This window comes from Lutra lutra, chromosome 4 (genome assembly GCF_902655055.1).
Source record: "Lutra lutra chromosome 4, mLutLut1.2, whole genome shotgun sequence".
Lineage (NCBI taxonomy): Eukaryota > Metazoa > Chordata > Mammalia > Carnivora > Mustelidae > Lutra > Lutra lutra.
Window position 1 is genome coordinate 88,397,929 of NC_062281.1, and position 72,089 is coordinate 88,470,017.

At 43.0% G+C, this 72,089-nt stretch overlaps 4 protein-coding genes across 5 annotated transcripts in view; all 4 read right to left on the reverse strand.

Moving 5' to 3' along the window:
- Positions 1 to 11,130: 11,130 nt before the first annotated feature.
- LOC125098170 (cornifin) lies at positions 11,131 to 12,920 on the reverse strand. The gene is made up of 2 exons (XM_047726675.1): positions 12,812 to 12,920; positions 11,131 to 11,767 (listed from the first exon to the last, which is right to left on the reverse strand). Exon 2 carries the CDS (start codon positions 11,746 to 11,748, stop codon positions 11,431 to 11,433), a length of 318 nt encoding a protein of 105 aa, XP_047582631.1. The 5' UTR covers positions 11,749 to 11,767; positions 12,812 to 12,920; the 3' UTR covers positions 11,131 to 11,430.
- Positions 12,921 to 24,361: 11,441 nt separating this feature from the next.
- SPRR4 (small proline rich protein 4) lies at positions 24,362 to 24,830 on the reverse strand. The gene is given in 2 exon segments (XM_053447837.1): positions 24,362 to 24,569; positions 24,826 to 24,830. Coding segments are annotated over 2 exon segments (213 nt in total).
- Positions 24,831 to 42,087: 17,257 nt separating this feature from the next.
- LOC125098839 (putative small proline-rich protein 5) lies at positions 42,088 to 44,076 on the reverse strand. The gene is made up of 2 exons (XM_047728014.1): positions 44,050 to 44,076; positions 42,088 to 42,795 (listed from the first exon to the last, which is right to left on the reverse strand). The coding sequence occupies exon 2, from the start codon at positions 42,776 to 42,778 to the stop codon at positions 42,440 to 42,442; it is 339 nt and encodes a 112-aa protein (XP_047583970.1). The 5' UTR covers positions 42,779 to 42,795; positions 44,050 to 44,076; the 3' UTR covers positions 42,088 to 42,439.
- Positions 44,077 to 71,723: 27,647 nt separating this feature from the next.
- IVL (involucrin) overlaps positions 71,724 to 72,089 on the reverse strand; it is a 4,592-nt gene continuing 4,226 nt past the window's right edge. For both annotated transcript variants that reach the window (XM_047727210.1, XM_047727209.1), the window contains exon 3: positions 71,724 to 72,089. This exon is cut by the window's right edge and continues 967 nt beyond it. In XM_047727210.1, coding sequence (XP_047583166.1) covers positions 72,044 to 72,089 — 46 coding nt within the window. In that variant the 3' untranslated portion in view covers positions 71,724 to 72,043.

The following is a 72,089-nucleotide window of genomic DNA, read 5'->3' on the forward strand; positions in this document are numbered from 1 at the left end:
AATGTGTAGTTATTTATAATGAATGTACCTAATTTTGAGTATGTCTGCATGTGCTAGGTATGTGGAAGGTAAAATGTGTGACGAAAACCAGAGTATCAGGTTCATATATGTAGGAGTAATTTGGGGGGAATAAACAGGAGCCTTAGGGTAGGGTATTCAGGATGAGAGGTAGCTTGAAGAAGCCTCCATTGGAACTAAGGCATGACAGTTCCAGTGCCAGAAGAGAGCCCTGTTCCAGGTGTGGCTGCCCAGAATGATAGCCTTTGGGTTCCATTATGAAACAGCTATTGTCATTCCAGGGATGCCCTTAAATATAACCACATGCACGCTCATAGCAGGACACATTACCACAATTAGATAGATGATGTCTACACTAACTTTTTTGTCTATAGGTCCTACTCACAATGGTAGAATGAAAAAAGGACAGATTTAGTAAATGATACAGTCAAGAGTGAAATTAAAAGTTATTTAATGGGAGCAGAGAAGGAAACATGCATTCTTCCAATCCAGATTACCTCTTCAAATGAATCCTGAGCAACTGAGGATTAGCAAAGCCACAAAGGCCTTCTGCATAATTCAGAGGTTCAGAGGATTTCTCAGAGTATGTAAAGGAAAGTGTCATATCATATATTTTTATGATGCAAATAAGAGAGAAACTATGAGTCAGGGTGAGAATATACTGATTATAACATCAATGCAATGAAGACACAAAAGCAGAAGGGGAGAAGGTAGTCATCATCCAGTGGTCAGCAACTCAAGGGGATAGCTCCTCAAGGGCATGGCTCCTCAAGAACATGGATGTGAACCACATCAGTTCTGCTTGGTCTTCTGGCCTGAGCCTGGAATAATGGTTGAGGGACTGGGCTCTTGTACCTTGGTTTGGCCAGGCTGAGGGACCTTAGGGTGGGCTGGCTCAGGGAACTTGGTGTGACCTGGCTCAGAAACTGTGGGATGGCCTTGTTCAGGATACTTGGAGCAGCCTGGTTCAGGAAGTTTGGTATTCCCAGGTTGTGGTAACTTGGTGTTGCATGGCTCTTTGGTAATGGGAACAAATGGATCGTGGGGTGGAGCCTGGCAGGGCTGTTTAACCTGCTGCTGTTGGGGTGAAGGAGGAGGGGTGCAAGGCTGCTTCTGCTGCTGTGAACTCATGCTTCACAGGAGACTGGACCTATAGACAGAAAACCAACTCGGTTGTTTGGTAAAACAAAGAAGCCAAGTTCAATGAGAATATGTCTTATTTCATGCCCCTTCAGAAAGAAGAGACTCTCTTTCTTTCAGTTTCCCTGCTTTTGAGATTGAAGGAAACTTTGGTGGTTCTTATGCACTTTCAGGAGGAGAAGTTTACAGGTAATTTACGCTGCTCCACGGAAGTAGAGTTTTTCTCTATGCTTCCTTTTCTCCTGTTGATCCTGAAAATCTACATTAGCAACACAACACAATGGTCAGCACCTAGGATTGAAAGGAGGCCCCAGGTTTTGAATAATATGAAAAGGTAATAAAGTCAAAGTCTGGAGTCTGCTTTCATGTCTACTACATAGGGTGCCTTAGCTATCATAGAAAAATTCTCAACAAATCTCCTCGAGCCCACATGATCCCACCTATGATCCTTTGTTCACATAATCTTCATCATGCCTGGTTTCTGGGAGGTTTCTGGGAGGTTTTCCATTTATCTCTGCTTGTCCACGCATGCTCACCCATTAAGCTCTCCTCCTAGACACTCTCTGCCAAATCATCTTCTTCATTTTGCCACACTACAATACCTGCCTCGCTCTCTCTACTAATTATTTCCATGCACTATGTTTGCAAATTATGCCTGTGTATTATGCTCTCTGATGGATTGTAGGTTCATGGAGTAAATAAAATCATATCTTTTAAACATCTAAATTGCCTTTAATATTGCAAATTCTCAATAGTTACTAAAGGGATTATTAAAATGTCACTACAAGTGCCTGGGCATGGGCTGTAGTTCATATCCACCTGCTAATTGAACATATGTTAAACAGAAGCCACTCTCCTTTCCGAACCCAAGTTCCACTATGATAGTCTGAATGAGAAGTCAAAAAAGATCTATCAAGTCATCTTAAACACAAAATGCATTATATTTAAAGTAAATATATCCTAGCATGGCAAAGAGATCCCAATCAAAATAAAATACCATCAAGCAAATAATGAGAAAATCCAAGTAGAGAGACTCACCAGCCATGCAGAGAAGTTTGACCTGACAGTCTTAAGTCTGGTGGGGAGTCTCTGGACACCTGGCTCTTTATACAGAATATGATCCTTGCCTTAGGGAAGTGGGATTTTTTTAGGCATACTTTATCTTCATTCCAGCTTTTGTAATGAAAATCTCTGGCTTAACCTTTTTTTTTTTTGGCACCTATTGTTTGACAATGATGTCACTTGAGCCTCTCCTCACTGTCCACCCTTTGTGGTGAGGTTGTTATGGGTAACAGGATTCTTGGGTGGAGATGAGTTAAATCAGGTGAAAGTTCTAGTCTTCTGGGAACAGAAATAACCAGGTCTCTTGGGCAGGACCTTGATATTTAGCTCAGATTAATTCTGTTGTGTATTTTAGTCTTCTTCTAAGTGAATGTGGAGATGAATAGCAGGCACTACTGGTTCTTCTGGGAAACCATGAAGGGTGGCAATAAGTGAATCATCTCATGTTCTTCCTCTCTCAGTTGATCCAGCTCTGGGACAGGACCAGAAAGGTTAAAACAGAAATGCTTCACTCTGCTAGACTTTTTAGGTGCCATGTTGACCACAGGTAGTAGATGTCACTGGGGTTGGGCAGTCAGGATTGACTGGATCTGTCCAACATGGGGCATAACCCTGAATATGGGATCTCCCCCCTCTGGAGGCAACACAGGAACAAGAGAGCTCTGATTGTCTGAATTCATACACCATCTATATACTCTGATCAGGATAAGATGAAATGGAGGTCACTAATCCAGAACTGATCTCAAAGCAAAAATCTTTTGTTAGGCATGACCCTTGGAAAATCCAAACATCCTTACAACTCAGGTATGTGGATAGCTCCTCCCTTCCCATTGCTCTGCCTCTGTGTTATCTTCCATGAACCTGGGCCCTTAGGCACAGCCTCCACCATGAGCTCCTTCCACCAGTTCCCAAAACCCTACTTGTACTTTATCTTCATATGCTGTTTGGAAGATCGAGCAAATACTGAGAAAACCCAGGCAGTGGACAACTATTGTTTTCCCTGATTGATGTGCAGGTTTACATAAGGGTGAAAGGAAGGGAGGAAAGGAAGGAAAAATAAGAAGAGAGAGAGAAAACTGGATTACTTTAGAGAGATGTCTATATATTCCTTTGACAACCATAAAGCGACTTCTTGAAAATGATTTATCTTATGACAAGCCTCATGGCATGGCTCATCATCTTTGCTTCCTGCTTCCTTCTCCACTCATGTTCTTCCTTCTCTGCTAGTGTTTAACCAGTCAGCTGCCTCTAGGGCGGTGCCAGTGTTACTGTCACACCTAGGCCCTTGTCTCTAGTATCACATTAACCATCCCCTAGGGTGAGTCTCTATCCCTCTCCTCAGCCAACCACTTCTTGGCAAATTTGCTGCTCCAGCTAGAATTCTTAGCTCCAGAAAAAATCTCTTTATTGACCTCTTTATGAATCTGGATCTTTCTTGTGTGCTATATTGATTATGGACCTTGGTTCTAGAAGAAATCTTTTATTTCTTGCCTTTCTTTCCTGGGTGGGCTCTCTCCTCCATTGTCCTAACCATTTCTTATTCTTTCTAAATAACAAAGACCTTTCTGAGATCAGCCTCTAGAACTTAGAACTTAGAACCCTAGTGTTCCTATTTGTTTGGACAAGCAGTCAGTGGCTGGGTGATAAGGCTCTTTCTACTCTTGAGAGAAGCTGATTTCTTCACTAGTGCTACTTCTACTAAGGAAACATACTCTACTGTAGAGAGTACAAATCACATTACTTCTGATGGTGAGTCCCACTTCTTGAGGTACCTTGATCTAGGCCCCTTTTCCTGTAGCAGAAGGGGCTACTCTCCCCACATCAGTGACCTGGGCCTTGCTTTGGACCAATATGTACGTGGGTGGCATTGGGTACCTTTAAACACTTTCAGTTTGGATCTTGCTCTTTTGCCAGTCATGTCTTCATGGACCATTCCCACACATTCTCTTGGATTCTGTCCTCTCTTGATCTTGTATTCCAGGATGCCACAGCATGAGATGTTTGTGTGAATTTTCAATGCATTTGAGGAAGTGCAGGCTTGAAGAGTTAATGCCTCAGGGCTACATTTCCCCATAACTGTTAGATAATTCTCTCTTTCAAACCTCTGAGACAATTTTTTTCATATTTTTCATATCTTTTCATATTTAATAAGTACATTTAAATTAATTTGGACATTGCAAACACCTGTGATACCATCACCACAATCAAGAACATAGGCATATTCAGCACCTCTCATTGTTTTCTTCTCTCTCTTTCTCTCTGTCTCTATCTCTCTGTTTCAGTCTCTCATTTTGGTGTGGTGAGAACACTTGCATGAAGCTTACTCTTTTAAGTTTTAGGTACACTGTACCTTATTCTTAACTATAGGCATTACAATGTAGAGCAGATACCTAGAATTTATTGATTCAGCATAACTGAAACTTTTATCCAATAATGCTCATATCTGCTTCTGCATTCAGAAGGAATGGAAACTCCCCATTTACCATACCACTCCCCTATGAAAACCACTATTGTATTCTCTGTTTCTAAGAATTTGATTGTTTTAGATGTCCCATATAAATGGAATCATACAGTATTTGTCCTTCTGTGACTGGCTAATTTTCCTAAAGCATACTGTTCTTCAGGTTCATTCATGTTGTCACAAATGTCAGGATTTCACTCTTTTTGAAGCCCAAATAGTGTTCCATTTTGAGTCTATACCACATTTTCTTTTTTTTTTAAGATTCTATTTATTTATTTGACAGACAGAGATCACAAGTAGGCAGAGCAGCAGGCGGATAGAGAGGCAAACAGGCTCCTTGCTGAGCAGAGAGCCCGATGCGTTGCTTGATCCCAGGACCCTGAGACCATGACCTGAGCTGAAGGCAGAGGCTCAACCCACTCAACCCACTCAAGCCACCCAGGTGCCCCATACCACATTTTCTTTATCTGTTCATCTGTCAGGGAGAAGCTATGGTCTTTCTACATCTTGGCTATTATGAATAGTGCTGCAAAGAGTATGGGAGTGCAGATATCTCCTAGAAATGCTGGCCTCAATTCTTTTGGATAAACACTCAGGAATGGGAAGTCTGAATCATATGGTAGTTATATTTTTAATTTTTTTCCATAACTGCTGCACCATTTTATATTTCCATACACATTGCTTAAAGGTTTCAATTTCTCCATAACCTCATTAAAACTTATATTTTGTTTTAAAATAATAGCCATATAGAGCCACAGAGGACTCTGAAGAGGCAAAATGATCTTTAGAAAAAGGAACAAAGCTAAAGTCATCACACTTCCTGATTCTGAACTATATTTCAAAGCTACAATAATTAAAATAGTATGGTACTGGCATAAAGACAGACACATAGATCAACGGAACAGAATAGAGAGCCCAGAAATATATCTACACATACACAGTCAACTGATTTTTGACAAGGGTGCTAAGAACACATATGGGGAAAGAATGACCTCTTTAATGTTTGGATGGATTCTCACAACAGTTTCTGCCTTCAGGATATATCTACCTATCTATCTATCTATCTACCTATATCCTGAATATATATATTCAGTTTGTTTCCTGAGATTAATGGTATATATTTATATATATTTATTAATAGTAATAAAAGAGAAATAGCCCCAAACTAGAACCTACCTAAATGTTCTTGGAAGAAGGAAGGATTAAAAAAGCTATGATATTTTATTACTATGGAATACTATTTAGCAATAAGGAGTGGAATATAGATATGTACACCACAACAACTTAAATCTCAAGGTAAATGCTGAGTAGAAAAAAAGTTAATCTTAACTTTGGTTAACATGCTAAACTCACTTATTAGTTGTAGATTCAAAAGAAAATTCCTTGGTGTTTTCTACATAGACAATAATATCTGCATATAAAGACCATTTTACTTCTTCTTTACAGACCAATGGATTTTAATGTATCAAAATATAAGTGATTAGTTAAAATGGTTTAAGATTCCACTTTGACTTATTGGTTATTTTATTTTATTTACTTTAAATTATTTTTATTAACATATAATGTATTATTTGCCCCAGGGGTACAGGTGTGTGAATCATCAGGCATACACATTTCACAGCACTCACCATAGCACGTACTCTCCCCAAAATCCATAACCCAACCACCTTCTCCCTACCCCCCACCCCCAGCAACCTTCAGTTTGTTTTGTGAGATAAAGAGTCTCTTATGGTTTGTCTCGCTCCTGATCCTATCTTGTTTCATTTTTTCCTTCCCTACTGCACACAACCCCCAACCCTGCCTCTCAAATTCCTCATATCAGAGAGGTCATATGATAATTGTCTTTCTCTGATTGACTTATTTCCCTCAGCATAAAACCCTCTAGTTCCATCTTACTGGTTATTTTAAACAAAAGTTACTTAAGAGAAAAAAAAAATAAGGACAGTCAGATTTTCCTCCGTTCCCCCGAAAGCAGGCAATAAATCTCCCCATGTGAAATGTACCCTCCCTGTAGCAAGGGTAAAGAGACACCATTATCACCAGAGGGGGGAAATTTAGAGTAGAGAAGACTGTATACTTTTTACTAACTTACCACCCCAGGCCCAAACTCTGTTTAGAATCCCTTATTAAATAAACTCCCAAAGTTAAGTTTTCCTAGTCTTGTGAATTCCTCACAGATTTTATTGTCTCTCTTTCTAAAAGTTATAAAAACTGCCTGTCTTGGCCATTTCTTTGGTTCTCAATTTCCTTATTGGGCTTCCATGTGTGTGGAATAAAACTTTGTGGTTTTTTTTTTTCCCTCCTGTTAATCTATCTCATCTATTTAATCTTAAATTAAATATTTAATTTTTAGTTCAGTTGAAAGACCTTGAAAGTTGAGAAGAGCTTTTCCTTCTCTCCACAACTAATCTGTTGAGTTTTGGTATAGTGTCAAAGGATATCCATAATTAATTATATGAAAGTCACTAAAATACTCCTCTGTTTCCCAACTACATATCTGTGTGAAGCTGTAGTTTCTCCATATTCTTCAACCAAAACAACACATCACAACAGATTGAATGCAGAAGCAGATATGAGAGACCAACTATATTCCACTAATACAGACATTAAAGGTATTTTTAAAGCAGTGCTACTCTTATAACCAATTCTTTTGTTTAGGAAAATATAGTTGTTTATGTGTGAATTTGCCATGGATTTATATTTGGTAATTTTAATGAATTAATAAATATTTGAAGATTTAACACATAAATGTAATTAAACTCAAATCTGATTAAAATTATTATTTATTTATTATATTATTATATTATGAGCTGGGAAATTCTCTAATCTGTGAGGGTATTTTTTCATCATCTAAATCTATGATTTTAATGAGTGGCTGCCTTCTTATTTTTTGTTTTTCCTCTTCAGCAATTCATTCTATCTTATATAGATCCTCCATTCTTATGTCATCAAAGAAAATTCTTTTGTGAAACAGCAAATGTTGGTTGGATTCAACAAAAACTCCAGGATTCAAATTCTAAATTGGATTCATAAGAAATAATCATTATTATGCACAATGAAACTAAAGGTTTTTAGAAAATGATGCAGATGTTCCAAGAGATCATACCCTGATATCTGTCATGTGTTTTTTTTTTTTTTTAATTCATGAATATCAAGAATTCCAACTCACCTGATTGATTCTTTAATACAGATTGAGAATCAGATTTTAAAAGAGTGGCAATTATGAGGAAGAACCATTTTCAGAGTCAGGAGGCCCCTGTCATGGGGAAGCAGAACAGCTGGGTTAACACGCAAGCCCTGTGAAAATCCTAACAGGATTGGGCAGCCATGATACTATGTCAGGCAAAGACTCAGGACTGGAGACCCCACTTCATCTGGCAGTTTGAATGACACAAGCACTGAGCTTTCACGGAGCGAGGTTCAGAATTCCCCTCAAATCCACAGCATCTTCTGGTGAAGGTACAGACTATTCAACATCCCAGCAGACATCAAATAAACTCCTACCATTTGACAGACACCTGGTTCTACAGAGATGTGGGGTGCTTGGAGTGGGGGTGTTGAACATATAGTAGAAAAGAGACAGGAGGAGAAGGGAAACAGGAGGAGCAACCTGGTGGGGAGTCAAGGACATTACCTAGGCAGATGCAGGAAGCTAGCTGGAAAACGGATTGGTATAGACACCTGGAAAAGAGGCTCTCCTGAGTCAGACACAGGAGAGAACAGCCCACAGTCTCTCTGAACTCCCTTACCGAACAGTCCTCATCTAAACTAGGTACTATCTTCTCCCTTCAGCACACATGGAAATGGAGGTGCTCCTTCACGTGACCATGAAGAAACCAAGATATATCCATGAAGAGAATCAAATGTGCATTCTTTTATCTGCACAGGTGGGATTGCAACCGCACATGCACCTACAATCCCAACTTGTGTGCAGTTTCTCCCTTAAATTCCTCACCCGAAAGCAGTACCCTGCCCTCTATTGTTGGCTGGGAGAATGGCATTCTATTACTGAAGAGAGGGGCAGAGGGAAGAGCAGCTGGCACCTACCCCATAACCTTATTTAACCCTCGATGGTCGTGGGGTTTGTATAGAATGTCATTAAAAAAACAAAACAACAACAACAACAAAAAACCTTAACTGTACCCTCCTCTTTTCCTTGTGAGCAGCTTGCCTGGAAATCGCTGCAGGGCTTTGAGAAGATTCTGGAAAACATATTTTCTCTAGCTCATCAACATCTTGGACAGCTTTTGCTTTTTTTAAACATGTGAAAGAAGTGTTATAAATAAATATAATTCCAATCTATGATGTAGAATATGTATAAAATATAGAGACATTTAGTGGTGCCTGATTGGCTCACCTGGTTAAAATATGACTCTTGAATTCAGCTCAAGTCATGATCTCAGGGTAGTGGGATCAAGCCCTGTGTCGGTCTCTGTGCTAAGCCTGGAGACTGCTTAAGATTCTCTCTTTCCCTCTGCCCTTCCCACCACTGTATTCTTAATTAATTAATTAAATATAGAGTCATTCAAAGAATAAAATAACCAATACCTTTTATTCTCCATCCCAATATAGTCACTGATTAAGTTTTGCTGTATTTTATGCCAGATTTTTAAAAATTTATACATATCTCCACAGATTTTTAACAAAGATGTTATGTGTCATATGCCAAATTTTAAATGATCTTGAAATTTTCTGAGCATTTTTCCATATGACTAAATATTATTTTATGATCATGATGTATTTCATGACAGATAAAAAATGCTTTGTTCCATCAATTTTCCTTTGGGATAATTTATATTGTTTCCCTCCTAACTTTTTTTGCTATTATATATAATGTTGAAGTGATGATACTTATAAATAAATCATTGTGTGTCTGAATGCATATTTCCCAGTGGAATGCAGAAAGCATGCAGGAGTGTAAAGATTTTTACTTTCTGCCCCTTATAGCAGTGTGTCACCAACCATGTCTCCAGTCACAGTCTGCCCCTATAATTGTGACTGCTTCTAGAGTTATTGCTGACATTACCCATCATGCCAACAAGCAGCAATCTGAAATCCCCTGGACATGCACAAACCTTGCATACCCAGGTGACATCATTTTCTCCTCCCAGTCTGATGATTACTCAACAACTTGCAAAGCTTTGCTGGATAACTTTTGTCTTATAGTTTCCAAATTTCTCTGGAGTTATTTCCAGACATATCTGAAGTGCTTGCACATCCTACAGGTATGAGGCAGGTGATGGGTAACACACCTGTCACCTGTTGCTGCCTCACATCTGCCTGCTGTTATTTTATAAGTTTTAGAGTTCATTTCCCAGTAACCACTGCAGGCCCTGTGGAAATCCTGTTGATCTCTCAGCTTCCAGACTTTTTGTTGGTCACCAGCAAAGTCAAGAAGACATGACTATCTTCTTGAAGAAGAGAGCAGATAGTGGGAATCTGAAGAACTGAGTTCTGGATATGGCTTAAAAATATGATTTCTGGGTGGTCTTGATGAATTATCTTCCCTTTTCTGGGAAAGGATATCATTTTTAGCTGGAAGCTGAATAGGCTTGCTATGTGTTTTAAAGTGTCCTTTCACCCTAACGTTTTGCCTGGTGATGACCTGTTCATCACCTTAATTTCATGCTGTCTTATCTGCATTAAAACGTCTTCCTTCTGAAACCTACCCAACTTTTCTTTTTCTTCTTTGATGTATTTATTTTGATGTTCTCTTTGGAGAGGTACCCTGTATATGTGGGGAAGGAGGCTGGGGAGAGAGAGAGGCAAAAGTGAGCAGGGGGAGGTGAGTGCGTGCTTTGGCGTCAATGCATATTTGCATGAGTATTTATTTACATGAAAAGGGGTGAAGATCACCACCTTGGGGTCCTAGGCAGGCAAAGGATTCTACACTCCTTTGTACTGCTATAGCATAGGGGACTCAGTGAAAGATAAACACAGACTAGTGTGATCAAATCAGCATGTATGTGTGTGTGGGTGTTATGTGATTTGTGGTGTCAGTGTGTGCAGAAGTCTGTGTGTGTGTGTGTATCTGTGGCTATGAGTGATTCAGGGTTTGGCTCCATGTGCTGGGCCACCAGCAAGGGAAGATTCAGGAATAATCATATTGGAATTTTTACAAGCACTATTTCTTTGGGATAAAAAATAATAATAAAGAAATAAACCAAACAGAAAAAGTGCAACTTGGGGGCCAGGATTGAGTCAGAGATGGCTTGAGACAGGTACCATCTATACTCAGATAAGACTCACTCAGGTGCAAAAGAAGCCCTGCTCTAGCTATGGCTGCCCAAAGTAACAGGCTCTGGGTGTCCTTGACCCATTGCCAGCGCCGCCCCACCCCCCACACACATGCACCCATGCTCTCAAGGGCCTGTGCCAGGCCCTTTCCTGCTTTATGATGAGAGAACAATGAAAAAGTTGAGTCAGCCAATGACAAGCACAGCCAGCTATGGAGTTAAAAGTGATTTATTGGGGACAGGGCAGGAAAGATCCACTTGATCCCCAGGCCTCTCTTTGGGTGAGCCCTGAGCAGTTAAAAGAGTAGCTCGCCAGTGAGACTCTTAGCTTCATTCAGAGGCTCAGAGCACTGCAGAGCAATGGGAGGGAAATCTTTGTAGAGGGTGTGAAGAGGGAGGGTATGACTCAGGGTGACATCATGCTAATTGTAAGTAAGACACAGAAGCAGAATGGGAGAGGGGATTCAGCATTCGGTGTTTGGCTCCCCAGGGCTTGCTTGACTGTGGACCTCATTACTTCTGCTTGGTCTTCTGCTGAGCTGGTGCTGGAGTGACCTTTGAGGGACATGGCTCAGGAACCTTGGGATGGCAGGGTTCAGGAGCTTTGGGATGGCAGGGCTCTGGAGCTTTGGGGTGGCAGGGTTCTGGAGCCTTGGGGAGGCAGGGCTCTGGAACCTTGGTGTGGCAGGGCTCTGGAACCTTGGTGTGGCATGGCTCCTTGGTTTTGGGGGCACATGGTTCCTGGGGTGGAGGCTGGCAGGGCTGTTTCACCTGCTGCTGCTGAGGCTGGGGGGGAGGGGTACAGGGCTGCTTCTGCTGGTGGGAACTCATGCTTCACAGGAGGCTGGACCTATACAAAGAACAGATGATATGACCAAGGATTATCTAGGATGAAAGCCAGTTCAATGCCAAATGTTTCTTTACAGCCACTCACCTCCTCTGGCTGACCACCCCTACACACACTTGAAAAGTAAAATATGCTTTGATAATTTCTGGGCCCTTTCAAGAGGAGGAGTTAAAGTCAATTTGTTCTGCTCCATTTCAGTGGGGCTTATTCCCCAGCAACCTTTCTTCCCCAGACATGTCATAGCCCTCATTGACAAGTACCCAGGACCATACTGAGGTCTTTTGGAAAATGACGTTATAGAAACAACTGAAGTCTACCCACCCCCAGGACCGTGCAGCCCACCTAAGGCTTACAAAATGCCTCTGTGAGTCTCAGCTCCTGTGATCTCACTCTGCCTTTGCTTATACTGTCTGCTCTGAAGTGCTCTCCTTCCCATTTCTGCTTATTCAAATATGCCTCCATTATAGCTCACATCTTGCGTGATCAGCAGGAGATACTGGGCATGGTTCCCCCAAACAGCCCTTCCCTATCTCTCTGTTCCCATATCAATCACTATCTGCTTTGCATTTCATCTGTGTATGAGCATGCATTATCTTCCCTGATAGGCTGTGAGCTTGCTGAATGAGATCAATAATGGTCTGATTTACCCAAAGTACCTAACACGGTGCCTGAAACATAACAAGTGCATAGTAGCAGCCCGTCTCATGAATTAACATTTTTATTAAGTGTCATAAACAGAGAAAATAGTGGTGTTGAAAGTGCCCAGGCCTGAGAGTCCTAGTCACAACCCTGCCACTAACTCACTGTTGGTACTTGTATAAACCTGTCCCCACCCTGGCCCCCAGTCCCACAGCTGTTCATTAAAGTGGCAGACTTACCTGCCACTAACACCCTTCACACCTAAACTGTGCTTTAATCTAAAATGCCCAGTGTTGTGTCTCTAATTAATATCCTCATCAGTCCTCTTATACATGTTTGTCTTTGTCCAGTTTCTAATAATGAAAAAAGCAAACATGAATTTCAAATTGGTTCCAATCAGAGACTTACCTGTACACCGAGAATGGGGTGTCTGGTTGCTCTGGTCTTATGTGAAGTCAGCGGGTAGCTGGCTTTTTATAGGATGAATGAGCCCTGCCTCAAGGAAACAGAATCACCCCAGGCCCCCTCTGTTTTCATTCCTTACCCATCAAACATGAGTCACCCTACTCCCCTCAATTACCAGTTGGATCAGCTTTTATGATGAAAACCACCCACTTGATATTTTTTGGCACTGGCTGTGTGACGATGATGTCACCAATGCCTAATTCCTAGTGCCACCCTCCCCCTTAGACTAGGCATAGGGCTTGTGTTGGGGGAGGTGTGAGCCACAGGTTTCTGAAGGGATTAATGAGTTAAACTTGGAGGAAGATCTGAGTCCTTTTTCGGCCTTGCTATCTTCTTGCTCTCTCTTCTCTTGAAGGGATTGTTCCTCCTGTTTTGTGGGTTAAAATACATTTGGGCACATTAACAAGTAGGAGAGGTATATAGAGGACCTGAGATGGGCAACAGTTGTCTGCCTATAAAGGTAGATGTTAGAGGTCATCAAGTGACTGATTACAGACTTCTTGTCTGGGGAGCCAATCCATTTCCTCCATCTTCTCCTAACTCCACTGAACTGTACACATTCAGATTACTTAATTAACCACCCCCCAACTACACCCCGCCCTGACTGGTTGTTAATCTGGGTAAACCTGCTTTGCCCTCACCAACCACACCTTCACCCCTTTCCTACTTCAGAAATTTTCAAGGGCTAATTCCTCTTTTGGGATAACATTTCCCTCCACTCCACCCAGCCTTCTTGCTCTGGCCCTTCCTTCCTAACCCAACTATATACTACCTACACACCTCTGAAAACCTGGAAAACTTTTCTACTTCAGCCCCTTGCCCAAGCCCATCCATGGACCCCCAGGTTGAGCCCACTCCCAGCCCTTCCTTGGCCACTTCCAGTCCCAGCCCTGACACCTGGAGGTCTTGTTGACTGCAGTGTTTTCATCCTCTCTTGCCTCTGTATCTCCTAGGGCTCTCAGCATCAGAGCCATGCCTGCTCAGAACAGTAGCACTTGCATGGTGATATTTGTTTCCACATTCATTCAACAAATATTAAGAGAGACCCTAGTACATGCCAGGCATATTTCATTCTGGGAGCTATCTAAGTGTAAAGGCCACTTCCCGCAACAGACTGGAAACTATATGTTGTTCTTTTTTTTTTTTTTAACACCTCCCTACTCCTAATGCCTATAGAAGAAATTAAGCCAAGGCAGGAAAATAATGACAGGTGGAAAGAGGAACTCAGACTTCCTGGCTTGCAGTTGGGTCCACTCAGTCCCGGGAGAGCTTTGTGTGATGGGCAAAGTTAGAAGAAAAAAGCCTTCCCTTTTGGGTCAATCCTTAATCTTTGCTAAGATGAATCTTCTTAGGTAGGAATAAAGCCACTTAATGCTTCAAGTGGCCCTGGGATTAACAGTAAGTATTTCCATCTCTGTTGAAAGTAGGAGGGCCATGAATTAGCATAGGTGGAAATAAGAGACTCATTCAGCATATCATCATTCAGTGGACCAGGGTCTGAGAAGGGAAAGGAAAGGCTAAAATGCCTATTTTGAGCCAGAGTTGCTTTTACTTTGGAGGAGGCCCTAGGATGACAAAGTGACAGAGCACCTTGACTAGTAATGACACTGAGATTGGCAGGAGGTGAGCAGCCTCCAAAGCTCCTGCCCATGTAGGTCTTCCCTCCATGATGATCTGATCCTCAAGATTCTCCTTGTCAGAGACTTTTCTTTCCTGAGAACCTAAGAACAGGGATCCCCTGAGTCTTTATAAACCAGTAACTTCTTGTGATCAACATAACATGAAACTGAAGTCACTGGTTCAGTGATGTCCTCAAAACACATGTTACTAGGTGTGGCCTTTGGAAAATCCAAATCATGTTTAGAACCCAGATGTGTGGATAGCTCCTCCAACTCATTCCCTCCCCTGGCCTCAAACATACTCCTAAGTGTTTGTGGAGCACCTGTTGGCTTCAGCTGGGTCACCTCCTGTGAACTTGAGTCCTGGATCAGCCTCTCCCTGTGTGCTTATGGCCATTAGCTCATCTACATCCTCACATGGTGCCTGGTGGGTAGTAGCTGCTCAGCAAGCTGGCAATTATAGAATGATTGACTAACTGACTGAACGGATGAATGAATGAATGAATGTATGGCACTATTTGTAAAGAGATGCCCAGAGTTCCTCATCTTTTGGGGTGAGCTGGGAAGAAGAGGAAGGGCTCAACAAAGGACAGATGGCACTGCCTTCCCCACACACACTGTCGGTCGGTCTAGTCACCACCTCCCTCTGGGCTGATGCCAATGCCATAACCATGGTTGAGCGCCAAGCCTCTCTTCTCACTCTGGCTCTCCTCCAGGCTTGGGTTGTTCCCTCTCTGCTCTTAGGAGGCCCTAACAAAAGGAGCTGCAGGCAGAACCTGCTACTTTACGTGGTAGGATTCTTAGCTGGAGGATCCTACTTCCTGCTCCTCTGTCCTGTATAGTCACCCAGCTTGTCTCAGGCTCTGAAGGATCTGAACCCAGCTCTGCAGGTGGAGTACTCTGTGCCCTCCCAGGGCCTTGGCTGTAGATTCAAAGGAATTTCCCTGTCACCTGACACCCTGCCCTGGCTGGAATTTCCCACCTTCCTTGACCTGCGCTCCCTTGGTTCCACCCAGTGCTGCTCTGGCTCTGGCCTCTGGAACTTTCCATGACTCCCAACATTATTCTCCCTGTTTCTTCATCTGAGGCTCATTCAGTGGTAGGTGTTAAGTCTGTTCTCTCTTTCAGAGAAGCTCCTTTTCACTATCGGTGTGGGGTTAGTGGGTGAATCTGGCCCCACAAATATCCCACATTAAGAAAGGAGGGAAATGGGTTGTCTTAAAATGGGAAGTACATCTCCTATGATTTCATAGGACCCCCTCTTTAGCACACAGGAAGCTGATGCTTTTCACATGTCAAAACCTGGCTCCCCTCTGGACCAGCTGCAAGAATGTCCTTCAGTTTAGTGTGTGCCTCTGGCTCACCATGCATTTGCAGAGTGGGGAATGTTGTAGCCCTGAGTTCTTCAGTGATCAGGCTCTTCCCTGCTTACATCACCCCCTCCTGTGCTTCCCCGAGACCCAAAGCATGCACAGACTGTCATGTAGAATTGGAATTCTAGTCATTTTATCAAGGGAGCCATGTTTAAAACATGCTAACACCTTGAAGCAAGCAATAGTAAGAAGCCCTCCCCCAGTTAGCTTGAGGAGCTAGGGATCTGAGAGAAGTGGCTCATTTCTGGCTTTGATGATTTTAAAGAAGTCTCCATAGCATATGGGGCCCTCCATCTGAAAAAGGAGGGTGAAATGAGGGGAAGAGAAACCAGATACCAGGCATTTTGAAGCCTCTTGAACACTTGGGTCCTACAGGCAGAAGATGTGAAGTTTTCAGAGATGGATGCCAAAGTGGAGAGGGACAGTAGTCTTAGCACCAGAGAGCCTCTCCCCTTGATGGTCCTTATCCCAGAGAGGGGAAAGGACATCTGGGGAGGGAAGGGACTCATTCTAGGCCTCATAGGCCTCATAGCTGGTTTAGCAATAGAATCAGGCCACAGCCTGGAATGCCCAATTGCCTCTCCAAACCACCGTCTCTCTAAGAACAGAGCATAACCCCCTCAGCTTCCCTCTTTTCCCCTCTTAGTCCCTCAATGAAGGGATAAAAAGTTACATCTGGCTTTTCTTGCTTAAGGCAGGTAGAAAAGAAAAGACCTAGGATTAGCGTCAGACCCAGGTGTTCCAAAGCATTGTTACCCTCTTCATAGCAGGATGACTTTGAGCTTATTATCTAACCTTTTGCCCTTTGTTGTTCCTGTCTTCTTTTTTTTAGGATTTAATTTATTTATTTGTCAGAGAAAGAGAGAGAGAGAGAGAGAGAAAGCAGGGGGAATGGCAGGCAGGGGGAGAAGCAGGCTCCCTGTTGAGCAAAGAGCCCAATGTGAGACTCAATCTGGGGACCCTGGGATTATGACCTGAACCAAAGTCAGATGCTTAACCAACTGAGCTACCTGGGCATTCCAGGATATTCCCATCTTTAAAATGGGAATATTAATGTGTACTTTGCAATAGTGTTGTAAAGTTGAAATGGAATGATGTATCAAACTCTCTTAGGAAGAATGGACTAAAACTGTGTTCTGCTTCTTTGTCTCATTCTTTCCTTTCTTTCCACTAGAAATCAAATGAAAACTTCTTCCTGTTGTCTGTGTGTTTCCCTTTTTCTGCTCTGTGTGTGTGTGTGTGAGGACCCAGGTGCTGGGTGCCCCTTGCCAGTGGAGCACCAGGCTAGCACTTTCCAATTGTTTCATCTCCCCCTTGTTTTTTTCCACTAAAATTTGAAGTGTACATGTTATCAGATTGCACAGTTCATGCATTATATAAGCTGGGGTGAAGGGGGTGGCTAAAGGTGTTGGAGATCATGCAGTGGCCTAGACATGCCCTAGACAAGGAAATTGAGGCAGAAAAACATTAAGAAGCTCTCCCAGAGGTCAAAAGGTAGGAGATACCAGGATATAGTCCCTTAAGAACTCTGCCATATGGCTTTTCAACACTAGTTGGTCATTCTATAAGCTGCTCTCAGGCCAAACACCAACTGGAACCTGATGTTCTTGCATAGCTGAACTGATCAATTGCCATCTATTGTCTATTTGAGATAATTTCCTTATGATGCACGAGTAAGTGAAACCATATGATAATTGCCTCTCTCTGTTTGACTTATTTCACTCAGCATAATCTCCTCCAGTCCCATCCATGTTGATAATTACTTGTGGAGCATAAGGAATAACACGGAGGACATGGGGAGAAAGAGAGGAGAATGGAGTTGGGGGAAATTGGAGGGGGAGATGAACCATGAGAAACTGTGGACTCTAAGAAACTAACTCAGGGTTTTGGAGAGTAAAGGGGTGGAGGATTGGGTGAGCCTGGTGGTGGGTATTATGGAGGCCATATATTGCATGGAGCGCTGGGTATGATGCATAAACAGTGAATCTTGGAAGACTGAAAAAATAAAATAAAGTTTAAATTTAAAAAAAAAGGACTCTATTTGAGATAATTTCTCTGGGCATGGATGGTCAAAGACACAGAGATGTTTTCTTGTTGAGGGTATCAAGTTTTAAAATGGAACCTTGGATGGTTCAGACTAATATCCTAGGTGTGCTACATGCCCATCTTGCCTTACCATCTTTCATTGTTGAAGGGACACAGTGACAAATTCATGGCTTAATATTTTCTGCACAGAGTTCAAAACCCATTGGAGTTGACTGTTTGTAGTTGCTGGCTCCTCTTCCATTTGTTCAGCTGTGCCTGCTTTGTTCCCCTTGCACTTCTCAAACAAAGCACCTCCTGTTTGCAGAGTATATATGAAGATCTATACCTATAGATCAGAAGAAATAAAAATTCTGGCTTCAAATTCTGACTCTGTTCCTAACTAGGTATTTGTGGGTGATATTGGGAACATTTCTTAATAATAATAGCTCCAGTTTGATTGGTACTTACAGGGTTTTGGTTTAGGTACTTGACATCAATCCTCACAATAGCAGTGCTAGGACCAGGTTATTCAATCTATTCTACAGATGTAAAGCTGAAGCAAAAAGAATAAGTCACCTGTCACGTTTACATGGCAAATAAGTGGCAGGGACAAGATACATTGAGGCCTTTATGAATCTTAGTTGATCTTACCTGTTAGTTAGGAATGATAATATTTGTCTCCAGAGCTGCTATTAGATGAGATTACATATGCAAAGCAACTCCTTTAATGACTACAGCATAGTAGATAGATACTAGCTATCATGTGTGTTTCTTCCCCCTAGGGTCTGAAGTAAATTGATTATTGGAAACTCATCTCCAGTGATTCAAAACATACTATAATTTTCTTGTTTTTTTTTGAAGTAGTCAGTTAGCCATTTATCTAACACATATTTTCTGAACCACAATCAAATGTCAAGTGTGAAGTCCCATCCTTTATGAAGTCTGGTGGACGAATAAACAGCCTTCTGGTGTTCAGGACCCAATACCCATTGGTGAAGGGTGTTTCCCCAACTGATCTAAGCATAAGAATCATGCTTATTAAAAGTACCACTATCATTTTTTTTTTTTATCCTAAAGGCATGGAAATAACAAGGGAAGGCCTGGGGATCTGTGTTTCAAATAACGGGAACACTAGGTTCTCAACCCAATGGCTTTTCTCCCTTGATTATAATGGATGTCGTCTGGTATTTAAAAAAAAAAAAGTCCCTATCTGAGCTACCCTTAGTTCTAACCAGTGGATTTTTAACAAGCCCTCAGACACTACCTATTTTCTCTAACAGAATAACTGAACTCCTCTTCTCTGGAAACAGAGAGCTCCAGTACCCTGAACGCCTCTTTGTGGAAAGGAGGTGAGGGGGGTACTGGGCACATATGGATGTTGATGCAACTAGATGCTGATAGATATGGGTATTTAGCCTGAGGTCACTGGGAGCCTTGGGAAGCAATTATGCCCCATCTAAAGAAGGCTAAGTACTTCCACACACCCTTGAACCCAACCCTCTCTCCAAAGAATCATCAAAGGACAGGCTCTGGCTGGCTTGGCTGGGCAGGTCCTAGAGCCAGTGGCTTGGAGTCAGCCAGTAGACTGTCCCATGTCACCTGTCTGGAGACCATCATGCCCATGGTATGGAGACTTTATGCTGGTATAGGAGGGAGGCAAAGCTATAAGTATCCCTCACTTCTCAAAAGTTCTCATTCTACCATTTTTTTAAACAAAGACCTACATTAGTCTCCATTTTTACTAACCAAAAGAAATTGGAAGAATATTGTCATGTTTATGAAAAAAGGGCAAAAAGTGAAAACAGTGTTAAGCTTTTGTTTAAGTATTAAGCCCTTATAGAGGCAGTGCACACTCTGAGTAGCCCTGCCAAGCTCATTGCCTGGGAATGCACTCAGTGTCTCAGCATCCAGCCCCCATGATCTGAAGTACATTAACTATTGGCAAGTCATCTGCAGTGACTCAGAACATTCCATAATTTTCTTGTGGAAAATTCTTGTGGGATATTAAAGTTCTTGCAAAACGTGTCCATGAGCACCTGTGCTCCATCTCCATTTAGTTTATGCATCCTTTAGCAAGATGTTTCAGAAAAGCCTAAGAGAGGATATTTTTCTGGGTCTGGGAATGCTAAAAAAAAAAAAAATTCCCATATTAAATTAGTGGCCATTCTTCTTTGCTTCATGCCATTTCTGTTTACCAAAGTTTTCACAGGAGTGTTTTACTTTTGGATGGTAGGGGAAACTTGTACTTCTAGCCATCCTAGGTTTTTAGCTCAGAAACTTTAAAAAATAAAAGGAAAGACTAAAAAGATTTAAAAAACAGTTTACTAATATGTACAGTGCACATCTCCAGGGGGAAACCTAAGACAAAGAATAAGCCATATAACCTCAGGACTGTGGGTTGTATAGCTTCTTCAACAGAGAACAATACATTTGTAGAGAAATGACAGGATAGGCTTCCCAGGGCACCAAACTGTGGGAAGGCAAATATCTTAGAGGGAAATAAAGAAGGTTTGTTTGCAGATTCCTTTGATGCCATCTCTGGTCTGGTTGGAGTCTGTCTCCAGTAGAAGGAGAATTTATAGCCTGCCTCCTGCAGAAAATGGGCGGCTTTTTCTGTGTTTGCTATGTCCTAATTGTCTCCAGCTCAAAATAATTCTTATGTCAAAGAGGCACATTTGGGGGATCAAATGGGACATTGTTCTGAGGTGGAGAGATTTTCTGGGCAAACGGAATGATGAGAAGTTGGAATAGAGGAAAAAAAGGGTGGTGAGCTTCCTCCCCTACTGCCACATTTAGAGGTTTTCTAAGTATACTTTCCTTTCCTCAGAAGAACAGAAATGCTATTTCAATCTCAATGATTTGTTGAGGATGGGGTTTGAAGACAGAATGGGGTGGAAAATCAGTCAAGAACAGTGAGAAAAGTCATTGACCAGTCAGTATAGAAACATTGAGTATTTTTAAAATTCACTTTGAAAACTTTTGGAAGTGCAATATTAAATAGGAAAATACACACAACTCAGTGAATTTTCACAAAGTGGCCACACCCATCTATCTAGCACACAGAGAGAGCCACAGAATGTGACTATGTCCAGAGACTTTCCTCATCTCACCTGCCAGTCTTCTGACCATGCATCAGTGGGGTCATTCTGTATGTTCTCTTACTGTCTTTCTTTTCCACAGGGATATGTTTGTGAGACTCATCTATGTTATGGAGTCTGTGTCTAATTTCATAAAATGAATTAAGGACTTGAATGTAAGATCTGAAATCATAAAACTCCTTGGAGAAAACATGGGTAGTAAGCTCCTTGACATTGCTGTTGACAATAATTTTTTAAATCTGACACCAAAAGCATAGGCAACAAAGCAAAAAATAAATGAGTGAGGCTATATCAAACTAAAAGACATTGGTACAACAATGGGAGCCATCAACAAAATAAAAAGTCAGCCCACTGAATAGGAGAGGATATTTACAAATCATATATCTGAATAAGTGATAATATCCAAAATATAAAAAGAAGTCATATAATTCAATAGCAAAAACAATTTGATTGCAAAATGGGAAGATATGAATAGATATTTTTCCAAAGAAGACATCCAGGTGGCCAACAGGCACATGAAAAGATTCTCAACATTATTAATCATCAGGACATGCAAGTCAAACCACAGTGAGATATCACCTCATACCTGTTAGAAGAACTATTATTGAAAAGACAATGGATGCCTGGGTGGCTCAGTCAGTTAAGCGTCTGCCTTCAGCTCAGGTCATGATCCCAGGATCCCGGGATCGAGTCCCATATTGGGCTCCTTGCTTTAGCGGGGAGCCTGTTTCTCTCTCTGCCTCTGCCTTCCATTGTGCCTGCTTGTGCTCTGTCTCTCTCTCTCTCTCTGACAATTAGATAAAATCTTAAAAAAAAAAAGACAAGACAAAAATAGTGTTGGCAAGTATGTAAAGAAAAGGAAAACATTTGCACCCTGTTGGTGGGAATGTAAACTGGTGCAGCCAATGTGGAAATTGGGGGTTTCCTCAAAAAGGGAAAATGAGGTTTCCTCAAAAAATTAAAAATAGAGCTACCATATGATCCAGCAATTCCACTTATAGGTATTTATCAAAAGAAAGTGAAAACACTAACTTGAAAAGTTATATATATCCCCAAGTTCATTGCAGCATTATTTACAATTAACTTGCATTATTTACAATTTACAAGATATTTACAAGATAACCTAAGTATCCACTAATAGATGAATGGATAAAGAGATTGTGGTATATATACACTCATAGTAGAATACTATTCAGCCATGGAAAAGAATGAAATCCGGCCATTTGCAACAACATGGGTGGATCTTGAGGGCATTATGTTAAGTGAAATAAATCAGACAGATGAAAACAAACATCATATGATCTTTTTATCTATGTATGATATATACAAAAAAACACAAACGAACCAAGCTCATAGATGCATAAAACAGATTGGTGGTTCCTAGAGCTGGGAGAAAGGTGGAGTGGGGTGGGGAGATGAGTGAAGGGGGTCAAAAGGAAAAAGAAGAAGGGGAAAATTTCTTGTGCAGGGAATGGGTTCTCACATATTCACAGAGAAGTAGGGCTTTGTCCTTGGCCATTGGTGTGGAAGGCATGGATGTGTCTCCTTCTCCATTGAGCTGATAACCTGAGACTCAGACTGCAGTAGAGAACTCCTTGTTTCAGTAGTTCCTGTCCCACACATTAGCTGCTCTATGCAGGTCTGCAAACCCTGGACCCTAAGTGTCTGTGGGAGGACTCACCAGAGCCTTCAGGAAGGCATTAAAAACCAACACAACCAACCCACACAATTATCTGGTTGGAGCTTAGAAGGAAAGAGCCAGGCTAGGGGTCTGCCAAGATATACCAGCCTGACAGGAGTTCAGAATGTAAAGATTGGGGCTCAAAGCGCTGTCAGGGTACCCTCTGGGTTAGAAACATTCCCTTCTGAATCTTAACACTTTTTACCACACTTTGACTCTCCTGGTTAATGCCTGCACCCACTGTGTTAAGTAATTAATACTTGGAAATATCAGCCATGGATGGTAACTTTAAAGGGACACAGAGAATGTGGTTATTAATTCCTTTTTAGTCCGGTGTGTGAAATGAAGCAATTTATTATTTCCCTTGCCTGTGGTGGCAGCTAGAATTCCATGAGCAAATCAAAAAGGAAGAATAAAGCTCAAGTGAGAAATTCTGGCTGTGTGTGTGGCTGTTCCTGCCCACCCAGGACCTTGCTTTTACAGCTCATCTCTTCACATACAGAGAAAACAGCTTCTTTCTAATACAAGTAGCCAGTCTTTCACCAGAGTGAGGAAGCCAGCTGTAAAAATAGGACTTCTTTTATAAGGCACATAAAATCGGACTGACAAGGTCAGTTGTAAAATTGCACATACTCTCTACATGACTATCCCTGCAACAACCTTTCCCTGTGTAAGGAAATGACCGTGACTCCAGAGCAGACTGAAACTCAGGATAGACATTTTTGGGAGAGCTCTGGAAAACCAGCATGGCAGAGTGGAGAATCAAACTCATAGCAGAATTTGCAAAATATTAGATGGCTGAGTGATTGTGAATTAATGAATAAATGAACGGAAAACACATAAATACATGAAAAAGTCATTTGCACATATTCATAGATGAGCTTTGAGGTACTTTAACATCATGTATATATGTTTGTTGTTCTTTTGAGAATGACAACTTCCAAGAGACCAAAACCACATTTGTCAGGTAGCCTCTAATGGTAGGAGCTAAACTGTTCTTCCCTTTGCCCTTCTGTAGATAATATTACTTAGCAAGGGTCTCCTAGACTCTTGTCAAATAACCCCTGCACTTTCTCTCCCTCTCCTTTAAGTAAGCTGCATCAGGATCTGACCTTACCCCATCATTAATTACCAGAGCCATGATGCCCATGAGGATATACTCCCTGCACATATGTGTTTGCACACTCATTTCCCCAGAATGCCCCTCTGAACCAATGAATGGATCATAGACTAGGGTAAGACCACCATGATACAAAGCACAGTTTTATTAGGGGAGAAGTAAATGAGAGAAGTGCATGGAAGGGGAGATAAATAAATAAAATGAGAGAAGTGCATGGAAGGGGAGTTGGAGGAAGCAGTAAGACAGAAGCTGTGCCTCAGCTTCTGGAGTCCCCACTACTCAGAGTGCCACCTCAGAAGAAGTTCAAATGCTTCCCTTGCTTTGGGAGCACGGATGGGGCCCTAGTTGTGGCCAGGCGGGAGGCTGGAAAGGATAAGGCTTCCTCATATCTACTTGGGAGACAATCAGGGTGGGAAAAGCTAAATGGGGAGAAATCCTGACAATGTTTCACTGGACCCCTGGCAGGAGGTGGTGGGAGAGGAAGGCAGCTCTTGGGTATGGAGGGAAGAGGAACAGGAGGAAGAGAAGGCTCCATCTGGTAGCCTGAATGTCAGGCAGGCAGTACCCCAGTCTGCCCTTACTTCTGTTTATTCTTGGGGGCTTGCTAGGCCACGGGACACTTGTGCTGGGTGGGGATAGCTGTGCCCTCGGGTGGGCATTGTTTCTTGGGCTGCAGAGCACATGGATCCTTGGTTTGTTGTGCACATGTTTCTTGACATCTGACAGCAGGTGACTGACAGGGCTGCTTCACCTGCTGCTGCTGGGCCTTCCAGGGCAGGCCCTGCCTGCCTCAGCTGCTGCCGCTGAGAAGACACTGTCACAAGAACCGGGAGGCCTGAAAGAAACCCAGGCAATGGACACCATGAGAAGGGCTCCCTCTGCCACCCCCCCTTCTGACACCTAGAGCAGTTTTCTAACAATGGTCAAGGACATGACAAGTGAATGATAGCCTCAAATTGGTCATTGGATTGATTCACAGGTGCCCATTGTGATCCTCTCCCTTTCATTTTTCTGCTGTGCTATTCTGATTTCCTATCTTACTTCATCCTCCCATAGACTCCTGCCTTAACTAAATACATAATTGATTTCTCAGTATTCCCAGAAAACAAGGTGAGGTGTTGAGTTGAGGATTAAAAGGTAATGCAAATATTTTATAAGATCAAGGCATGGAGTCTTGGCTGACTTGCATTGGGTCTGCGATGTCAACTGGCCACCTTGAGTAGTGTGGATGGTGCTGGCAAGGATGGGAGCGCCTGTGGTAGAGGCCAGGAGCCATCCCTGTTCTAGATGGAAGTGTCGTGATGCATAAGTGTTGGGGAAAAAGACTGTTCCAGGATCTCAGAGGTCTGAGTTGTAGTCCCCACTACATGGCTGACTCGCCTTGGGATGCTAAGGCTATTCATTTATTGTAGCCATAGGATAGAGGTTCTAGCCCTCCATGAAGAATTGGGGAACTGAAGGTCACATAGACCGCTAAAGGTCCGGGACAAGAGAAGGATGTTACAAGAAGTGGCCTGGTTCAGAGTAGGAGCACTGGGCCAAGAAGGCACAAGCCATGGATTCTAGAACCAAACCAGCCAGGCGTACTTGTGGGCAATCTGCCTTTTCTCAACATCTATGCCCTTATTTGGAAGATGCTGACCTGGAAAGGTCTCTGAGGCCTTCCCAGTTCCAGTGTGTGTCTCTGGTTTTGTTTGTAAGCAGCCTTCCTCTCTTCTAAATTCATGATTATAAAGGGAAGCATAGGTTTTGGGTGGTCATCATGATAGTGAGGCAGGGGAACGCCACAGTGTAAAATGCAATACATAACATACCTGCTTCTGCAAACCTAAAAGCAGTGGTTGAAAAGGCTTGCTCATAAGGCTGAAAAGGTAGCTTTTTAAGAATGAGAACATTTGGAGGAAACTCAGAATTGCTACAACACACTCCAGTTCCAGTTCCAAATATCTCCCCTCAATGAGCAAAATCCTCTTGCCAGGGAGTGAGACCCAGAATCAGGTAATTAGCCATACCCAGCAATGGTGAGGGATGGAGACTGAATTTCCTAAGTAACAATTAGCGTAACATTTCTTTAATTGTCATAAGGCTTAAGTCACTTCTCTGATTACCCAAGAATAGAACAGGAGCCTGCCAAGTGGCTGGAGACTGTTGGAGAAGGAGGAAGTGCCCCTCAGGTCTCAGCAGGAGGAATTCATTCCCATGTACCAGAGGCTCAAGCAGGACCCCAGGAGAGAAGACTGAACACAGTTGGACGCCAGCCTCTTCTGGAAACCTTACAAGGCCCCCAGCCTATCTCAGGCATTTAGCATGGTTCTGATTACTTCCTTCCAGGGAATTCCTTACCGACTACTCCCACCTACACTTCCTCCAGGGACTTGCTTTACTGGCCTGTTTTGATGGAAAACACCCCCAGAGATTCCAGCCTTCCGGGTCCCTATCTAGCTAAGTGGACTTCACCTACCTAAGGTGTTTGCTGAAACTCAAGGACTCAAAATCTTTAAAAAATAGAACAAATCTGAGGTGCTTTTCACTGACTTTGAGTTGTAAAAACCATTGAGGAAATAAGAGGAAGAGAGAAAATATGGGTTTGGGCCACTTCTGATAAAAATATGAGCATCCCCTTCACTGCTCTTACTTCCATTTGTTGAGCACTAAGATCTGGCACTGCCATGAGCACTGCCTAGTGCTGAGATCACTCTTCGCACCCACCGTTCCACTGTAAATTTATAGCTCCCACAAGGCAAGTGTCATTGTTACCATTTTGTAGATGAGGAAAGTGAGGCTGGGAAAGATCATGTGGCTAACACACAGCAGAAATGGGACTGGGACTCAGGTCTGGATGATTCAGGGTATCCAAACATCAGATGGAGAAGTCAAAAGTCTCCTCACAAAGGTCCCTTGTCTCCTACACCACTGCCTGGTGCCTATGATTTTCCCAACCCACCAGGGACTGTTTGCAATGTATTATAGGAGGCTTCTCCTTGAGCACTAGGACAAGAATGAGAATGAGCCCCCCAAGCTTAATCAACATGGTATTGCTATCCCTCACCTGCCCACCAGATATTATCCACTGACGGGTATTAGTGGTGGGCAGGGGTTGGGGTAGAATTTAACCTCTAGGGTAGGGTTGCCAGGTAAAATACAGGACACCCAGTTCCATTTGAATTTCAGGTAAACAGGATTTTTTAAAAAAAATTATTTAAAATCAATTAACATATAGTGTATTACTAATTTCAGAGGTAGAGTTTAGTGATTCATCAGTTGCATATAACACCCAGTGCTCATTATATCAAGTGCCCTCTTTAACCAGAATTTTTTCTTAGTAAAGTATATCTCTAATATTTCATAAGACATACTTATAATACAAAATTACTGGTTAATCTGAAATGTGAATTAAACTCGGCAGTCTGTATTTTTTTTGCTAAATCTGGGAATTTACTCAAGGACCTATTTAGATGGCAGGAAGGAGCCCTGGTCCCTCATTTGTACTCGTAGCCCCAATGATAGAGAAGGCAGGACTGCTCTACCTTTGGCAGGAAGCTGATCTACCTTTGTACTTATGGCCTAAAACCTCAGCGGCCAGCCTGACTAGAGGCATTGATGTGCTCATTTTTGTCATTATCGGGGGCTACATTGTAAGGCTGCCTGAGAAATGATAGAAATACCTAGAAGTATTTTCCAAAGCACTTTCAAACCCTTGCCTTATTTAATTATCATGACAATCCTGTCAGGTAGTGTAAATCCAATTTTACAGTTTGAAAAAGTAAATCCAAAGAAGTTAACTGACTCGCTCAACGATAGGCAGCAAGCAGGGAGGAGCTGGGGCAGGGCCCTGGCCAGGGGTTCATATCCTATGCATCACAGTGGCCAGCTTCTCTGTGGCAGACAAGTGACTGTTGCTAGGTGGGGCCATGGCTTAGGAACTTCCCTGAGCTTTCTATCATATGTGGCTCAGCTTTTAGGGTCAGTCTCACTTACAGGTTAGCCCTTCCCTAATTTCCTATCCCCGCCAGGCCTCACCCCTTTCTCCCCACAAACCTATCAACTTTAAGAATATAACATTCTAAAGAAGTAAAGTAACATTCTGGGTTCTAGATTCCACATTTTGCCTTCCACTTTTGCCACCTCCACACCTCTCTTCCTGGCTCCCACTCCACTCTGCTTGTCTAGATGCAAGACCTCCAGAAGGGAAAGAGGCAGCAAAACAGATTTGGCATGGCATTCTCATGTGCCTGGCACCTGGAAGGCATCAGTGTATTTGTGCTACCTACAAATGGAGCAATGACGCCCTCCCTTCATCAGGCACACACACAGCTTCTCCGTGGACTCCTCATTTTCCCCAGTCTGCTTTCTGGCCTCCTGCTTGGTTCATAACCAACTCCTGCTTAGTTCTGGGAGCTCTCTCTAGTTATGCAACTGGGTGTATAACACAACTATTGTATCACAGTGTATGTGAGTACTGTCATCTCTGAGGATGCTCCAGGAGTGGCTGGGATAGACAGCCAGGCATAGCTGGCCTTGAAAAAGTTGTGAGCTCTAGGTCCTGTTTATGTATGTAAGCAGTCAACCTCATAGCATCCAAAACAAGTTTCCTGAAACCCTGGAACTCAACTTTTCCGTTAGCCACAGTCTGTCCATTTTACAGAGGGGGAAACTGAGTCTTGGCCCAGGGTCACACAGTGGCTCATGTGGAATGCAGGGCTAGATCACAGGGCTCCTGACTTCACAGATCTTGTCAGTCAGCTGAAGTGCCTGAGCCACGAGGCGGCTTCTGGCAAAGGCTCTGTTAAAGACAGAACTAGGAAGCTGGTTCTCTCCCTCCTCCTGTCCGACCTCTTTTCTTTCCTCCCTGGCTCTCAGTGTCATCCTTCCAATGAGCCTGTTTCCTCTCTCCTCTAACAGACCCCAACCAGTCCCTTGCCACCACACTGCTAGGCCCGGGTGCAGTTTGATTAGCCGCTCAACTTAGAGACACTTCCATATAAAAGTTTTCACAATAGTCTATGAAGAAAGCTAATTGTATAATAAATTTATAAATAAGAGAGCTGGCTCCAATGGTGGATGAATCTTAAATCTAGAAAATAGGGTTGCCCCAAGTCTCTTACATCTAAAATGGTTGATTTCCAGACACCCTGGCTGGCTAGGGATCATTCTTTCAAAGGAGGAGGGGAGGCTTGCTGGCACCCTCAAACCAGCCCATACAAGCAACTCTCTAGGGAAGGTGTGCCCTGAGAAACTCAGTGGACCAGGGACTCCACTCCCGCCATCCAGTCTGGCCTTGGCTCTGTCACCTGGCAAGTCCTGAGTCCTGCATCTGCTCTTTCATCCTCAAAGGCCATGTTGGACTCCAACCAGGAAGCCAGGCTCTGCAACTTGCCTCCCCAGGGAGCAGACACCTGAGAACAGGTGTGTGCCATGACTCCATCAGGGAGGGGAGGGCACAGGCAAGACTCATTTCTGAAGGTGAGTCAAAGCTTGAGAAAACCCAAACCCACCCTGTGGACAAACAGTGAGGTGACTGGGACAGAGAGACCTGATCCTGGGAGAGGACCCTCTCAGAGACACTGCTAATCACTTAGCTATCAATCCAAACACATTTCCACCAGGGTACTTTTGGGGAAAGAAGGGTTGTTGATGGCTCCATCTGGACACAAATAGAACATATTTATTATGCTATCTGTAAGGAGGAAGCAAGAAAAGGAAAAAAAAAAAAAAGAAGAGCTCTAGTTTACTCATGAGAGGATTTTATAATGGGAGGATTGTGCTTGGCAGGGAGGACAGCAGAGTTTGGGCCTGCCAGCATTCCTGTATTTCAGCTGCCTGTTCAGTGAAATGAACATTTAAAACTGAGCAAATTGCATTTCATTAAAGAAAATAATAATCATGTCATATGTGTTTTGTCTAGAGTTCTGGTACATACTTAACCAGCAGTCACTGTCCAGGACATTTCTGTTTGGAATTCCTTTCTCCATTAATTAGTTGATGATCTGTCAACAAAAATTTCAGAACATGCTTCTTAGAGAGACTTTGTGACCTTTATAAACGTGGGAAATCCTTTTGCAGTATGGATTAGTTCAGCCTCTAATTTTTCTATTTGCAGATAAGATGCTCAGTTACTGGTGTTGGGTATTCTGTGAAGTAATATCGAAATCAGTCCTATGGAGAGAGAAGAGGGAAAGGATAAGGTTCCAGAAATATGTGAGCCATTTATCTACCCTTCCACCCCTCCTTGCTTTATTTCTCTAAGATCCCCAACAGTTCTAGGAGTTTGATAAATGTGTAAAAGAAGTCCTGGATGGTGAGAGTCTGGTTCTGACACAACATCCACAGACTGTCACCTGAGGAAGCTGAAGACTGGCTATGGAAGAGGAGAGCTGTGTGGGAAAAGTGCACACCTCTGGAAAGATGACCAGGGTTAGCCTCTTGGAAGTTGAGTGGACACCCTGTCCTTGGACATGACATGGTGTGGTTAGAGGCAAAAGAAGGAGCCAAGAGAGTTAAGAAACTGCTCTACTGATACTCACCCCTTACTGGCTGTGAGGTCTTAGACATGGCCCTTAATGTTTCCCAGATTCGATTTTCCTGTTGTCCAATATGAGGAGTTTGGCTACAACTCCCTCAAGGGCCCCAGGGAGCCTCCATTCTATAAATGTATGGGTTTGGGAAAGTCTGGGAAGGCAGCTGAGTTCCTTCTTGGGGGACTAATCATGAGTGGAGGACCCTGATGCTGCTTTTGACTCAGATGAAGAGTGCCATCTTGATCGGAGGCATCTATTGGGGGAGGGATAAGTGACCAGGGGATACAGGCAGGTCATCCTAGTTAGCCTGAAGCAGGGGGAGAGATGTTAACACTTATGTGTGAGAATGGCACATAAGAGAGGAAGGAGAGAGGGTATGAACTGTTCAAAAATTCTGTACAAGCTGACACCACATATAATTCCTATCTTGGCTCCCAGCTTCCCTTAACTCAGCCCCAGACGAAGGTATTGCTATTGCCAAAACTCACCTCATGCTTTCTTGCCTCAAATCATTTGATCTGTAATGACACACCATTTTCAAGTCTCCTAATGAAACTCAAGGTAATCTTTAGGAAGGATTTTAAATATTACTTTCTCTGTGACTGCTTTCCTAAATCTTTCCCAAAAGATAGGTTTTCCTCTTCTGCTCAGCACTCACACCTTTTTATTTATATGTACTATGAGCACTTTTTATGTAATATTTCAACTTGAATATGTCTAAATTATATACTAATCTCAGCATCACATGTACATTCTCTGATGGAAAGAGCTGTTTCACTCTCATCATATATCCATGTGTTTATCATCTATCTCCTGTATTAGCCAAATGCATATTATACCCATTCTATGAATGTGGAAAAATGAATGTTTTATCAATGAATGAGTTCAACTGAATGATAAACCCACTGTTAGACATTTTGGCTTAACAGTCAGAGTCAATGAAGTCTCAAGATGCTTTATGAACTAGTCCTTCTTTTCAAGGTCAGGTTGATGCCTGCCTTCTCTAAGTAGCTCTTTCTGTTTATCTAAGCATATGCATTATCTTTGAAGACCTGTGCTGACATCACCCACACCTGTAAGAGGTCCAGGTACCTATGGGTGCACGTATGTGTGTGTGTGTGTGTGTGCGCACACACACACACACACACACACCTGGGGAACTTCATTCTAACCAGCCAAACTGCAAGCTTCCCAGGGGCAGGAAAGATGTTGAGGACAGAACTTCTACTCTGGTAAGAACTTGTGTTGGCCAGTGGGTACACTAGCTAGTTGGTGAGTGGGTGGTCCAATTACTGAAGGATGCTGTTGAGTGAGTTGGGAAGTGAGTGAAAGAAGGAGGGTGAATGATGATCTGACAAACTAGCTGACTGCCCACTTAGTTCACTAAACAACTGACTAGCTGTCTGGTTGAGTATTTGACTAGTTGATTTCCTGATCATTTGGCTGACTGGTTGTCTGATGGCTAATCTGAAAGGCAAATCTTGGTATAGTATAACAAAGGGGGTTTCCCTTTGGGACATAGGCAAATGGTATAGAACAAAAATCATGCTTTAGATAGGAGTTCCTAAGGAGTGTAACCTATGAGTTGGACAGCCATCTCTTAATTTGTTTGCTTTGTATCACTGAGGCATTCACTGTGCTTTACATTCCTGGTTAGCTGAGCTTACTGGACACAACCTCAAGCAAAACCCAGAGAGAGGCAACCATGGTAGAACAGTAGCTCTCTTCCTGGCAGGAGGTGGCTGGGGCAAAAAGACATTTCCATTTATGGCACTGCCCACTGAGGAACCTGATTTTTCCCTGAGACTTGGTCCCTGGGAGCAAGGAGCTGGGGCTCAAATTATTCCTCGGGCCAGAGAAAGGACCTCTGTGATGGTGGCTGAAATAGAGAACCAAACCAAACAGACAAATTAGCAGATACCACAAGTCGGGCCAGTTTATCCGTTGATGCCCTTGAGGAAATGGCCACAGAAGGCAGCAAGCAAGTGCTGCCAGCCTCAGCTCAGACAATGCCTGGTGATTCCTGACATTCCAAGCTAGGACCAGGGCTCACAGAGCTCTGAGCTGCCAGCCTGAGCTGTGGTTGGCCTTGCACATCCTCAGTAGAGGGAAGTGGTGGGACAATACTTCACATCCATGGTAATTAAGCCACTCCGTGCCCAAACCCTTTGGTGATTTCCCACAGATCTCAGGAGAAAGTACACAGTTGTTGACATGATTTCAAAGGGGCTTCACACTCTGGACCCTGGGGAAGGCTTCTAGTCTCATCCCTCCCATCACCCCACCTCCCTTTCTCTCTGTACAAGTGCTCTACTCTTCCAGCCATAAGTCTTGATGAACTGTTGCTGTTTTATTTTCTTTCTTTTTTTAAAAATTTATTTATTTATTTATTTATTTATTTGACAGAGATTACAAGTAGGCAGAGAGGCAGGCAGAGAGACAGAGGGAAGCAGGCTCTCTGCTGAGCAGAGAGCCCGATGCGGGGTTCGATCCCAGGACCCTGGGATCATGACCTGAGCTGAAGGCAGAGGCTTTAACCCACTGAACCACCCAGGCACCCCTACAGGTTTTCTTAATAATGTGCTGTTTTCTCATTCTTCTGCCAATAAGCCACTCCCTCTGCCTGAACTACCTGGCCCTAATCTGCACCTGATTAATCTTAGAATCTCAGACACTAGTTCATTTCTTTTCTGAACATCCCTCATTATGTTACTTTGACCTTGGTGTTGGTGTTTGCACAGCAAGCTCCTGTCTTAGCACCCATTCTGCGGTTTGGGGATGGACTACACCTGCTCTGTCCTGTGTTAGCTGTGAGCCCCATGAGGGCAGGAACATTCCCTACTTTTCTTCAACATCTGTTTGTAGTAGTAGGGTACCTAATTCATAATAGATACACATTGAATTTGTGTTCAGACAAACAATATGTGGCCAGGCCAGGGTCTACATAGATGTGGGCTCTCCCACTGTGTGGCTGGGAAGAGCAACAACACCCTCCATCTGGTGAAGCAGAGCCCAGTCCTTCCACATCGTCAGGGCTCACCCTTCTTGGTGCCTTTCCTCTCCCTTTGCTGACATCCATCAAACATGCCTTCCAAGTGCTTTGTTTTCCACTGTGCTTTCTTTCTTGCTGGATCACGAGCAGGAATCTATTTTTCTCCATCCGGGTTCCTTCCTCCGACTCAGGGCCTTAGACATCCTTTGCATACAGGGGAACCTGATAAAGGTCGGCTTTTCTAGGATGATATTCACAACTCAAAAGAAGACAACACTGGCATCAGTAATTATAAGGGGTAGAAATCCAAGAATCACTTTACATGGGTCAATTAGGCTATCCTGTGTTCATAAAGATTTTGTTGCCTCTGCTCCTCTCCCCCAGGAAGTATCCTACCCTGCCCACTGGTGATGGCAGATGTGGCTATGGGACTTGCTTTGCCCATAAAGTGTAAACTCTAGGAGCTGCAGTTCGTACACTGTCTTGCCACTCTGCTATAAGGACTGACCATGTTCCAGATTGAGGCTGCTCTGTCAGCTTTCATCCCAAAGTCAAATTAATGTGCAGAAGGGCTATGGCTGACCCTCAGTGGACATCTAAGGTGAGGGAGAAGTAAGACTTTGCTGTTTTGAGCCCCTGAGATTGTAGGCTCATTGGCAGTTGAAGCATGATTTGGTCTACCCTGATCAATACACGGGGATATGCAAGAGATGACTTCTTTCTTATAAGGAGATTCTATTCCTACTTCTGCTTGACTCTGCCCAAAGGGAAAGTAAATGGTGAAGTCCAGTGCATACTAACTGATAGCCAACCCCGTGACTCGGCTGTGTGCATATGTGTATGTGTGTGTGGAGTGTGTCCACCCATGTGCAGATGTAAATGTGACTGCAGAGGTAGGATGGAAAAGAAGGAAGAAGAGGGAAATGAAGGGGTAACGTGGGCTTACACGGTATACAACAAGTGATATCTGCTTGTGGGCAACTGATATTTTCCTACAAATGACTTTTTGTCTGTGGTTGGGGAACAAAATAAACCACCTCTTTCCCAACTCTGACCACAGGACCTTGTGCCAAAGCACATCACAAGTCAGCCCCTAGGCAGTTGGGGGAGAGTGCCACCTGCAGGTCCTGCTCAGCTAGTGCAACTGTTTCCAATTTCAAGAGTGCCTCCCTCAGGAGGCTGGTACAGACCAGGAGGCAGGGAGGCCTCAGATGCAGGGGACACCTTAGGGATTCCTCCTCCTCACTTTACAGGCAAAGAAATCTCAGGACCTCAGCTGGGACTCTTCTCATCCCAGTGGTCTCATTAAGCTGGATCATGTTATCCTCAGAGGGAGAGACCAGTTCCTCCCCACTGGAGTCAATGCCTTTCCAAGGTTTCCTTGCTGGCTCACCATGGAGTTGGGGTTTGATGAAGGCAGAATGACTTGAGTCAGTGCATGGGAGATGGGGGAAGGACTCAGTGGGGGGTGAGGAAAGCCAAACTGAATGGAGAGCAAGAGAAACTCTCCCTGCAAAGGTTTCCAATTACTGAACAGCTATTATGTAAAATTCAAGGCTCTCTACATGGTTACCCCCAATCCCTGAAGGAGAAACACAAAACCGGTGTTTGGTTGATGAGGAGACTGAAACCCAGAGAGATTAAATAACTTGTCCCAAGTCATGCAACTGGTAAGTGGTTGGACCAGAATCCAAGCCTCCGTCAGTCTGGTTCTAAGACTACCCTGCATGGTATCATGCTGCCTCTTCCCAAACGACAAGCTCCCCAAGTCTCCTCAACCCTCCAGCATAATGCATGCAGACAGGCATGGCACAGACCACACAGACCACACAGGCCACACCGTGCAGTTCTTTTAGAGAGTCAGTGGACCGCAACATGAGAAGTTGCTGAGCAGACACAGACAGTGTTTTGAACAGCAGGACAGCATGGGTTAATGGGGGACCTAGCAATGCCAAGCTCTATATTTGGTGAACAAACAGGCAGTGTGAGACAGGAAGACAATGGACACAACAGAGTGTGACCATCTCTAGGCCCCCAAGTGCAGCACACTAGGGAAGCCATAGGACATTTTAGTCTCCCCTGGGGGTTCACCAAAAGCTCTTAAGCAAGGTGATATCTGAGCATAGACTCCAATCATCTTTTCCCTTTTAAGAATTGCTACTCTCTCAAAAAACTGTTACTGAATGAGTAGGGGAGATGCTGTGAAACACAGGCTTAACTTATGGAAAGCTTGCCCATGCTGGAGTATGCTCCTGGCTGGTAAGGCTATGGGGCCTCTGCCACATGGAAGCAGGGCAGGAGCTAGCCAGGGAGGCATCGTTGTAGTGGGGTCCATGCTGAGAATGAGTGAACTGGCTTTATTGACTAGATAATCTGGTGACATGTCTCCCTGGTGTCTGTTCACCTTTGGTTGTAATCAAGCTGTTAGCACAGTCCTGTCTAAAGGCTGCTTTGGCTTCATTTTAGTAAAAGAGGAAACCACAATTAGCACAGATTCCCCAAACGGAAGGTGAATCTCGAGATGTAAGAGCTGTGCTGAAGGCCCATACAGTCCAGGGGTTATTCCCATTGATGATCTCACAGGACAGTCTCTAATTTCAAGTGGTAGAGATTTTCAACAAGGATGATTTAATTACCACTCAGCTCCTGCTCTTCTTCCTGCAAAGAACTTCTTCTGGCCTGCAGCCCTAGGGCAGACAGCCCCCATTTACTTATTTTGGAGTAGGAGGAGCTTATAGTCAGCCTGAATCTGGGCTGCATGGGCTCCTTTGTTGGTACCTGCAGGTGTCCTGAGTGTGTACCTGGCCTTGCTTACCTCCTTACAAGGTTACCATCCTTGCTCTCTGATCCTGTCTCTATTTCCTTCCAATTTCCATGCCACCTGTCATGTAACCACAGGTGCTCCCCTCATATAGCAAAGCAGTCACTATTCTATTAACCACCACAGGCTGTCCTAAGGAGTATTAAAATGAGAGTCTTTGGAACCAAGATTCTGCTTTTACAACTCTCCCCACAGCACACCATCATAATATGACATGAAGGGAGACCAGGAGGAAACTTTATTAAGATTATGGTGACTGGTGGCACTCTCCTGCCTGTCCACAAAGAGAATAGCATGTATGCATGCATATATGCACACAAGTGCGCACGCACACACACACACACTTTGTCTGCAGGGAGCCAATGTACGAGCTACCACCCTGATCCAGTCTCATGCAAAGAATAAAATAAGAATATTCTGTGAAGACTTGAACTTGTGGCTGAAAACTGTTAATCAGTCTTTGTTTTTTTTTTTTTTTTTAAGGATTAACTTATTTGAGAGAGAGAGAGAGAGCATGCATGCCCAAGAGAGAGCAAGATAGCAAGCAAGAGTGGGAATGAGTGGGCGCAAATGGACACAAGTGGGGTGGGGGAAGGGCAGAGCGAGAGAGACAAGCTAACTCCCTTCTGAGCAGGGAGCCCTACAACAAAGCAGGGTTTGATCCCAGGACCCTAAGATCATGACCTGAACGGAAAGCAGATGCTTAACTGACTAGGTGTCCCTTTAATTTGTCTTAAACATGACAAGTTAATCTCTCTCCCTCTCCCAACAGAGAAGCTCTAGCTCCATGTACATGAGTCTTGCCATTTACTCTTTGTTTCCTGAAGGCCATTATAAGCAAGGAAAAGTCTCTTGGTACCTGGCCAGTTAGTTCCATGAAGGCCAGAAGTTATAGCTTAGCACCCTATGAAACATCATCCAGACTTTTTTTCACCATGTACCATATGAAATGCAGATGAGAAGAGCTCATCCCTTATTTGCTCTGGGAGGACTTCTAGCCCAATCATCAGGGGAAAGTAGAATGAGTCAAAAAGATGGGCTTGCATGAAAGGCAGATTATATTTGAAACCCAGCTCTTCAGCTACTAGCTGTGTAGTCTTGGGCAAAGTTTGTTTCCTCCTTGGGTCTCATTTTGCTCAGTAGCAAATAAGAATTATTATTTTTTATGGTATAAATTAGTATTAATAGGCTAAGTGTTAAAATCCTAGTAGTGTACCTTGCTTGTAGAAGTAACTCACTCCTTTTAAATATACATATGTGTGTGTATACGCATATGTGTATATGTGTACATACATATAAATCTAAAATTGTCAGCAGATGGTGTGTTATTGATTCCCTGGAGGGTGGTAAGTTAGTCCCAAGGCAAGAGATCTTAAAATATTGCTGTGGATTTTAGCTAAGTTTGCTCTATGCCTCCACGACAAAGCCATACAAAATGACCTGGTACCTGGATAGTCCCACCCTGTCCCTACCTTCAAGGGATTTCCGTGACTGTGACTACTTAGGGGATAATGGGGAGATTAAATAAAGATTGGAGTGAGTGAGTCACCTTCTAGTGAGTCAGAACAGGAAAGAAGCTGAGAAAGAATCCAGCAAGCCCAAGGTGGCCTTGTGGAGGTTAGAACGTGAAGGGAAAGGAAATAACTTGCCCAGTAACACACAGAAGGCCAATGGCAGAACTAAGATAATGACTTGGGTCTCATGACTCTCTGTTCAGTGCTCTTTATTTGAAGTGGTTGTGCCTTCTAAAACCCACTGAAGGAGAACCTCATGGTCCCATCAGCTCTAGGGGACAGAGGAGGCTCAAGCCAAAGGGCTGGGTGGAAGGACCAAGAACAGGAAGAATGGTTGACTTTTTATTTCATCAGAGAGCAAGATGGGATGAATCAGTCTGATACCAGATAGCCAGCATAAATATTCCAGAAGAGAGGACTACATGCCAGGAACCAGGGGTCAGATATCCATAGTGACTGTCTCTGCCACTGGGTAGGACCTCCAGATGACAGTAGCCTTTCTCACATACACACACACACACACACACACACACACACACACACGGCCAGAGGGCACCACGGTGACCCAGGAAGTTTCAGCAGATTCAGGCACAGGGCATACCTGCTGTGTCTTTAGTGCCAGGCATGTGTGATTCCCCCAGGAATGGCAGGAAGCAAGGTCACATGTACCAACATGTAGGAGAAGGTGGAACAGGCTGCCCTGGGCCACACCCACAGGCAGGACTCTCACTAAAGGATTCTTGTGGCTAGATCTGGAGCCTTGCTGCAGAAATCCATCACCAGCTGGGGATCCCCTGGGGCACAGCCACTGGCAGCTGAGAGAAGTCTTCACTTTCCCAGGGAGTCTGTGGAGGAAGGGAAGGGCAGACCGCCACTGCCTGTCTGCTTGAATTTCTAACGGGACTGGAAGGTCGAGTGGTTCTCATTTACAGCTTAGAAAATTTAAGTTGTCCAAGGTTATTCAATGAGAAACGGAAGAAGGGATTTGAACCCAGATCTCTCAGGCTTCAAGGTGGGTGGACGTTCTTTTTCCTGTGCCACACCACCTTTCAGGGGATTTTTTTTATTTGAAATATATAACTCTATTCTTCTCTGAGGAAGACACACCACCTTCCAAGCCCTAGCATCAGCCTGTCTCCCTGGGATCTCAAGGTGATGGTCAGACATCCCTACTGGAATATGGCAGGGGCCTATGGAAAGCTGAGAGGACAAGCTGCTGGGACATGAGAACAGAGGATGGGCTCCATGCTCTGGGGCCATCACGTGAGTGAGAGTGCCACCATGAGCATGTGTGTCTGTGCGTTCAGGTGCTTGTGAGTGTATGTCAGTGTGTGGTCACTTCTATGTGATTGACAGCATGTAATTGTGTGTCAGTGTGTGATCAGTTGTGACCTCATGTGAGGGGTTATGAATGTATATGTGTGGGACTATGTGCATGGATGTGCAAGCATGAGTGAGTGGGCAAGAGTGAATGTGTTTGGGGCTGATATTCAGCAGGTATATTCTAGCACACACAGGTGTTGCTAACCGCATGGTTGAAATATTAAAACCACTTCTGTGAGAGGTAGCAGATAGCCACCACACCAACTCCCCCTCCCATCGGTGTTCCTGCCACCACCCTGAATGACCCACAGAGTCCTCTGCACCATTGAGAGACTAGGGGCCCATAACTGTCACATCAGTGCTTCTAGAATGCTGCTCTATCTTCTGCTCTCAATGCTCAATGCCAAATTGCAAAGTTGTAGAATGCACATCAAATAACAACCCATTGTGTGCAATTTATGTGAGGGTGTGAACACAAACAAGTGCCTAATCTTGTGCAAACAAGTGTGAATGTGTGGAGGTTTGTAAACATGCTGACTTTGCCTCACAAATGGATTGATGGGTTCTGGGTTCTGAAAAGACAGGATCTGGGCTTTAGGCTTCCGCTAGCTGCCAGCACAGTCTCTGACTGTGCTGGGTCACAGAGGATGGAAACCAGAGAGCCAGAGTGCCCGAGTTTGCCTCTCAGCTCCACCACTACAGGCTGTTATTACTAGAAGCAAGGAGGGAGCTTCTCTGAAGCTCAGTCCTCTATCCATGAGGGGAATAGTCATACCTGCTTCAGTAGGGTGGTGTCAATGTGTACCAAAGTTGGCACACCTGTGTCCCTCAGGACTTTGCTCCCTTACTTGCTTCTTCAGCTTGTCAGCCTCCCTGCTTGCCTCCAGGGAGTATGACCTGCCTCACAGAGACTGGGTTGACTGTCCAAATGGTAGCTGAGAATCACTGTAAGCTAAAGCTGCCAGGATTGCATCAAGAGCTGGATTCATCATGGGCAAGTGTTAAAACAGGGAAGATTCTGGAAGTAAAGGGCAACCACCAAATGGGATCCTTATGCCCTGAACTAAATCTTGTGTCCCCCTATGAACACCCACTCTGATCCTGTGCTCTATTTAATTGGTCTGTCTTTGACCCTGAAATTCGCCCTTCCCCTTTTACACCTTTGTATCACCAAAGGTCTGGAGACCACGTCTTCTGATATGTGGAAATGTAGGCTCGATGCTTAGTCAGAATGGAAGAATAGCAATAAAAGCAATAGCTAACACTTATCAAGCACTTGCTCACTGCTTATTTACATTCTCATTGACCAACTCCCCCTTCCACCCCAAGAAGCAGCTAATCTTCTCCCCCACCATGCAGATGAGAAAAGTGAGCCTAGGGAAGTTCTATAACTCGCTGCAAATCACACAGTGGAAGAGGGTTGGTTCAGGAATCCAGATTCAGTATGGTGGGGACAAAAGAAAAATTGGCAAGATGGTCCACACACAGGCACATGTGCATGAGTGCTAATTATGGCAATTAGTAAAGAGAAAATTAAATGAAGCCCAGGGAGGCAAAATTCAATCTCATGTTGCACTGTGAAGTGGGTGGGGGGGCGGTAAGAAAAGAGGGATAAAAGTCCAAATGAGAGACTTGAAGGGGGAATGTGATATATGGGGGTGAGGAGGACACATTTGGAGACTGTGATGAATGACAGCCTTGAATGCAGGGGTGTTAAGGGGTTCTCATTTTCAAGATGTTCTCACTCTCTCTGCCTCTGAATTCCAAGGTATGGGGCATTTGTCGAATGTACCGCCCAAGTCATCCCTTAATTGTATGCCACCCTGTCTAAATATTCTTTTTTTCATAAGGGTGTTCTCCCAGGGATTGTTGGACCTAGAGACCCAGAACCTGTGCTGGTTTCTCTGTTTTTATAGCCCCCTTCACCCTCTGCACAAATAGGAGGGGAGGTGTGTACTAAGGCTACACTGAGGGATTGACGGGGTGGGTGGGACAGAGAGATGGGGGATGGATGCAAGGAAGGGAGACAGCTGAAAAGGCACAGAAGGAGTCTGATGGAGGAAGAGGAGCTCAGCCATGCAGGCAAACCATGCTCAAGACTTCGGTGTTCAGCTAACTGTGCATTCTGCAGGGTCTGTAATAATGTGTTGGGGATAATCCAGATGCTTAATTCATGATTATTTTCCTTTCTGCTTCCCTTTGGGTGCTTCTGCTGACCCTCAGGGACAGCCCTGGAGCCCAGAAGCATGAAAGGGGAGGCCCGTATAGGAAAGGAGGTTCTAATGCCCCAAACTATGGACTATTTTGTAGGAGAGACATTTGGTGGAGAGGGATGGAGTGGGTAGTGGAAACAATAGGAACCAGCACTTTGGATTACCTGTGGCTGTGAATTATCTGATGACCACAATCGTCCAGAAATTTGAAGAATTCCAAGTAGGAGGGTTGTGGGGGAAATAGTTGTGGGGGAAATCCCCAGCTGAGAAATAATGGATGCTGTGATTTTGATCACATATTGATGATGGATATCATGTGTTGAGTATAGATTGTCTCTCTTTTTTTAAGTGTAAATTCAATTAGTCAACATATAGCTTCAGATGCAGTGTTCAATAATTTACCAGTTGCGTATGACACCCAGTGCTCATCCTAGTGACACATTTGTTTAGCTTAAGAAATTTTTGTCTTCTCTTTTCTGATGGGAGAGGTTTTAAGGCCTTATTCTCAATTCCTTTAGACCCAGAACACTTGGAGTCTGTTCTCTGAAATATAATTTATGTATCTCAACCCTTCCTTGCTATGTAACTCTTGACTGGGGGATTCCCTTGCTCTTTCTCAGCCTGCAAGGATGTTTTCTCTACGCCGTGTCCTCCAGATGGGCATCATCTCCCTCTGGTTCCAGTGGTGCTTTCACTTTCCTTGGGTATGGGATGTGTCTCCATGCTTCAGAAGCACCCTCCTCTCCTCCTTACCCTGGCAGGACCACTGGCAACCCCTCACAGGTCACCAGGGCATCTGTACCATGCTTGTTTCTCTGCCTGCACCCACATGCCCAGCTTTGGAGTGGGTGTGGGACACAAAATCTGCAGGAATGTAACATTGTCCAACAACAGAAGAACCAGACTGAGACAGGAGTGCCAGAGAAACTCCATTTAATTGTTTGGAAAACAGGAGCAGAAAGGGAGGGTGGTAAGAAAGGTGTTCAGCATGCTGCTCAAGCTCCCCAGAAGCAGACATAGTGATGTAAATACATGTCAGTAGGGATGAGTAGATAGTTGAGAATCAGATCCTTGCCTGAGGTGCAAATTGCAGTTGCTAATTAGTAAAAGGTAGAGCTTGAAGAAGCCACCTTCCTGGTGCTTTTTCTGAACAGTGGCTGCAGTCTGAAGCTGGGGGTGAGTGGCATTGACCAATCGCTGTTTGAGAAAGGGGCAGTGAACTTCATGCTCTCTGTCTTCCCAGAAGGCTCAGCCTCTGGTCACATGTTGAGGTCTTACTTCTGCTTGGACTTCTGGCACTGTTGAGGGGGTGGACATTTCTGTTGGCCCTTGGGTGCACAGGGCTCCTTGCACTTGGGTGGAGGCTGACATGGCTGCTTGGTTTGCTGAGGTAGGGGGCAGCACTGCTGGGGTGGGGGGCAGCACTGCTGGGGTGGGGGACAGCACTGCTGGGGTGGAGGGCAGCACTGCTGGGGTGGGGGGCAGCACTGCTGGGGTGGGGGACAGCACTGCTGGGGTGGGGGGCAGCACTGCTGGGGTGGAGGGCAGCAAGGCTGCGGTAGAGGGCAGCACTGCTGGGGTGGAGGACACTGCTTCTGCTTCTGCTGAGACATTCTGGGTTGGCACACAACTGAAAACAGAAAGACAAAAGAAGTGAGGAATGCCTTCACCATAGAGACACTTTGGGCTGGAGGACAGGCTCGGCCACATTCACATCCTTCTCTGCTTCTACTTTGCCCTGATGGCTTCACAACTTAAGATGTACATGTCTGTGTATAAATATGCATGCATGTGTGTGTACATGTGTGTTGAGTATAAGTTGTGACTAAAAGTTTATAAGTCATCTCAATTATTTTTGAGACAGAGCAACACAGAAGGAATGAGGTAAGGAAGGAACAGGAGAAGTAGGGAGAAGGGAGAGAGAGGGAAGGGAAGACAAGGAGAACAAGAATCAAAAGTATGAAAAGACTATGGAGTCTGGAAGAGGATTGCCTAGGATCTGAGTCCTGGCTAAACTACTAAACATACCTGCTGTATGACTTCGATCAAGTTTCTTAGCTCTCTGTACACACCTCTCTTAGGGTTGTTGTAAAGATTAAATGGGTATATAAAATACATTGATATAAATATGCATAATACATGTATGTGCGTGCATGCACACATGTAGCCACACAGAGTAGCTAGCACACGATGAGCACAGTGTAAAGTTTTTGATTTATTAAATAAATTTCTAAAAATTTAAAAGAATGGGAAGGAGCCTCTCTTTTCCCTAGGATAACTATAGGAGAAAGGAGTCGACAGACAAAATGGACTTTTTAGCTTGAGTCTTATAGTTGAGGAAAACCAACCTCAGAGAGGGAAGTAATTAGTCCCCAGCTACTCATCATAGTAGGTAGAAATGGTGGTCCCCAATTTCTGGAGTAAGGTCTTGCCCCTATATCATCTTTTCTCTGGTGCTTTGTGCTCCTTGGGGTCTCTGCACCCCTGTTCCCCAATGCAGTCTTCTCTTTTCCCTCCTCTTATTTGCCTTTTCCTTAAAGGGCAACTCTGCCAGGTCCTCTGCCCCAAGGTTGGTGTGCCCCTTCCTTCTGCTGGTTCCCTCTCAACATCTGGCAAGATACAACACCCATAACACACCAACAGTATTCTTAAGACACTGGTCTTTTGGCAGACTTTCCTCTCCCATCTCAGTCAAGCTCCCCACACCCTTGGCTGGATGGCTTGCAAACCACTATTGATTGGTCCCCAATAGTATGGAAAAGAGAAATGCCCAAACTAGGTCTTTCTTTCTGACCAACCACCCAGAGCTCTAGCCCTACACCCAGCCAGGTTGGGACCATGTAGAACAAGGCTGCAAAGAGAGGCACCACTTTGCCAGACTTACCAAGTTTGCCAGCAGCAGGAGTGTGGAGATTCCTAGGGGTTTGGGATGCTCTGAGTCTGCCCACCTTTTATACATCTCACATCCTTGCCTAAGGCCATGAGGTGGCCTAGGATTGGAGTGTTGTAATTAGTCCCTAGTCACAATAGGACCCACCTGTCCTTCCTCAAATTTCAGGTTTTACTCACCCACCCAGGGATGGCAGCTTCCCTCATGGCATAGCAGGACTTGGGGGTGATGGTACCTTCACTCTGGCCTTGGCCCCACCTCCCCATCACTTTACGAGGCTGGCTGCCTTGGATTTCCAAACCCACTCATGACTTTTGACTTAGAACCTTGGCATCTGGGATGGTCCCAAGCAGGCATTCAGGTTGTGGGAGTGTGAGGGCAGGGCTCCAGGAAGTTCTGTTTGGCAGAGGGGAGGGGGTGGCATGGGTGGGGTACATAGACAGCATTGTGTTAAGGGAAACTTAACAACTGAGGAGATGAATGGCTCTCTGGAAGGCCCATTAAAAAATGCATGACTCTGACTTAACCTTGGCTCAGAGTCACATTCTACCTGAACTGGTAGAAAGACAGGGCAAATGGCTGGTAGAAAGACGGGGCAAATGGCTTTGATTTTGTGCATATTGGGTTTTGGCAATAAATGGGGGGGTGTAGTCCTCTGTTCTGCCTTCTATTGAGAAAACCATTAGGTTCCATTAAAGGAACTGGGTGGTTACTGGAGACAGTACTTATCTCTCATCTCTCTACATATGTATAAGTCACACAGACTCTGAGGTTCCCAGGGAAGTGATTATCATAAGGTGGACTGGGTGGGGGACCCAAGCACTAAATTAGAATGAGATCCTGGAGGAGTCACCTGGACTGGTCTTGGATTCTGAGCTTCCAGGGCCCCATCCCAATTCTTTCTCCCTACTCCTGCTAGAGATTCCAGGACACAGAGGGATGGCACAGGGCATAAACCTGGATGCCCTCCATATCTGGCAATGGTTGGAGTATATCTTTGAAACACCCCCAAGAAGTGTTTAGAAGGGGGCTCTGACCTTTACCAGTGGGTGCCCTTGGGCACGTAAAGTCCTTGAGCCCCAATTTCCTCATCTACTGAGGAGAATAACACCACCACCTTGCATGTTAAAACATGTTAAAATGGACAACATGGGTGTAGTATTTGGCACAGAATGAGTGTTCCACAATTGTTGGGTACTCCATGGAATTGGACTCTGAATACTAGGGCAAGATACACTCTTGGAAGTATGAAATAGTTTCAAAATTTGAAGGTAAGCAGTGGCACTTGCTACCCAGTATCCTAAAACCTTGGCTGAAAGAAAGGAACATAAATAAGTTAGTGTTGAGGGTAGTGTTTGTTAAGTCTCAACATGGAATTTATCAGTAAGCTCTACTGAAGCCTTAGAATATCTCAAGACCTTGGGGAGTCAGACTCTAGCACTGAAGACATGGGTTTGGAAATCAATCGTCTCTTTTCTCAACCATGATCTTGGCAGGCTGGGCACAGGAGAAATACGTGAGACTGGGAAGAATCCAGGGGGAAAATTCCCTTGGCCTGCTGTCATTCTGGCAGAAGCAATCCCAGATAGTCTTAGAAAAGGATTTCAGCTCAGATCCCTAAAGCAGAAAAGAAAGGTTGTGTAGGGCAGTTGTCATGGGATGACCACCATTTATTTATCAAGATGGAGTGCACTTCCACTTCCACTTCCATGGAGTGCCTGTGCTGGGCCAGTGGGGAGCAAGAAGGGGCTGGGCCCTCACTGTTCCTCAAGGCAACAGGGCCTGGGTGGCCTGGGTGATGTACACCATTCTACAACTCTGTATGTTTTGCTAGGATGGCAACAAGCGTAGCTAGCATTTGTCACCACAGAATATTATAATGCTATTGACCATATTCTTTATGCTGTACCTTTCATCCCTGTGACTTACTCAGGCCATAACTGGAAGCCTGTATCTCCCACTCCCCCTCACCCATTTCACCCTTCCACCATCCCCTTTCCTTCTGGCAATCTTTGGTTTGTTTTCTGTATTTATGGACATGTTTCTATTTTTTTTATTTGTTTTGTTTCTTAAATTCCACACGAGTGAAATCATACAGTATTTGTCTTTTTCATCTTATTTTACTTAGCATAATTTCCTCTAATTCCATCCATGTTGTCACAAATGGCAAGATTTCATTCTTTTTGATGGCTGAGTAATGTTCCATTGTATATAAATACCACATCTTCTTTATCCATTCATCTGTTGATGGAAATTTGGGTTGCTTCCATATCTTGGCTATTGTCAGTAATGCTACAATAAACATAAGGGTGCACATATCTTTTCAAATTAGTGCTTTATTTTTTGCTTCAAGTGAATATCCAGTAGTGGAAATGATAGATCATAAGATATTTTTTATTTTTACTTTTTTGAGGAGTTTTCATACTGTTTTCCAGAGTGGCTACAAGGCTTTTTGATTGCTTGACTTGGATTAGCTGAAGAACTCAGATCCAAACGTCACTGGAGTGATGCCTGCATAGCTAGGGAAGTGTGAACAACAGCTAATTCACAAGTTTTGGACGTTAAATTCTGTCAATTTTTTCTTGTGTGGGCACTGACCATGCAGAACAGACATTTTGTGGTGGATTCAACTACTTCAAGAATGTATTACACAGGAGTACCTGGGTCACTCACTAGGACTAAGTGTCTGACTCTTGATCTCAGCTCAAGTCTTGATTTCAGGGTCATAAGTTCAAGCCCCATGTTGGGTATCACGATACCCAATACACAGTATTGCTTCTGCCACCAGGGGACAGAAAAGCAGTGGGTAATCTAGAAGCCATAGATAAAACTAAATGCTTATCCTGGGCATTTGGAATGCCATTATTCTCTGGTTTTCATGAACATTGCACTCTGTCTTTCTCTTTCTCCAATCCTTTCTTTCTCTCTCTTTCTCTCTCTCTCTCACACACACACACACACGTTGATCTCTCTCACACTCTAGTAGCCCTAAGTGTTTATGGGCCTGTAAGTTCAGTTCTCAGTAAAGTTGATGAAAGAGAAGGTGCTATTTTCCTACCAATTTCCAAAGCATATGCACATACTCACTTCCAAGCATTGGTCTGTATCTAGTAGGCCCATGATTCCTGTTTCTTTGCATGGCTCCCAACCACTAAAGCTCCATATGGCTCTGGAGGACATTTCTCCCCCTTTAGGATTTCCTTGGTATTCATCTCATCCTCATCTCACTTGTGTGAACATGAAAATGCTGGTGAGGGAATGCAGATGAGAGATGTTTATGTAGGAAGGAAGTGGGTGGGGAAAATTCCCTCCAAGATGTCTCTTTCTGGCTTGCAAAAAGACACTCATTTGCTCAGTTTCTAGTGCTGGGCACCCACTAGCACATTCGGTCTGAAAAGAACCAGGACCTAGCTTGGTAGAGCAAGGGGTTGAGCTTTGTTGGGACCCAGTCAGTCATCAACTATACAGGAAGCAGACACCATACCCAGTACTCTGGTGGCTGGGGGACTGTAGGAACACAGGCCAGTCCTCAAGGAGTGTTTGACCTTGGGAAAATAAGGCCCACTCACTGTGACAGAGGACCTGAAGCTGGGAGGCAGACAACATGAGTCAGGACCCAAGGGATGATATGGAACAAGGGTGGCACAGGGTCTTGGAATCTCTGTCACCCCTATGGGCTAGGCCACTGTTGACAACAAAACATCAGGGAAGATGGGAGAAGCTCCAAGGTGGTAGGATCCTTCAGGATACAAACACTGACTTCATCTTTGCAACCTGGTACCTAGCAAAGCTTCTGGCTCAGATTTGGACCTATATAAATTTCTGTGAAAATGAACAAGGACATTCCAGGTAGGGGAATAAGGTCTGACTAAACATTTGAAGTTGGAGAGATGTTATGTGTTTTGGGGGGAAAAGAGACTGGCCTACCTGTAGTGGGTGATTAGTGCTGATGAGCAGCAGATAGTGACATTGGGATCAGGCCCCTGGAGGGCAGATTTGCCAGGATGGCTGGGATTGCAAGGTGGAAAGTGCAATGACACCTGGGCTTTGGCTCTAAATGGTCAAATGTGACACTTTATGGTATACTGTGTATATTTTTAAAAATTTGATTGAGTAGCACAGGGAAGTAGAAAGACATTGGCTTATGCTTAGAAGGCCTTGGTATACTTCTGGCTCTGATGGAAATAAGCTGTGTGTTTTTGGACAACTGGCCTCCCATCTCTGAGGCTCAGATTTTCTACTTTGTGAAATATGATAATTCCAAAAGCTCTTTCCAAACATAAATATGGTATGACTTTCCCATAGGAAATGGGGAGCCAAAGGGCAGACGTGTCTGAAAGACTACATTGGCAAGAGTTGTGAGCAGGAGTGAGAGTGGGAATGATGAAGCCACAGGGACACCAGCTGGGAAAGAAGTAATAATAAGGACTTGACCTCACATACTAGCAATAGAAGAGGAAAGGGAGGGACACATTTAAAATTATCTTTAGCTGAGAATACACATGAATAGAGGGCTGAGAAAATGGTGGGAGACAGGAGAGGAGTCAAATCAAACATTAGGATCCTAAGGGACAATACAAGGGAATGCAGAGGATAAGGTTGGGAGCAGGGCAGAGGCCAAAGTCTTGTTCAAACATGTGTCTGTGCCTGGAAGACATGAAAAGCTATATGGCCAGGCACTGCACATACACAGCTGTGTATAAACTGTGTACACACTGCTGGGCAGAAGTGGAGGGGCATGATGGGGAACAGGAAGGAAGAAGATTTCACCTGCTGGGCCAAGTTTGTGCTGAGCACTGTGGAGAAGCATGAGAAGTACAGACAAGGAAGCTCTAGGTCCCAGAGCTGCAGTACTCCTTCCTGGTAGCAGGGCTTGGTCAGGGAGCAGAAAGCATTCCAGAAAGAGAGGTGCCAGAGTTTGAAGGAGCCCAATAATCAGACAAAAGATTCCCAATTAGCGGTCCAAGGACTGTGTCAGCAGTTGGTGACATTCTTAACAGATCACCAAAGAATGAAAAAATGTTACCATACTTTGTGGAGTTTGGTATAAGGTTGTGGAGCTCCATCTCTTTGGAAGGTCTTTTTTCTGTTTACTCTTCTTGAGACTATACACTTTCTAGAGTCATTAATTTTAAAATTAAGTTTATTTATTGAAGTGATAGTAATTATAAAGGGCCTTTGCCCTTACTTGGGAAAATTAAAAGTTAGCCCTCTTTAGCAATTGTGCTATTTTTTTTTAAAATAATCTTAGTTTTAGTAAATGCCAAAAGTCTGGGTACCATGAATGTGGTTGGTCCAGTTTTTCACTAACAAATATGGAAAAGATGAGGTAGACAAAGGAAGTGACTTACTTGAGGTGGTATTTTATCAAATGCCTGAGAGAGGACTTGAACTCTGGATACCTGACCAAAACCCAAACCAATCAAACCAAACAAAACAAAATAAAACAAAAACCAACCAAACGAAACCATACTTTGGCCAATGTCAAAATCTCAGCAGGAAATTCTCCTTCCCTCTTGTTTGCTCCTCACCACCATCCCCCTTAAAGCCAGGCCTTTGCAATGATGGCAGGACCAGACTTGTGTGGCACCCACACCTGTCTTTTCCCAGACCTCCAGGACACCGTGCAAGGCTCTGGCCCAACCCTGTTCTCAGGAGACATGCTGTTGCCTGCTTCGTAACCTCACTGAGATGGAATCCATTCTCCCTTGCCTTCATCCAGTCTCTCACATCCCTTCAAACCACCTCTTCCTTTCTGGACTCTGGGGAAATTCCTAGTTGTGAGAAGTAATTTACTTCCAAGGTCTCCATGCTGCCTTTTACCCACCGGGCTTTCCATGCCCAGAGCAAATGATGTCATTATCAGGATAGGGATGTCCTGGGATGCTTTGCTGCCCCAGGGGACTGAGCTTAACTTTGTTCTGTGTGGCCCCAAGATGTAGAATGTAGCCCCTGAAAGGTTGGGAATCCACAGGGATTTGCCTCAAGGCTTCTGGTCTCACTTGGTTGTATTATTCACTCCTGTACTTCTAATTACCATCTTTATACTAACGACTTACAAATCTTTATTTCGAGACCAGGCCTGCAACCTGGTGCTTCATATCCATGGAATATCCAGTAGCTTCCTCAATATCTCCATCTGGTTGTCTCAAGGACATGTTGTTCTCAACGATGGTTCCAGAACCAAACTTGTCATCACTCCTCATGCTCGTTCTTCATTTTGGTGAACAGTACCACTATGCACCCCTACCATCCACCTAGCAGACCAGACTAGAAACCTAGCATCATCTCTAACCACATTCAACTGCTCACCAAGTCCTACTGATCTATTGCCTAGATAAGTAATGTATGCTACCCACGGTGTATGTGTTTTAAGAAGTCCCTCCTGGTCTGGTCTTCATCAGATCTTGCCTGATTGACAAAGAAATCCCTTAACCCATTTCCCTGTCTGCAGTCTCTCTAGTGCAAGCAGTCTTATACAGAGAAGCCAAAATGATCATTCTGAAAGGCAAATGTAAAATAATTTCTTGTCTTTAAGAATTAAATATACTGAAGTATTTAGGAGCAAAGAGATGTCACATCCGCAACTTATTCTTAAAATGTTCAGGGAAAAGAAAACAAAACATAGATAGATGATAGAAAGATAGATAAATACAGATATATGGTTGTATAGATAGATATGTATCTATATACATATAGCATATACATGTGTATCTGTATGTATGTATACCAGCTTTATATACATATATCTATATATACATATGGATCTCTCTCTCTCTCTCTCTGTGTATGCACACACACACACACACACACACACACACACACACACATCTTCTTCCTGAACATACATACCAATGTATCTCTCTATAAAAATATATACAAACATGTACACAGAGTAGGGTGGAAAAGATATCAACATTTGGGAATCTCAGTGAATCAGTGTGAAGGATATCTAGACATTTTTTATGCTGTTTTGACACTTTTCTGTAAGTCTGAAATTGTGTGAAGATAAATAATTTTTAAATAAATTCATTTTAAATGTAAAGAGTCTGTGTCATTATCTTACACAGAATCCCTCATTGTTTCCTCATAGCCCCTTCCTACAGGACCGAATCTAAGTTCTGACACAACACAGCCCACCCACCTTTCCTGCTTTATCTCACTACTCCCTGGTCATGCTTCTGCCCCATCAGGAAAGACCTTCTTGTAGTTCCTAGCAGACAACCTACTGTTTCTCATTGCAAAACTTATGTGATATTTCTGACCCAATCCCCAACACCCACTCACCCCTTTCTGGCTACTGGGTAAGTCAGAGAAATGATTCAAACACATAGAATGGTAGATGGAGCTGGATAAACTTTCCATTTTCTGGATGGCTATGGTTTGTTGTTCTTTTTTTTTTTTTGCTATGGATATTTCCCCTCATCTTAGAATACAGATACAAAGGATTCTGAGGCATAGCCTGTGTTTTGTTTTGTTTTGTTTATTTGACAGAGATCACAAATAGGCAGAGAGGCAGGCAGAGAGAGAGGAAGGGAAGCAGGCTCCCTGCGGAGCAGAGAGCCCGATGTGGGGCTCGATCCCAGGACCCTGGGATCATGACCTGAGCCAAAGGCAGAGGCTTTAACCCACTGAGCCACCCAGGTGCCCCCATAGCCTGTGTTTTAAGTGGGTTAGAGACAGGTGCAGAAAACTTGAGTAGTGCCTCTGGGGAGACAAAAGTCTCCTGATAGGACCCTTGAATCTGTGTGGTTTTTTTTAACCTTCTATCACTCAATTGAGAGGACAGTTTTCATGAAGTCTGGTCCTGCTCCACTCCTGATTCTCTTTACAGAGATAAATAAATCTCTAGCCAATCCCCTGTGAACTGTGTCAGGCAAATCTAAACTGGAGCCAGAGGCTTTTGTGTGCCCATACCTGTGTGTTTGTTTGCTGTGGTAAGGGCAGAGGTAAGAGGTAGACAAGGCACAATTTTCCTCTGCCAAGAAGTACCCTAACCTTCACCTTGCCCTTAGGGATGCCAACCAGTTATCATATCTAATTTTAAAAAGTACTTGTCAGTAAGGGGAGATGGAGAGGAGAAGGGAGTTGAGGGAATTTGGAAGGGGAGGTGAACCATGAGAGACTATGGACTCTGAAAAACGATCTGAGAACTTTGAAGGGGTGGGGGGTGGGAGGTTGGGGGTACCAGGTGGTGGGTATTGTAGAGGGCACGGATTGCATGGAGCACTGGGTGTGGTGCAAAAATAATGAATACTGTTATGCTGAAAAAATAAAAAATTAATCAAAAAAAAAAAAAAAGTACTTGTCAGAAACCCCCTTCCCCAAGCAGGAAGGCATTCTGTTAAGGTCCCATGGATGGGGAGGAAGGACGTCTACTGGCCTGGAACACCCAGATCTGTAGGATGTAACAGCCACTTATACATCCTCTGACCTGGTGGGGGACCCCTGGAGCTGGAAACTGCTGTTCTTTCAGGAGCATTTAGGAGGGCATGTTCTTTTCTCTAGCTTTAGGTTTGATGAAGATAAAGCAGAATCATGTTTACAAACCATCGTGCTCTTCCAAACTTGAGGACCCTTACTTGATTTTCTGTATTGTTCAGAATCAGGGAAATACAGGGAAATAAGTGAGAGATACTGATACTGAACTAAAGAAAGAGAAGGCTAAGTTGATTTCTACATTAAGAAATGGATCATAGAAGAGAGGGGACAAGAAATGAGTATGCATACCTACTGGACATCTATTTGGTGGTAGAGATTCTATGCAGTTTTAGAAAGGAAGGAGAGATTTTTTTTTTTGAGGGTGGTAATTTCTATCTATGTGATATCTGTATCTATCCATCATCTATCTTTTGTCTATCGATATATCATCTATCTATCTATCATGTATCTATTTTTCTATACCTAGATAATGTGATTTAAAGAAATGTGATTTAAAGAAGTTTTGCTCTGAGTATTAATGGAAAATTTCCTTGGTATTTTTCTAGTGATCTTAAATATCTAATTGCTCTCTGAGGTACCTCTTTGATGTGATACTTATAATAAGAATATTATTATAAGAACACTTACTGATGATGTACAGGTTTCAAAAAATATGTAGATAAAGCATATTTTAATCACAGATAAATGGAAATCTATAAATATATGACTGTTTATGTAAAATACATTCTTACAGTGTTAAAATATAGGCTCACTAGCTGGTTCTTAAGATTAAAGAGAAAAGCATTAAATAAGCAGTTTGAAATTTAGTTCATTTTAGGTAGCAAAGAATGAGGCAAAAGGGCTGGGGCATGGTCTCCCACCATTTTGGGATAAGACATGGCAAAACTACAAAGCATGGAAGTGCAGAGCTCAAATATGGGCCCCAGGATCCTCAGGTCCCACTACCCCTGGTTCCCTCCTGGATAACTTCCTTCTGCTCTCAGCAGTAAAGCAGGGGCAGGGTAGACAGAGGCAGTGGAGAATGTCCTCCCTGCCTTCACCTACTTTTCTATGCATACCCTTCAGTTGAGATGGTGTTGGCAAGCGGGCATGTGGAACCCAGATAATCAGGTATCATGTTTGCTTTCTGGTAGACAGATCAACCACTGTCTGGAATTCTGAGACATATCAAAGGCTCTGTAGGTGTAGGTCTCTATGTCCTGTACTACACACACACACATATGCACCCTCAGTTGGTCCCCACTAGTTTGGGGAATCTCTCTCTGTGCAGTGTCCTTGCTGGGCAGTGAAGGATGTACCTACAAATAAAATACATCCCTAGATGTTTGCTGAGGACCTAGCATGTATTTAAGACAGAGTTGGATACCATCAAAAATGGAAGCATTTTTGATGGTATCCAAAGACAGGAAGCATTTCCTGTCTTTAAGTTGCTCAGAGTCTAGCAACTGGAAAAATGAAAATGAACAAAAGGGCAGCTCAATTTTTATGTAAGTATAGAATTCTAGGTTTCCAAAGGAAGCATTTCCTGTCTTTAAGTTGCTTAGAGTCTAGCAACTGGAAAAAATGAAAATGAACAAAAGGGCAGCTCAATTTTTATGTAAGTATAGAATTCTAGGTTTCCATTGAGAATCAGATTGTGGACAGATAAATAAGATTCTCTGGGAGAAGACAAAACCCGAAGATTCTGTTCAAGAGAGGAGAACAGAATTGCAGCCAGTTGGGATGAATGGGCTGGAGTGGCCAGTGATGTACTTAAGCACTTCCCCAACACCACATAGGTCCAAAAGGAGCAGTAGTAAGTCTATATATGAGGGCTGATCTTGGCTGAGGACCTCATGGGGGCTAATAAGAAGGCCTTACCAGCAACAGAAGACTGGTCCAGCCTGGGGGAAGGAGGCAGGTGGTAGAAACCCTATAGACTACAAAAAGGATGTGATGGGAGATTCTCCAGAGACAGTGGTCCCAGAGTTGTAGTGACAGAGAAGAGAAGTACCATCCAGCATGGAGGCCAAAGCTAACCTGAGAAACAAGTTAGGGCTCTTGGAAACAAAACTTAGACATCCCAAGAGGAAGGGGATGAAGATATAATGAGAAGTTATCTATTTCCATTTTATTTAGTTTTTATTTTTTTAAAGATTGTATTTATTTATTTGACAGACAAAGATCACAAGTAGGCAGAGAGACAGGCAGAGAGAAAGAGAGGGAGAAGCACGCTTCCTGCTGAGCAGAGAGCCTAATGCAGGGCTTGATCTCAGAACTGAGCCAAAGGCAGAGGCTTAACCCACTGAGCCACCCAGGCACCCCTCTATTTCCATTTTAAATGAGTAGTGTCCAACATTTTGAGATTCCAATAGAATAAAAAAGAAAAAAAATACTCTTAAAATATAAAATTCACATGGCATCTTTTTCATGAAGCCTTTCTCATCCCCAAGAAATGTGTCCTCTCTGTCTAAAGATAAACACTCTTTCTCATTTACACAGCCTTTCTTCCCACATCTACTAGGATATGTAGAATATTCCCTTTGTTTCTTGAGACATTTGGGCATCTGATTTGTTAATCTTAATAGTGTCAAACCCTGAAGGACAGAGCCACAAATGTCTTCCCAAAAACCAGCACAGAGCCCTCATAACTAGATCTATGGACTGAAGTCATGTTGTTCCATGGATGAGACCAGGGGCTAAGGGAATTGTTGCCTTGGGGAGAGAGTAAATAGCAGTCTGAAGGAACAAAGCAACCACATACCAATTTTCCAAGGTTGCCTACTAGCAAGCTCAAATGCATGTGGGGCTAAACACAATAAATATTTCTTGAGTGTATGGTCTAAATAGATTATAGGAGTTTGAGCTGAGAGATACAGTCATGTAAACAACAACTTCTTCACCCTCTATCCCAAAAGGGATGTGTGTGTGTGTGTGTACACCAACTCCCACATGCATACTTGCAGACTTACGTGTGTAAAGAACTTTTGTGTTTACAGATATGTCCGTTTCTCTTCAAGGAAGGGTATATATAGAATGGTATCTTCATGATGCAAGTTCCAGATTTCCTTCTTTAGGCTCCTCCTTTTGTTGTGAGGCTGCTCAGGAATATGGGTCTATGCAGGGGTGTGGTCTTGGATGCCAATGACATTGAGTGGCTCTTTGCATGCTAAGACCACCTCAAGGCCACCTCAGGTGTGGTGTAGAAACAGACAACTCATTTAGGCACACCTAAAAAAAAATATGGACTCTACATTTACTGAGCATCTACTATGTTCTAGGCACTGAAGTACCACTCAGAGATAATTAAGGATTTGTGTCTGTCTCGCAAGTCATGAGAACTAGAGCAGGAAACAGACTGTATAAATTATTTCAACAATATATAATAAGTACTTTGGCGGAGTTATTTGGAAGCTGTTGTGAGGTAGGGAAGAAAATGAACCAGCCAGGAGGCATTGCTAAAGGCCTCCTAGAGGAGGGAGCCCTGCTCAGTGTCATCTTCTCAAGGCACTCATGGTGAATGCAGATCAAGGATGCCCTCCCTTTCCCCCAGAAGTTTCCTGATTTGAGGGAGAACTTTACTCATCCCTCTAGCTCTGAAAAGTCTTCACCTCCCACTGCCTCTGCACTTCCACCTAACTCTATGGCAAACCATTCCATTTTGCTACCATTATTCTCACAAAAACCCAAACGAGACTGAGAATTGGACATCTAGAAGGAATGCCTAGAAATTAGTCCGTAGCACTGACCGATTTCCAGGCTTACAAGCTCTATGATGTGGGCCAGTTCTTTCTACACCTCAGGGGTCTTTGTGAGGCCTAATTAGGTGGGAAAGGCAAGAATCATTAAGAACACCCCATAGCTGGAAAACACTGTTTACAGAGAGTCAACTTGTTTGCAGCAACAGATACCACTTACTGAATATCTACCTTGCCCTGGCCACTTTCTGGCCACAGAGCAAATGGCACAGCAGAGTCCACACAGTTTCTTCCTCAGGGCTGACATCCATTTGGGGGTGGGGAGGAAGATAGATGATAAGCACACACACAACCAAGAAACATATAAGTGGACAGCAGCATCTCAGGGAAGGCAGGAGGGCTATGAAGAAACTACATGGTAATGTTTCATTAGAGTGGCTAAGGAAGGCTTCTCTGAGGCAGAGACTTTGGAGCTTGGCTCCACGAAGGCACAGTGGTCATACAAAAGTCTGTGGATAAAGACATACTAAGAGCAAGGGGAAAGGCCTGAGATGGGGATTGTTTTGATGTGTTTGATGAGTATTGCAGGACTACAGCATGTTAGAAGAAGAGCAGGTGAGTTCTGGGTACTGACCATGACCATGTTCTATGGAGTGCAGGACTGTAGAAGAGTCTAAGCTATTAGTGAAGTGATCTGAGTTTTGCTTGAGAAAGTCCACTCTGACCTCAGACTAAGCCAAAGCACAAGTCAAGGCTCCTATCCTCTTATCTTGTATCATTATCAGAACCTAGAAAGCGTATTTTTATGCTAATTTTTTATTTTAAACTTAGCTAAGAGGAAATCAAGTTTCAGTAAGGAAGCAGTCATATACTTACTGATGCTAAGTATAGGTCTCTTTGCACTGTATTGTATATTGTAGCTTTTCCTGAAAAGTGCCTTGATTTTTTATTATTATTATTTTTTTTTTGGTTAAGATTTTATTTATTTATTTTACACAGAGAGAGCGAAATCAAAAGTAGGCAGAGAGACAGGCAGAGCGAGAGGGGGAAGCAGGGTCCCTGCTGAGCAGAAAGCCCAATGTGGGGCTCGATCCCAAGACCCTGAGATCATGACCTGAGCCAAAGGCAGAGGCTTAACTCACTGAGTCACCCAGGTGGCCCGAAAAGTGTCTTGATTTTAAAAGTATATCTTGGTCCAGCTGAGCACATTCAACCATATTAGACCACTGACTCCTATTTGAGGAGGAAGTCACTGTAACAAGTGGCCTCTTGCTAAAGGAATCTCCTCCTACTGACCTTCTTACAGGCAGAACTACCACCTCAGATTAGCCCTATTGTATTTGTTAACCTGGCCTTCATCTAGGCCTCCATATCTCACCACTCAGAGTTCTTGGCTACTGTGCAGTCCCCCAGAATTCAGTAAGGGCCATACAGGCCAATGGGCTGCAACCCACCAAGGTTCTGGGATGGAATTCACACGTCTTATTTCATTTTCAGCCATCCCATTCTTATAGCAAGGGATTCAAGGAAGAGCACACAGTAGGAAGAACAAAGAACATAATCTCAAGCCAACCAGCCCTTTTATTTTATTTCTCTCTGCTTCCTACACTCAAGCCAAATTGAACCATTTAATCCCTTCATACCCACAATGTTTTTTCCCATCTCTCCTTTACTCAGGTAGTTCCCTCTAGAGTCCTGCTCCATCTCCTTCTGTCATCCAACTCTTGGTACTCATTCTTCAAATCCCATATCATATGGCATTTCCCCCAGGAAGGTGCTCTGAGAATCCTCTAAGCTTCTGTGAGATTTCTCATCATTGAGTCCTCAGAGCATTTGCATGGGCGTGGACTCTAGATTCAGACAAATCTGGGTTTGACTCTTAGTGACTCTCTGAGTACCCTGGGTGTATAACTTGTCCTCTCTGAACCTCAGTCTCCTTGTCTCTAAGTCTCTAGGGTAAGGAGGGTAATCACACATACATCACAGTATTGTTGTGCCAAGGAGATGAGACCATCGATGTAAAGACCCTGGGACTGACCTATGGCCAAAACTCAATAAATGGTGGCAATTATTTATAGTAGAGTCATCTGTGCATTTGTCTTATACCCATGCTCACTCTGAATCCTTCAGGGCACAAACTAACCTATCCATCACCATTTCCATGGAGGTGTCTCAAACTGCATGGATACATACCCAAGCTTTGTTTTTTGGAGCCTTCCTGGGGTGGGTGTAGTCCCTCTCTTCCAGGCCTGCAATTCTGCATCATGACACTAGAGGGTAGCAAGAGACCACAGGCGTTTGAAGACTGGCGGGCAATCTTGGATGCTTTTCCTCTTGGCTAGACTATACCAGGTTCAATCTCAAGTGTGTCTGTCCATAATAGACATCTTTTTAACCTCCGCAGTAGTACCTTGCCTGGTTAGATTGTTTTATTTATTTATTAATTTGTTTGGTTGGTTCTTTGTTGTTATTACTGTTACCTAGTAGAGTGGTACAAATGTTTATTTCCGAGAGATAAGAGTCAATGTTGTCTTTATTATAGAATATGGAGATATTAGGTATTGATCTAATGACACACTGTGGAATTACAGTAACTTATACTTTTATACTTGACAATCTGGAGGAAACTAGAAAATGCTTGGAACTAAATGTAACATAAATACTGCAAACCAGAACTCATGGGATATGCAGTAAAAGCAACACAATGAGATAATGAAAGATTTAAACTTCACAGAAATGTGAAAGTTAATGATCTAAAAATCTACCTAAACTAGAATTTAAGAAATTAGAATATTCCAAAGGAAGTAGGTGTAAGAAATACTAAATATAAAATCAGAAGCTTATGAAATAGGAAACAAATATACAACAGAGTGGGAAGCAACAAAACCAAATTAATTCTTGGAAAAGATGAAAAATAGTTAAGCCCAAGGTAAAAAGAGAAAAAAAAAGTTAATACTTAAAATATAAAAGGAGGGTCATACACTAGAGTTAGAGTAGAAACTACAACATAAAATAAATTTATAATAAATATTAAACTTAAATGAGAATGAAAAAATACCGGGAAAATAATTCAGTTGCTTCAAAATTTTATTATTACTAGTAGTAGTTGCAGGGAGAGACTGTTCAAAATGATAATTGCAAGAGGAGAGAGTAACTATAACAATAGAGAGATCACTCTGATGAGAGTCTCTATCAGGTTTTTTAGATGCTTACAGTTTGACACTTTTATGTCCATCTCCCCTCTTCTCAACCTACCCTTTTTGCCTAGGGGCATGAAGCTATGGCAAGCACCGAGCTCAGAGCTAACCTGACAACACCTTACTGCAGGTGGCTCTTTTGTCCCAAGGCTTCATGACTGCCACACATTGAACACTCACAAGGAGCCTGCCTCATCATGTTGGTGCCAACGGAATTGCGAGGGAGGCAACATCCCTTAGGACAACCACTGAGTATTAGAAGGTAGGAGTCCATAAGGAGAGGACATCCTTTTGTAGTCTCAGATGAGCAATTCTGTTGAATATTCTGCAAGGTCCTTAGAAGGTCTGGAGTGGGATTTAGCAACAGGTGCCCACAGAGGCACACAGCTCACAGCACACCCCTGCATTGACTTTGCTCCTGTTTTGTTGATTCTTTCTGCTGTCCCTGACCTTAGGTACTTGGGGTCACTTCTCAAAGTAAACTATTTGTTTGCATTCTGTTGTCTTAGATCACAACTTTTTTAGGGGAAAACCAAGCTAAGACATCTCTATAAAATGTTCTAAAAGTTCTGCACTCCTCTTTACATTTTTAAGTTGAAATTTATTTTTATTTTATATTTAAGTAGTTATAAAATAGGGCACAATTTCTATATTGTCATAATTAGCATTTTTCAATGATTGTTTTACTATTTATGGCAAATTTTAAACATATACAAAAGTGGACAAGATTGTAGAATGAGTCCCATGTGTATCATCCAGTTTTAATAATAATCAAATTATGACCAGTCTTGTCTTGTTTATATCCTCAATAATTGGCCCCCCCGTTTTTTTTAAAGAAAATTCCAAATTCATGTCCCTTCATCTATAGACATCTCTAAGCTAAGGATGATTCTGTTTCCTCCAGGAGTTATGTTAAATATTATCTTAAAAGTACCAAAAAACAAAAAACAAACAAAAAAAAAAGTACCAAAAAACCTCTTAATATGAAATATCCACTCAGTGTTCACATTTCCAATTATCTCATAAAAGTCATTATTTTTTTAAGAATTTATTTGATTTGAGATCAAAATAACAGCTCCACTGTTATTGGTTAACATATCTTTAAAGTTTATTTTATTTTATTTTTTTAAGTAAATTTTGTTTGTTTTTTGTTTGTTTTGTTTTGTCAGATAGAGAAAGAGAGAGCACAGGCAGGCAGAGTGGCAGGCAGAGGCAGAGAGAGAAGCAGGCTCCCTGCTGAGCAAGGAGTCCAATGTGGGACTTGATACCAGAATGCTGGGATCATGACCTGAGCCGAAGGTGCTGTCAAAGTTTAATTTAATCTATAAAGTTCCCTGTCCATTTTTTGTCTCCTCGAAATTTTTTATTGAAGAAATCACATTATTTGTTTTTAAGAATTTTTTATCTGGATTTTGCTGGCTGTGTCCTCATGTTGTCCTTCAACATCACATAGGTCATGGTATGGTTTTGCCTCCATTTATTCATATTGTGATACTTCTTCATATGACTTCCCATGAGCAATGGAATCTGTTCTGTCCTTACATGCACAAACCTGATGTGCCTGAGATTTTATGTCTCCTTGGAGTGGCCCTTAGCCAATGACTTATAGGCACTGGAGTGTGGAAGCTAGGCTCTCTTGCTTCACATCAATACATCCTTAAGTCTTCTTTTATGGTCTAAAATTCTCTTGTGGGAGCAGGTGGAAGCTGTCTTCCATAAGTCTTTGCCTGAAACCACACACTTGCATGATTTTATCTTCTTCTCAGGCCTGCTTCTTCTACTCCTTTACTAGTTTCTCTTGGAAGAACTGCCTTCATAAATCACTTGCAAACAAATTCTTATCTCAGGGAGTGCTGCTGGGGAACCTAACAATGAAAACCTATTGTGGTTTTAGGAAGCAGATTTTAATGGTGGGATTCTGTAACTGGCTCACTCACTGGCCATAAGAGACTAGAACTTCTTCATTGGCAATAAGTGATATATAATTATGCACTTGTCAAAGCCAATAGAATTTTACAGTGTTAAGAGTGAAGCTTGATTTATGAAAATTGAAAAAAAAATATATTTTAGAAGTAAAGGAATCCTGGAGAGCAATCCAGACTGTGATGAGAGAATCTACATTACAATGTATGAAGCAATCTCACTGGAGGAGGTGACCCCAATAACTTTGGAAATGAGAAGGATCTGTAAGACTAAAGGCAAAGGAACTGTTCATAGGCATTGTCCCATAGCTGATAATGATCCTAATATCTGTGGAAAGGGGAAAGAGTTCAGATTAATAATTCTGATTCAACTATATGTGTGTACTGGAATGAATGAATGAATAGGAAAATAGGTGGTGGAAGGTGGGTAGCAGGTTTCCCACTGTTGGAGTCAAAGTTTGAAGGTGGGAAAAGGGACAAGCCTAGTATGATCCATGTAGTAATGGACAGTGAGAGACATCAGTGTAAACTCATGTTTGCCTTGATTTACATAAAGTTGGTTACATAAAGAAACATACACGCACATACACAACAGTTAGAATATTCAGTATGTTTTCTTTGTCAGCTGAGAAGTCCTGAAAGAAGTGACAAACCAGTAGTTGTGAGCATACCAAGTGCTCTCAGGTCTTGGATTCTAATATCATTCATTAAGTGAAACAAGTCTCCTTGAAGAAATTGTTGATTCTAGACAGAGGGAGAAAACATACAGGAGGGGGGGACAAGATGGCGGGGAAGTAGGAGGAGGCGTCTTTTCAACCTGTACCCTAAAGTGAGCTGATTACCTACTAAAGAACTCCGATCACCCAGGAAATCAGCCTGAGATCAGAATTATACACATCTGGATCTCTACAGGGGCAGAAGATGCCAGTAGGCAGGTAAAGCGGAGTGGGAAAGGCTGACTGATATCAGAAGATAAACAAAAGGGGGAGGGAGCCACCAGAGGTGACAGGTTGGAAAGTAATACCCCTAATAAGAGCAAGAGTGCCCTGCGTCTGGGGACCAGCATTAACTTGGAGACTGGTTGAAAGCACTCCAAAAGAGCAAAAGATCGTGGGGGGTGGAAATTGTGGGGATCGGGTGGCTAGGGACAGGGGCTTAAGTCCCCTGTCCCAGGACAGCCTCCCCTGGTGCTGAGCCAGAGAGAGTGTGGCTGAGAAACCAGGTCTTGGTCCCTGCGCTGCCAGGGCGCCCGAGGTTGCATGGGTTCTGGCCCCTGTGAGGGGATGGGAGCCACTCTGGACAGCAGAAAGCCCGAGCCCTGCTAGAGAGCCTGAGAAGTGCGTGCCCCTCATCCTCCCCTGAGAGAGGTACAAAGGCCCAGCTGGCGCTCTTTGACACGCGCCATTGTTTCAGAGCCTAAGACGCAGGCCCCAAACTCTCCCCTGAGAGAGGTGCTCAAAGGCCCAGCCTGGTGCTTTTGGACCTGCGCCCCATTCTCAGAGCCTGAGATGCGCGGGCGACCCACAGCCTCCCCTGAAAACAGTGCACGCAAGCCAGGCACTCTTAGACCCAGAAAGACCAGGCACTCCCAGCCTGGGCCAGCGGGAAAATCTCAGTGTGTGATACCTGCTTGGAACTTCTCTGATGGTCTGGAGCTGCCAAACAGCTGCCACTGCTTTGGTTTTGGGTACAAGCAGAAGATCCTGCATCCCCAGGGACCACGACTCGGAACCTGCTCTGCCAGCGGCCAAGGGGGGTTTATATGGGCTCTGCAACACCCACAGAAGAATGGACTGAGGCTTCTCTCTGAGAGGGAGGTCAGGGTGCAGTTTGCTTTCCTCTAAACCTACAAAAACCATCAAAAGCGGTCAAGGCCAGAGGAAAAAAAAAAAAGTGAACAAACATAAAAACCTCCAGAGAACAAAAGCCTGAAAAAACCGGTTTCCTCAGAGCCCACCCCCTTGAGGGGGACTGGAGGACTTAACTCAGGGAACATCATTGACTGAAAATCCACGTGGCAGGACCCTCCCCCAGAAAAACAACAAGGAAAGGGGAAAAAAAAAAAGACTACAAGAGAACCACCACCACTACTTCATAGGACAACTTTTATTTTTAATTTTTCCCACTATTCTGGCTCATTTTTTTTATATAGATAATTTTTTAACCTATTTACCATCCCAGCGAGCTGTCCAATACATCAAATTCCATAATAACCTTCTAACCTGAACTTTTTGATACATACACCTGTGTTTTTCTTTTGCATTTCTATTTTTTGAAATTTTTTTAAATTTTAGTTTAGTTTAGTCTAGTTTATTCCTTTTTTATTTTTATTTTCTAATATTCATATAGAGTTAAACTTCAAAGTAATCCCCTTTCCCCAATCAATACTACCCCTATAGGTAAACCAATTTTTAATCCCCCTTTAGCCTAGGAAAGTTGAGTCCTTTAACAAAGATATCAAGATACATCCAGGAAGAATCAAAACAACCTTCTTCGCCCACACTGAGAATTTATAACCACTCTCCCATCTTTTTCTTCCACCAGTGTTTCTGTGTTTTTGTGTTTGTCCTGATAGTATATAAATCTTACACTTGGGGTTCTTTTTGACAAGGTTCTTCCTTTATCTGCATATATATTTTTTTTTCTCTTGCCATATACTTTTATCAGTCTTTTTGTTTGCCTGTTTTTGTTTGTATACCTCATAAATCTTACCTTTGGGCCCATTTGGGCTGAACCTTCTCTTTCATCTTCCCTTTCTTTCCTGTCTCTCTCTCTGTCTCTTTTCTTTTTTCTTTTTCTTTTCTTTTGTCTCTCATTGGGGAGGGGAATCCTGATTGCTCAGAAGTGTTCCGGGGTGCACCCAGACTGCACCACGGTCGATACAACCAGCTACATCTGTTCAGTCATCTCTCACCAAAATGACTAGGAGGAGGAATGCCCAACAGAAAAAAAATACAGAGGATGGACCCTCTGCAACAGAGCTAACGGCTATCAACATAGACAATATGTCGGAAAGAGAATTCAGGCTAACAATTATCCAGGCAATAGCTAGGTTGGAGAAAGCCATGGATGACCAAACGGAATTGATTAGGGCCGAGCTGAAAGCGACCAGACAGGATGTTCACAATGTTAGGGCAGAGCTAAAAGCTACCAGAGCTGAGGTTCACAATGCTCTCAATGAGTTTCAAGCTAATCTAAATTCTCTCAAAGCTAGGGTAACTGAGACAGAAGATAGAATTAGTGACCTGGAGGACAAACAGATAGAGAGAAAGGATCAAGAGGAAGCCTGGAACAAACAGCTTAGAAACCACGAAAACAGAATCAGGGAACTAAATGACGCCATGAAATGTTCCAACGTCAGAATTATTGGAATCCCTGAAGGGGAGGAGAAAGAAAGAAGTCTAGAAGATATAGTGGAACAAGGTCTTCATGAAAATTTTCCCAATCTCGCGAATGGAACCAGCGTTCATGTACTAGAGGCCAAACAGTCTCCACCCAAGATTATAGATTCCAGAAAAACATCAAGGCACCTGAGAGTCAAATTGAGGAATCATAATTGTAGGTATAATCTCTTGAAAGCCGCTAGGACAAAGAGGCTCCTTACTTACAGAGGAAAGCCCATCAGAATAACGTCAGACCTGTCCACAGAGACCTGGCAAGCCAGAAAGGGCTGGCAAGATATATTCAGGGCACTAAATGAGAAGAACATGCAGCCAAGAATACTTTGTCCAGCAAGACTGACATTCAAAATGGATGGAGAGATAAAGAGTTTCCAGACTGGCAAGGCTTAAAAGACTATGCAACCACCAAGCCAACACTGCTGGAAATATTAAGGGGGGTTCTATAAAAGAGGAAAAATCCTAAGAATAGCATTGAACAGAAATATAGAGACAATCTACAGAAAGAAAGACTTCAAAGGTAACACGATGTCAATAAAAATGTATCTATCAATAATCACTCTCAATGTGAATGGCTTAAATGCGCCCATAAAATGGCACAGGGTTGCAGATTGGATAAAATGACAGGACCCATACATATGCTGTCTACAAGAGACCCATTTTGAACCTAAAGATACACCCAGACTGAAAGTGAAGGGATGGAGAAGCATCTTTCATGCCAATGGGCCTCAAAAGAAGGCCGGGGTAGCGATTCTCATATCAGATAAACTAGATTTTAAAGTAAAGACTGTAGTCAGAGATACAGAAGGACACTACATCATTCTTAAAGGGACTATCCACCAAGATGATCTAACAATTGTAAATATCTATGCCCCCAATATGGGAGCAGCCAATTACCTAAGAAAACTGTCAATCAAGATAAAGAGTCATAATTGATATGAATACATTAACAGTAGGAGATCTTAACACATCTCTCTCAGAAATAGATCATCGAAGCAGAAAATCAATAAAGAAACAAGAGCATTGAATGACACATTGGACCAGATGGACCTCATAGATATATACAGAACATTCCACCCTAAAACAACAGAATACTCATCCTTCTCAAGTGCACATGGAAGCTTCTCAAGAATAGACCACATACTGGGTCACAATTCAGGACTCAACCGATACCAAAAGACTGAGATTATTCCGTGCATATTCTCAGACCACAATGCTTTGAAACTTGGAGCTCAATCACAAGGAAAAGTTCAGAAGGAACCCAAACACCTGGAAGCTAAAGACCACCTTGCTTAAGAATACTTGGATCAACCAGGAGATCAAAGAAGAACTGAAACAATTCATGGAAACCAATGAGAATGAAGACACTTCGGTCCAAAACCTATGGGATACAGCAAAGTCGGTCCTAAGGGGGAAATACATAGCCATCCAAGCCTCCCTCAAAAAAATTGAAAAATCCAGAACACACCAGCTGTCTCTACACCTTAAAGAACTGGAGAATCAACAACAAATCAAACCAACTCCACACATAAGAAGGGAAATAATCAAGATTAGAGCTGAGATCAATGAGGTAGAAACCAGAGATACAGTAGAACGTATCAATGAAACTAGAAGCTGGTTTTTTGAAAGAATCAATAAGATTAATCAACCATTGGCCACACTAATCCAAAAGAAAAGAGAGAAAGCCCAAATTCATAAAATTATGAATGAAAAGGGAGAGATAACAACTAACACCAAGGAAGTAGATACAATCATCAGAAGTTATTATCAACAGTTATATGCCAATCAGCTAAGCAACCTAGATGAAATGGATGCATTCCTGGAAAACCATAAACTCCCAAAATTGAACCAGAAAGAAATGGACAACCTAAATAGACCGATATCTAGTAACGAGATTGAAGCAGTGATCAAAAACCTCCCAAAAAACAAGAGCCCAGGACCTGACGGATTCCCTGGGGAATCTACCAAACTTTCAAAGAAGAAATAACACCTATTCTCCTGAAGCTGTTTCAAAAAATTGAAGCAGAAGGAAAACTTCCAGACTCTTTCTATGAAGCCAGCATTACCCTGATCCCCAAACCAGGCAAAGACCACACCAAATAGGAGAATTTCAGATCAATATCACTGATGAATATGGATGCTAAGATTCTCAACAAGATCCTAGCAAACAGGATCCAAGAGCACATTAAAAAGATTATCCATCATGACCAGGCGGGATTCATTCCTGGGTTACAAGGCTGGTTCAACATTCGCAAATCAATCAATGTGATAGAACAAATTAATAAGAGAAGAGAGAAGAACCACATGGTCCTCTCAATTGATGCAGAAAAAGCATTTGACAAAATCCAGCATCCGTTCCTGAATAAAACGCTTCAAAGTATAGGGATAGAGGAAACATTCCTGAACTTCATCAAATCTATCTATGAAAAACCTACAGCAAATATCATCCTCAATGGGGAAAAAGCTTGCAGCCTTCCCTTTGAGATCAGGAACACGACAAGGATGCCCACTCTCACCACTCTTGTTCAACATAGTATTAGAAGTCCTAGAAACAGCAATCAGATAACAAAGAGAAATAAAATGTATCCAAATTGGCAATGAAGAAGTCAAACTCTCTCTCTTCACAGATGACATGATTCTTTCTATGGAAAACCCAAAAGACTCCACCCCCAAACTTCTAGAACTGATACAGCAATTCAGTAATGTGGCAGGATACAAAGTCAATGTACAGAAATCAGTGGCTTTCTTATACAATAACAATGAAAATACAGAAAGGGAAATTAGAGAATCGATTCCATTTACTATAGCACCAAGAACCATAATATTCCTGGGAATAAACCTAACCAAAGAGGTAAAGGATCTGTACTCGAGGAGCTACAGAACACTCATGAAAGAAATTGAAGAAGACACAAAAAGATGGAAGACCATTCCATGCTCTTGGATCGGAAGAATAAACATTGTTAAAATGTCTATACTGCCTAGAGCAATCTATACTTTTAATGCCATTCCAATCAAAATTCCACTGGTATTCTTCAAAGAGCTGGAGCAAATAATCCAAAAATTTGTATGGAACCAGAAGAGACCCCAAATCACTAAGGAAATGTTGAAAAACAAAAATAAAACTGGGAGCATCACGTTACCTGATTTCAAGCTTTACTACAAAGCTGTGATCACCAAGACAGCATGGTACTGGCATAAAAACAGACACATAGACCAGTGGAACAGAATAGAGAGCCCAGTATGGACCCTTCAGTTAATCTTCGACAAAACAGGAAAAAATATACAGTGGAAAAAAGACAGTCTCTTCAATAAATGGTGCTGGGAAAACTGGGCAGCTATATGTAGAAGAATGAAACTCGACCATTCTCTTACACCGTACACAAAGATAAACTCAAAATGGATAAAAGACCTCAACGTGAGACAGGAATCCATCAGAATCCTAGAGGAGAACATAAGCAGTAATCTCTTCATTATCAGCCACAGCAACTGCTTTCAAGATATGTCTCCAAAGGCAAAGGAAACAAAAGCCAGAGTAAACTTTTGGGACTTCATCAAAATCAAAACCTTCTGCACAGCAAAGGAAACAGTCAAGAAAAGAAAGAGGCAACCCACGGAATGGGAGAAGATATTTGCAAATGACAGTAGAGATGAAAGATTGATATCCAAGATCTATAAAGAACTTCTCAAACTCAACACAGACAAAACGATAATCATATCAAAAAATGGGCAGAAGATATGAACAGACACTTCTCCGATGAAGACATACAAATGGCTATCAGACACATGAAAAAATGTTCATCATCACTAGCCATCAGGGAGATTCAAATTAAAAACACATTGAGATACCACCTTACACCAGTTAGAATGGCCAAAATTAGCAAGACAGGAAACAACATGTGTTGGAGGGGATGTGGAGAAAGGGGAACCCTCTTACACTGTTGGTGGGAATGCAAGTTGGTGCAGCCACTTTGAAAACAGTGTGGAGATTCCTCAAGAAATTAAAAATAGAGCTTCCCTATGACCCTGCCATTGCACTACTGGGTATTTACCCCAAAGTTACAGATGTAGTGAAAAGAAGGGCCATCTGTACCCCAATGTTCATAGCAGCAATGGCCACGGTCACCAAACTGTGGAAAGAACCAGATGCCCTTCAACGGATGAATGGATAAAGAATATGTGGTCCATATACACTATGGAGTATTATGCCTCCATCAGAAAGGATGAATACCCAACTTTTGTAGCAACATGGATGGGACTGGAAGAGATTATGCTGAGTGAAATAAGTCAAGCAGAGAGAGTCAATTATCATATGGTTTCACTTATTTGTGGAGCATAACAAATAGCATGGAAGACATGGGGAGTTAGGAGATGGGAGTTGGGGGAAATTGGAAGGGCAGTTGAACAATGAGAGACTATGGACTCTGAAAAACAATCTGAAGGGTTTGAAGAGGTGGGGGGTGGGAGGTTGGGGGAGCCAGGTGGTGGGTATTAGAGAGGGTACGGATTGCATGGAGCACTGGGTGTGGTACAAAAACAATGAATACTGTTATGCTGAAAATAAAAAAAAAAGATTAAAAAATTTAAAAAAAAGTAAGTTTTATATGTTTTACCATATTAAAAAAGAAAAAAAAATAACTATTGGATTATAGTCCAAAATATATAATAAATATTCATGAGTCCACATTGATATAAATAATTGATTAAACACATAAATAAATAGTGAGAAGGAAGAGACAAATTTCCCATACAGAAAATTCCAAATAATTTATGTTGATACTTCACCCTCAATGACAGGGAGCTTACTCCCTATTTCACATGGTGACTTCCTTCCAAACAATACACTGTAGAAGGATGGGAGATGAGGGGTAGTTTGAGGAGAGTTTAACTTCATAGTGGGAAACCCGACACACACTACATCAGTAAGGAGATCAAAGTGATAAATCATGTTAGGAGTATGTGCTTTTCATACAATGGAATGACAATGGAACTTTACTTCTGTACTCTTCCTCATAAAAACCCATAACTTCAGTCTAATCTTATGATTAGAAATCATCAGACAAACCCATACTGAGGGATAGTCTACAAAGTAGCTGATCTGTACTCCCTCAAAATGGTCAACATCACCAAACACAAGGGAACTCTGAGACACTGTCAGTCACAAGTAACCTAGGAGACAAGATGACTAAATATTGTGGAGTGTCTTAGGTGGGATCCTGGAACAGAAAAAGACATTAGGTTAAAACTAAGGAAATTGGAGTAGGTCATGAACATTAGTTATATCAATATTGTTTTGTTAATAGTAATAAGTGAACCATATCCATGTAAGATGTTAATAATATGAGAAACTGGGTGTGAAGTATGTGGAAACTCTCTGTACTAGATTATCAACTTTTTTGTAAATCCAAAGCTGCTCTAAAAAATAAGGTCTATTTAAAAAACAAAACAAAACATCAAAACCTAACTCTCCAAAGAAAACGAGTGCATACTCTGAGTTTTTTCTGATTACTTCTCCCTTTGCCCCAATATTCCTGCCCCGTCTTACCCAGACTTCTCTTTTGTTCTGTTCGGAGAACTTGAACTGTAAGTACAGATGTCCCTTACTTACTATGGCTGGACTTAAGATTTTTTGACTCTGCAATGGTGTGGAAGCAATATGCATTCAGTAGAAACCATACTTCAAATTTTGAAGTTGGATCCTTTCCTGAGCTAGCAATATGTGGATGATACTCTCTTGTGATACTGAGCAGAGGCAGGTAGCCCCAGCTCTCTGTCAGCCACACAATCATGAAGGTGAATAGCTGATACTCTTATAGCCATTCTGTACCTATACAACCATTCTGTTTTTCAGTTTCAGTGCAGTGTTCAATAAGTTGCATGAGTGCCATTCAGGTCTTCTGGGTCTAGCTGCCTATGGACGTCTCAACAGGGATACCCCCGGCATACCCTCATGGCTGTGGTAAAATAGAGTTAGGTGGCTTGAGATAACCTGCCTGAAATGATGGGGTTAAATAGTTAAAAGCAGGTAATTTGAAGAATTAAATGGATAATTTTCCCCAAGAAGGAGAAGGCCCCAAGTCCTAGTGTGATTGATGGCAGTAAAGGCTACAGAAATGTTAGGGAGGGTAATGGCTACAGTGGACTTGGATCTGTATACCTCCAGCCTACTGAGAACTTCCATGATTCCAGTGGGCCCAACCTTTACTTTCTTTAGTGACTCTGTCACTATCACTCGTTAGGGCTACTCTTGAGACTCTCCTCTTCCCACCTTGCTCAATTCTGCTTCTATCACTTTTCTAAAGTTTTCCTTAGCCAAGAAGACCCCCATAAAACTCTTAGAAGCCATTCTACAGGGGGAACACCAAGGAAGGGACCAGAACCCAGCTGAAGCCCCCATACCTACCTCTTTGATATCTTCCCAGAGCCCCTCCCAAAGTGAGGAGATGGGAGATCAGAGGTGCTGGACTGAGCTTACCAGGGACTAGGTTGGACCTGGTGTGTGGTGTAAGGCAGTGTTGAACTGAGGTGGGCAGATCCTCCTTCCCCCAAACAGATTAAATTGTCCCTGCCTCATGACCAGCAATTGGCAAGCATTGCTTTCAGGTCTATGAGTGAAGTTATTTCAGTTTGGTATTGATTTGGTTTCCTTTTAAGAAACTCATGAATAGGGGCACCTGGGTAGCTCAGTGGGTTAAAGCCTCTCTGCCTTTGGCTCAGGTCATGATCCCAGGGTTCTGGGATTGAGCACCACATCTGGGCTTTCTGCTCAGCAGGGAGCCTGCTTCCCTTACTCTCTCTCTCACTGCCTGCCTCTCTGCCTACTTGTGATCTCTGTCTGTCAAATAAATAAAAATTTTAAAAAATCTTTAAAAAAAAGTCATGAATATATTGGGTGGTTTGGGGAGCAGAGTTAAAGAATGTCTCTCTTCCTTTAGGAACTGGCCAAGAGAGTCTGTTGCAACCACTGACCCACACACAGGTTTTTATATGGTGAGAAACAGAGGAGAAAAGACAAAGAGAATACAGGATCCCAGGACTTCCAGGATTTATTCTGTATTATTGTACACACTCACATATTCAACTATAATAATGGGGACAAAGTCAGAGTTAGTGTAGTAACTGTCTCTTCAGGCAGAGGTTCTGGCCACCAGAGGTGGGACTGAGCTCATCAGGAGTGGTTGCTGGACAATACCTTCCCCTTCCCTCAGCCCCATTGAAGAAACAGAAGGACAGGGTCAGGCAGGTTCACAGATGAGGCAGGTCTCCCAAGCTGGGGACCTGAGATTAGTGAGGCCACTGGCTCTTTCTTCACTTCTGTGGGATGGCCTGAGAGCCTTTGGAACATTATGGGGTGCTTACTTATGTTTTGGAGGGCCATACACCTTCTGCTTCTGCTGTTGC

What these genes read in the sequence shown, in the direction of transcription:
- LOC125098170 (XM_047726675.1), bottom strand. Translation starts at nt 11,748, where the DNA reads ATGAGTTCCCACCAGCAGAAGCAGCCCTGTACCCCTCCCCCCCAGCCT.
- LOC125098839 (XM_047728014.1), bottom strand. Translation starts at nt 42,778, where the DNA reads ATGTCTCAGCAGAAGCAGAAGCAGTGTCCTCCACCCCAGCAGTGCTGC.